The sequence below is a fragment of the Cylas formicarius genome, unplaced genomic scaffold, assembly GCF_029955315.1.
Source record: "Cylas formicarius isolate icCylForm1 unplaced genomic scaffold, icCylForm1.1 PGA_scaffold_4__25_contigs__length_36172078, whole genome shotgun sequence".
NCBI lineage: Eukaryota > Metazoa > Arthropoda > Insecta > Coleoptera > Brentidae > Cylas > Cylas formicarius.
In genome coordinates, this window is record NW_026844334.1 from 3,125,116 (window position 1) to 3,194,770 (window position 69,655).

The 69,655-nt window shown below is 33.0% G+C and overlaps 2 protein-coding genes across 2 annotated transcripts; both read left to right on the forward strand.

The window, feature by feature from the left end:
- The first annotated feature begins 14,642 nt into the window (after positions 1-14,642).
- On the forward strand, positions 14,643-24,282 carry LOC132700828 (cocaine esterase-like). Its single transcript, XM_060668396.1, has 10 exons — positions 14,643-14,747; positions 17,568-17,699; positions 17,752-17,901; positions 19,977-20,301; positions 20,357-20,580; positions 22,597-22,741; positions 23,444-23,619; positions 23,676-23,805; positions 23,859-24,003; positions 24,093-24,282. Exons 1-10 carry the CDS (start codon positions 14,703-14,705, stop codon positions 24,280-24,282), a joined length of 1,662 nt encoding a protein of 553 aa, XP_060524379.1. The 5' UTR covers positions 14,643-14,702.
- Positions 24,283-30,695: 6,413 nt separating this feature from the next.
- On the forward strand, positions 30,696-59,417 carry LOC132700829 (uncharacterized). The gene is made up of 18 exons (XM_060668397.1): positions 30,696-30,749; positions 31,010-31,291; positions 36,000-36,324; positions 37,974-38,197; positions 38,843-38,987; positions 39,691-39,866; positions 40,091-40,220; positions 42,280-42,421; positions 42,490-42,655; positions 52,180-52,461; positions 53,942-54,266; positions 54,322-54,545; positions 55,922-56,066; positions 57,655-57,830; positions 58,711-58,759; positions 58,899-58,976; positions 59,029-59,170; positions 59,231-59,417. The coding sequence occupies exons 1-18, from the start codon at positions 30,705-30,707 to the stop codon at positions 59,415-59,417; spliced, it is 3,243 nt and encodes a 1,080-aa protein (XP_060524380.1). The 5' UTR covers positions 30,696-30,704.
- The last annotated feature ends 10,238 nt before the right edge of the window (positions 59,418-69,655 follow it).

The following is a 69,655-nucleotide window of genomic DNA, read 5'->3' on the forward strand; positions in this document are numbered from 1 at the left end:
TATAATTATATATTTATTTATTGGAAAACGCTTTTAAGTATGAATATTATACTAAATAGAATTAAACTTTCCGAAGAATAGTAACTATAAAATTAAATCTACTAGGAAACACCATTTCATACAATTGTATGTAATATTGAACAGCTTTTATATATTTATCTATTGGGGAACACTTTTAAGTATCAATATAATTATATATTTATTTATTGGAAAACGCTTTTAAGTATGAATATTATACTAAATAGAATTAAACTTTCCGAAGAATAGTAACTATAAAATTAAATCTACTAGGAAACACCATTTCATACAATTGTATGTAATATTGAACAGCTTTTATATATTTATCTATTGGGGAACACTTTTGAGTATCAATATAATTATATATTTATTTATTGGAAAACGCTTTTAAGTATGAATATTATACTAAATAGAATTAAACTTTCCGAAGAATAGTAACTATAAAATTAAATCTACTAGGAAACACCATTTCATACAATTGTATGTAATATTGAACAGCTTTTATATATTTATCTATTTATCTATTGGGAAACACTTTTAAGTATCAATATAATTATATATTTATTTATTGGAAAACGCTTTTAAGTATGAATATTATACTAAATAGAATTAAACTTTCCGAAGAATAGTAACTATAAAATTAAATCTACTAGGAAACACCATTTCATACAATTGTATGTAATATTGAACAGCTTTTATATATTTATCTATTTATCTATTGGGGAACACTTTTAAGTATCAATATAATTATATATTTATTTATTGGAAAACGCTTTTAAGTATGAATATTATACTAAATAGAATTAAACTTTCCGAAGAATAGTAACTATAAAATTAAATCTACTAGGAAACACCATTTCATACAATTGTATGAAATATTGAACAGCTTTTATATATTTATCTATTTATCTATTGGGGAACACTTTTAAGTATCAATATAATTATATATTTATTTATTGGAAAACGCTTTTAAGTATGAATATTATACTAAATAGAATTAAACTTTCCGAAGAATAGTAACTATAAAATTAAATCTACTAGGAAACACCATTTCATACAATTGTATGTAATATTGAACAGCTTTTATATATTTATCTATTTATCTATTGGGGAACACTTTTAAGTATCAATATAATTATATATTTATTTATTGGAAAACGCTTTTAAGTATGAATATTATACTAAATAGAATTAAACTTTCCGAAGAATAGTAACTATAAAATTAAATCTACTTGGAAACACCATTTCATACAATTGTATGTAATATTGAACAGCTTTTATATATTTATCTATTGGGGAACACTTTTAAGTATCAATATAATTATATATTTATTTATTGGAAAACGCTTTTAAGTATGAATATTATACTAAATAGAATTAAACTTTCCGAAGAATAGTAACTATAAAATTAAATCTACTAGGAAACACCATTTCATACAATTGTATGTAATATTGAACAGCTTTTATATATTTATCTATTTATCTATTGGGGAACACTTTTAAGTATCAATATAATTATATATTTATTTATTGGAAAACGCTTTTAAGTATGAATATCATACTAAATAGAATTAAACTTTCCGAAGAATAGTAACTATAAAATTAAATCTACTAGGAAACACCCTTTCATACAATTGTATGTAATATTGAACAGCTTTTATATATTTATCTATTTATCTATTGGGGAACACTTTTAAGTATCAATATAATTATATATTTATTTATTGGAAAACGCTTTTAAGTATGAATGTTATACTAAATAGAATTAAACTTTCCGAAGAATAGTAACTATAAAATTAAATCTACTAGGAAACACCATTTCATACAATTGTATGTAATATTGAACAGCTTTTATATATTTATCTATTTATCTATTGGGGAACACTTTTAAGTATCAATATAATTATATATTTATTTATTGGAAAACGCTTTTAAGTATGAATATTATACTAAATAGAATTAAACTTTCCGAAGAATAGTAACTATAAAATTAAATCTACTAGGAAACACCATTTCATACAATTGTATGTAATATTGAACAGCTTTTATATATTTATCTATTTATCTATTGGGGAACACTTTTAAGTATCAATATAATTATATATTTATTTATTGGAAAACGCTTTTAAGTATGAATATTATACTAAATAGAATTAAACTTTCCGAAGAATAGTAACTATAAAATTAAATCTACTAGGAAACACCATTTCATACAATTGAATGAAATATTGAACAGCTTTTATATATTTATCTATTTATCTATTGGGGAACACTTTTAAGTATCAATATAATTATATATTTATTTATTGGAAAACGCTTTTAAGTATGAATATTATACTAAATAGAATTAAACTTTCCGAAGAATAGTAACTATAAAATTAAATCTACTAGGAAACACCATTTCATACAATTGTATGTAATATTGAACAGCTTTTATATATTTATCTATTTATCTATTGGGGAACACTTTTAAGTATCAATATAATTATATATTTATTTATTGGAAAACGCTTTTAAGTATGAATATTATACTAAATAGAATTAAACTTTCCGAAGAATAGTAACTATAAAATTAAATCTACTAGGAAACACCATTTCATACAATTGTATGTAATATTGAACAGCTTTTATATATTTATCTATTTATCTATTGGGGAACACTTTTAAGTATCAATATAATTATATATTTATTTATTGGAAAACGCTTTTAAGTATGAATATTATACTAAATAGAATTAAACTTTCCGAAGAATAGTAACTATAAAATTAAATCTACTAGGAAACACCATTTCATACAATTGTATGTAATATTGAACAGCTTTTATATATTTATCTATTTATCTATTGGGGAACACTTTTAAGTATCAATATAATTATATATTTATTTATTGGAAAACGCTTTTAAGTATGAATATTATACTAAATAGAATTAAACTTTCCGAAGAATAGTAACTATAAAATTAAATCTACTAGGAAACACCATTTCATACAATTGTATGTAATATTGAACAGCTTTTATATATTTATCTATTTATCTATTGGGGAACACTTTTAAGTATCAATATAATTATATATTTATTTATTGGAAAACTCTTTTAAGTATGAATATTATACTAAATAGAATTAAACTTTCCGAAGAATAGTAACTATAAAATTAAATCTACTAGGAAACACCATTTCATACAATTGTATGCAATATTGAACACCTTTTATATATTTATCTATTTATCTATTGGGGAACACTTTTAAGTATCAATATAATTATATATTTATTTATTGGAAAACGCTTTTAAGTATGAATATTATACTAAATAGAATTAAACTTTCCGAAGAATAGTAACTATAAAATTAAATCTACTAGGAAACACCATTTCATACAATTGTATGTAATATTGAACAGCTTTTATATATTTATCTATTTATCTATTGGGGAACACTTTTAAGTATCAATATAATTATATATTTATTTATTGGAAAACGCTTTTAAGTATGAATATTATACTAAATAGAATTAAACTTTCCGAAGAATAGTAACTATAAAATTAAATCTACTAGGAAACACCATTTCATACAATTGTATGTAATATTGAACAGCTTTTATATATTTATCTATTTATCTATTGGGGAACACTTTTAAGTATCAATATAATTATATATTTATTTATTGGAAAACGCTTTTAAGTATGAATATTATACTAAATAGAATTAAACTTTCCGAAGAATAGTAACTATAAAATTAAATCTACTAGGAAACACCATTTCATACAATTGTATGTAATATTGAACAGCTTTTATATATTTATCTATTTATCTATTGGGGAACACTTTTAAGTATCAATATAATTATATATTTATTTATTGGAAAACTCTTTTAAGTATGAATATTATACTAAATAGAATTAAACTTTCCGAAGAATAGTAACTATAAAATTAAATCTACTAGGAAACACCATTTCATACAATTGTATGCAATATTGAACACCTTTTATATATTTATCTATTTATCTATTGGGGAACACTTTTAAGTATCAATTTAATTATATATTTATTTATTGGAAAACGCTTTTAAGTATGAATATTATACTAAATAGAATTAAACTTTCCGAAGAATAGTAACTATAAAATTAAATCTACTAGGAAACACCCTTTCATACAATTGTATGTAATATTGAACAGCTTTTATATATTTATCTATTTATCTATTGGGGAACACTTTTAAGTATCAATATAATTATATATTTATTTATTGGAAAACGCTTTTAAGTATGAATATTATACTAAATAGAATTAAACTTTCCGAAGAATAGTAACTATAAAATTAAATCTACTAGGAAACACCATTTCATACAATTGTATGTAATATTGAACAGCTTTTATATATTTATCTATTTATCTATTGGGGAACACTTTTAAGTATCAATATAATTATATATTTATTTATTGGAAAACGCTTTTAAGTATGAATATTATACTAAATAGAATTAAACTTTCCGAAGAATAGTAACTATAAAATTAAATCTACTAGGAAACACCATTTCATACAATTGTATGTAATATTGAACAGCTTTTATATATTTATCTATTTATCTATTGGGGAACACTTTTAAGTATCAATATAATTATATATTTATTTATTGGAAAACGCTTTTAAGTATGAATATTATACTAAATAGAATTAAACTTTCCGAAGAATAGTAACTATAAAATTAAATCTACTAGGAAACACCATTTCATACAATTGTATGTAATATTGAACAGCTTTTATATATTTATCTATTTATCATTGGGGAACACTTTTAAGTATCAATATAATTATATATTTATTTATTGGAAAACGCTTTTAAGTATGAATATTATACTAAATAGAATTAAACTTTCCGAAGAATAGTAACTATAAAATTAAATCTACCTGGAAACACCATTTCATGCAATTGTATGTAATATTGAACAGCTTTTATATATTTATCTATTTATCTATTGGGGGACTCTTTTAAATATCAACACAACTATATATTTATATTTACTAGAGAACATGCAAAAAAAGTGAAAAAGGTGCACTTTATTGTTATCGCTGACATATACACTAGTTAGGACGTCCATCTTGTTCATGCGACAAAAATTGAAAAGTGGGCTTTTGAAAAGAATGGATAAAATTGTGATCATCCTGTCAGCTATCTACTCACCCACTTACATAAAAAAACGCACACACACAACACCACAAATGTCAAACTGACAGCAAAACAACAATTTTATCAAGTCTCTTCAAAGACCTGCTTTTCGATTTTTGTCGAATTAACAAGACTAGTGCATACTTCAAATCAAGACATCAATAAAGTGTACCTTTTTCTCGAAACAGATCACAATTTTCCGATTTTATAAGACGAAAATGTGAAAATGAGCCCACAAAAAATTAATACAGTTTTTGTTAAGTTTACCTCTCAAAACTTACGCCCCTGACCAGAATTCGACATAATTGCAAAAGTTTCTCTCAAACTGTTTCGGATATAATAATAAAACATTTTCAATCATTCCTTTTAGCTAGCATATATCGGGCGACACAAGAAAGTGGGAACACTCTGTAACTTTTTTGGAAGGGTTAATATAGGCTGAATGTCTAATTTTTTGACAATATGAAGTCAATGGTTGAACTTCCGGTTTGAGCAGAAACGAATTTTAAATGCCACAACCTATATTTTTTGCATTCTTTTTTTTTAAGTTTTTTTAATTTATTTATTTTTATTATAATATTTATTGAAATTTAATGGGAAAAATTGTAAATGAAACTTTTCTTTACTTGTCTGAAGGAATAATAATATAACGAACTAATATTTTTTTAGGATAACATAGTTTTTTCAAAAAGCACTCTAGTGGGAACAAAAACTTTTTAAAGCTGGTACTTTTTTTGCAACATTTTGATACAAAATTTTTCAAAATCCGTTAAAAAATAAGCTCACAGGAAGAAAAAACCAGAAAAAAACAACAGGTGGCTTTGCTTCTATTCATCATCAAGTCGGCATGACTGAAAATTCTGACAGTTTGTACACAATAATCAATTTACAAATAGAGAAAAAGTTAATATGTTTCTGATATACGGAGAATGCAGAAAAAACTCTCGACAAACCCGTGCAGCCTTCCTGCACATTATTTCTTTAGAAAGCTGGAATTGAAAATTGAATGGATGGAAAATGGGAATCAATGTTGTGGGATACGTCAACGTAAAACCAGCTGCGTCGATAAGAAAAATGTCATCAGAATTAAATATCTCAAGAGAATGTTTGAACAGAATTTTAAAAAACACGGCTATCATTCTTTTAAATATAACCTTCATCGACAATTTTTATGAAGCTGACTTTGTAAGAAGACTTAGATATTGTAATTGGCTGCTAAACGTCACGATGCTCAAATAATGGTATGTTTAACCGACAGAACGGATACTGGCTTTAAATAACCGTCCCGGATGGTTTCAAGAACGGTTCGGAAACATTTGGGCAGGAGGCAGGAATGCGAATTATTGGACCTGTTTTTTTTTTCATGGTGCCTTAACGGGTGGACGATATTTACAATGACTAAGAAATGAAATTGAAGACTCGTTAGATGATTTACCTCTTGCGTGACATTAAATATGTATTTTCAGCGGGAAGGTGCGACTCCATATAATTTTAGGGATATCTCAACACACGGTCCAGTCAATTGGTCCTGACGGTCGCCGGACTTGTTTATGTAACTCCAGTGTTCGACCTACAAGAATTACAGCATAAAATATCGAATGTAATTTCTAGAGACAGGGAGTGTCGTATACAAGGAGGAGGACATTTAGAAAATATTCTATGAAAGTTTCATCTTAAAATAAATTGGTTATTAAGTAAATATCTATCGCACTTATTTAATTCAAATAAATACCAAACTCTAGTTCCAAAATAAATGAATGTGATGTTTTGTGTCAATTTAAGACTTGTCTTACAGTAACACACGTTGATATACCACTTCTAAATCGATTCTACCGACACTGTTTTCCCTCTCTCAACCAGACTCTCCATTCATCTTTGTCATTCCAATCTCCGTCTTCCAACCCCCTTTCCTCCATGGCTTCATCTATTTCATCCCTCCACGATCTTCTGGGTCTTCCTCTCTTTCTACGTCCCATAGGGCTCCACTCTGTGATTTTCTTTATCCACCGTCTATCGTCACTTCGTCTGACATGACCATACCATTTAAGCTGTTTTTCTGCTATTGTAGTTAATAAGTATTTTTCTACATTCATTTGCCTCTTGATTTCTGCGTTACGTATTCTATCCATGCGTGTTCGTTGGCAACACCTTCTCCAATATTCCATTTCGACGGCGGTTACTTTAGATTTGTTCTTTTTGTTCAATAGCCAGGTTTCTGCTCCGTATGTAATTATACTTTCTACTATTGTCTTAAATATTGTTGTTTTTGTTTTCTTTGTTAATTTCTTGTTCCATATAATGGAGTTCAGTTGTTTTATTCATGTTCTACCCTGACCTAGTCTAGATTTGATTTCTTCTTCTGTTGATCCATCTTTTGTTATTATACACCCTAAGTATTTAAATTTGTCTGTTGCTTTTACGGTTGTGTTTTCATCTATTTCTAAATCTTCGATTTCCCCTTCTTATGTTGTTAGATATTCTGTCTTTTCGAAGTTTATTTCCAAACCTACCTTCTCATATTCCTCTTTCAGCTTTCTGAGCATGTAACTCAAGTCGTCTTCATCCTGGGCTATGACCACCTGGTCGTCGGCAAAGCTTAGGGTGTATAAGTGGTCGTCGCGTACTGGGACTCCCATACCTTGACATTTTCTTTTCCATTGTGTTAGCGTCCTCTCAAGATAGATTTTAAACAACGTTGTTGATGTAGGGCATCCTTGTAGTAGGCCCTTTGATGTTGTGAATCGATTTGTGTACCTATTACCTATTTTAACCGACAACTCGTTGTTCTTGTACATTGTATCTACGGCTTTTATTAGTTCTCTTTCTATCCCAATATCTTCCATTGCTTTCCAAAGTTGTTGTCTGGGTATAGAGTCATAAGCTTTTCTTATATCTATGAATGCTAAATGGATGTCTCTGTTTTTAGCTTTTTTCTTTTCGATAGTCTGCCTTACCGTATATATCTGATCAACGCATGACTTCCCTGCCGTGAAACCGGCTTGATCTTCACCTATTTTCCCTATTATCTGGTCTTCTATTTTGTTTTTGATTATCTTTCCATATAGTCTTCCCATGCTTGATATAATGCTAATTCCTCTGTAGTTGGTACACTTCCTACGATCCCCCTTCTTGAAAATAGAGCTTATATATGCCGTATTCCACTCCCTTGGTAACGTTTCTCCATTTATTGCTCTTTCAAACATGTTTTTCAATATTCTGAATAATTTGATTTTCTAACATTTTCAAAATATTGTGTTGAATTATCCCAAAGAGTGACAGATTTAAAAAGAAAAAAAATTCTATTCTCTCGTTCTTCTGAGTTTCCGGTAAAAAGTGCTTGTTGCCTATATGAAGTATATCAACTTTTTACCATAATAAAACACTTTCAACAAAAAATTATAATCGTTGAATCTCAGAAGAAACTCTCCCTGGAATTTTATTTTTTTTAAATAGTAATCTGTTTTTTTCTTTCACTGCATGAGCTTGTCTAGAGTTTCTTCTGCGTTTTTAATCATACCGACTTGGCAATTAATAATGAATAGAATCAAAGCCACCTAATAACGTAACAATTTATTTTATGAAAATCTATTTACTTATCTGGCTTTTTCCTTGCTGTGAGCTCATTTTTTAACGGATTTTGAAAATTTTGGTGACAAAATGTGGCAAAAAAGTATCGATTTAAGAAAAAAAAATCCTCCCACTAGGGTGCTATTTGAAAAAACTACTTTATCCTATGATCAGGTGACCTGGTAAATAGTTATTATGACCACGACCTCCTAGACCCAATTTTCAAAAATTAAAAAAAAAAGATAAAAAGCGTCTTATTCTACGTAGAATGATCTCCTGAGTCCAAAAAATGTAAGTTGTGATATTTAAAATTTGAAAGTTACTGTCGTTTCCGCTCAAACCGACTATCAGTTGTCAAAAAATTAGACATTTTTCAAATCGCTACTTTCTTGTGTCACCCGGTATATTATAGTTTAATTCTTTTTTCCATTTCATTTTCTCTCCTTAGTCTCTTTTTAACGATCTTAACATTTTTTCAAAATTATTTAGTGGAAAGTATTGTTTTAATGGTACTCGAAATGTAAATTGATTTATAATTACTTACAAAACAAAAACATAAATGATTTGACCGAATTTGAAGCACGATTTTAATCGCTACATATGTTTGTCTTGACGTTATTGTTATTCATAATGAAAAGACGAGTAATTTTGAACTAAAAAAGTTATATTTGTCGCTGGAAAGTTCATTTTGGACAATATTCCGAAATAAGTGCAAAGAAAAAATATTTGTGGAATTTTGCAACACTGTATGTGTAATGTAATATTCTAACCAACCGACCCATGTTTATGCTATGAATTATTGAAATTTCCATTTAAAAAATATTGAAAAATCGAAGTGGTAACAAATCTGTTGGTCACCCGGTGGCGATAGATACTTCTCAGATTTCTATCAATGAAATTGTTTTGTTTACTACGTTATTTTTACCATTACAATAACAAGGCACTCGAAGTAATTTGTTAACGGCGAAAATACTTTGAATTGGCCCCCCCACACCCCGCGCCGAAGGCCAAAATATAGAAAAACAATTTCAACCGGTGGATCAGTACTGACTGATCCTCTGGACAATGCTAAGGAGCTTAGGTATCAAGAACAAATAACAAAAAAGTATAGAATAAAATTACTAATTACTTAAGACAAGTTTACAAATGCTTATAGTCGCATTCCAGATTATTATAGGCACACCTCAAGGTTCATTTTGGGGCCATTACTTTTTCAGTAACTGTCGAGTTTTCATGTACGCCGACGACACGTCAGTCTTGGTCTCCGGGAATGACGCGCAGGAGCTGATAAATAATATCTCTGTTGCTGTCGCACAGTTTAATAAGTTTTGCAAGCAAAATCATCTAATCATAAATTTAGAGAAAACAGTTGTGTTTGGATTTAATTGCCAGTACATTAGACCTTTGCATGACTTATCGTTTAATTTCTCTGGAACGTCCTTAGAAAAAAATCAGAGCACAAGATTTCTTGGCTTCTATATTGATGCATCATTGAGGTGTGATCAAGACATAAATAGTGTTGGTAACAAATACATACTAATACTCTTCAATTTCTTACAACATTGTGAACTGGTGGCAAGCTAGTGATGCTGAAAGGGTGTTTGTACCGCAGAAAAGAATACTTAGGCTAATTTTTAAACTTTCTCCGAGACAGTGTTGCAAAGAAATATTTCAGCAACACAAAATAATGACGGTTCCTTGTATATGCCTATTTAAAATACTGCTAGCTAAACACAAAAATAAACATTTACATAAGAAACATATTGATAACCATGGTCACTACGCTCGTAACAAAGAAAATCTCTTAAAGCTTAAACTGAATCGCGTATTTTGTAGAAGATCTTCAGGCTATGTAGGGCCACACTAGTATAATATGCTCCCGTCGAGTTCTACCAAGCAATTTAAGAAACATGTCAATATGCTTCTGACAACCAATGCTTTTTATAGTCGAAGTGAATTCCAAATAAATGCTTGTAATGTTTTATGGCTGTATTTTTATTGTTTGTTATATTCGCATCTTATACGATTGTCCTATATGTATAGCTTTATTGTAAAACATATGCATTTTTCTAGTTCATCTATTTTAAAACCTTTTATTGTTATTTCTTATGACGAAACATCCATTGTAATGGGTTTTGAGAATAAATGATCTATCTATCTATGTGTTGGAAGGCAGATAAATAAGGTTATATAAGCCCTTGTTACTTGTTACTTCTGCAGTGGATTGTTTTTATTTTTTTTTTTTTGAATTTAATTTAAAATTCTGTACATAAGTTTAAGTTCATCCAAAGGCAATACCAGCGTCCAGATCTCTAAATTCTGTATAGTTCCTCCGTGTTAGTTAATGGGTTAAAATTAAATAAACCCTGTAATATTTGATTATTCTATCTTGTTCTGCAATTAAATTTACAACCCCATAGGCTGCCCTAGACTGGAATCCAATACCTGAAGTGTATCACAAAAAAGGGATTGTGTATATTTGCCTTATAAGATAGGTAGTTTCTATTTCTGTACAGGGCACTTGTGTTCAGTCCATCTCAGCTTATTGTCAATTAAAAGTCCGTAGTATTAGTTTTGTCATGGCCAACTAATATTATTGCAATAATCTTAGACAAAAAGACGGGTAAAGATTTAAAAAAATAATTAAAAATCGGTATATAACGTACTTATAGAAATTGTAGGTTCTTGTAAAAATTTTCAGAAAGAATAATAATGTATACGGTGCCATATATCAAAATGTCAGCAAGGCGCCACAAGTACATCTTTTTAAACGTAAGAGGGGTCATGTGATACCTCTTCTTGAAGGTATTTTCAAGTTTTATTCACCTACCAATTTTGAAAACACCATAATCGTCATATACACAAAAAAATGCATTTTTAATGACAATTTAATTTAATACAAATAATAATAATTATTATTGTAAGGTTTCGTGTAAATACAGCATTAGGGAGTGCCAGGTTATGTTAGATTACTTTCGCCTGTCAATGTCAAAACATTTAATCGTTGCATGGGTGAATCAAGTTCATTGAAATGTTTTTTTTTTTTTAATATTTGTTTTTAATATTCGTTTCTATTTAGTATTTAATCGATGTTCTATAGGCAGTTTACAGTTCCTTATTTTGTTAGTAAGTTGAATACTTAGTGTCAATTGGAACTTGTGTTTTGTAAAATTGTTTACGCACGTGTATTAGAGCAAAAAACTGAAGTTCTTTTGATTTACGGCGAATCCAATCTCAATTTACGTGTTTTTTTAAATAAACAATACCCCATCACACGGCAGTAGTTGATGAAATGATGAAACTATTAATTTTTTTAATTGAAGTTAAGTAAAAGAAAATTAATAGAACATTTGCAAGCATTCATTTGACTGTCCTGCAAGAAAAATACTTAAAATGGCGCATTGCTGTCATTTTGACATTTTGATATATTGCCTTTCAAACACATTGTATAGAAACAATTTTCGTATTCCGGGTTACTATAAACAATCACAAGTATGAACTGGCTTAAGAATCTATAGGAGGGGGGCAAGCTTTTTATTATTTTTTGTGGCTTTTAACCATCAAGTCGATTTATTTTTGACTAACTTTAACTACATTTTCCCATTTACAATGTTACATATAATAATTAAAATTATTTAGTACAAAGTACTTAATAAAAAAGCGTTACTGATTGGTAGCTATTTTTCTATCGATTAAATATTTGTTATTGTTGTTGTTTATAATTATAACGAAAAAAAATTTTTGCTTAATTTTTGATGGGGCCTCGTTGGCGCACCCTCCCCTTCTCCTCTTTCAGGTGAGTTAAAACATCTGGCCAATAAAACGTTTAAAAATAACTTTTATTTTTCTGATTTGTTCCTTTCTTCTCTTTTGTAGGGTAATTATTATTATCTACCAATATTAACTTAAATTTAAATTCATTTAACGTTGCTTATTAACTGTCATTATTTTTGAACGCAAACCAATGGGCCAACTGTCAAAAGTTTTTTGTTTTTGGCCCTAACCTCCAAAGGCATCTTATCAAGTTTACAATTTTGTCCATAATTATAAGTTCCTTCAGATTCCCTATAAGCGCAATTGTCAACTTTAAAACAGTGTCCAAATATAGAGCACTAAAACAATGTAAATTTGCTTTGACGCGGATTACTAAACAGGGTGGACAACTTGAAGGTTTAGATAAATTTAGACCTACATACCTCGAATCGTTTCTAAATTAAGATCACTCTAATAAAAATAATGTGACGGTCACTGTTGCCAACCTAATTTGTCACGTGATGAACAAATAATAACTGTTACTTACTCCCTCTCATAGGTTTTTGCTATAACTATAAGGAGTTATAAGATGATATTGTAGTTATAGCTTGTTTGCTAGCGCAAGAGAATAAGAGAATGTAAATTTGCTATGACAAGGATTATCAAACATGGTGGACAACTTGAAGGTTTAGATAAATTTAGACCTACACACCTCGAATCGTTTCTAACTTAGGGCCACTCTAATAAAAATAATGTGACGCTCATTGTTGCCAACCTAATTTGTCAAGTGATGAACAAATAGTAACTGTTACCTTACAGCTTACTGCTATGATTATAAGGAGCTATAAGATGACAGTGTAGTTATAGCTTGTTTCTTAGCACAAGGGAGCGTTAAAATGTCAATTTGAAATGACAGGGATCATTATACAGGGTAGACAAATTGAGGGTTTAGATAAATTGCAATGATAATTTCCAACAAATTCCTTTTTTAATCTACATATCTCGAAACGTATGCCAACAATAGAATTATTAGAATAATAAATATAGTATTAATTATACTTTATTAAAATTAATGCTGCTTTCTTATATATGAATAGATGCATAGAATTACCCAGGATAAAAGCACACTGTAGGGTATTCCCAGTGAAAGCAAAAGGTGCTTTGTTGAATTAATAAAAGAACACAATCCGATAGCTCAAATTTTCAATTTCAAATGGTGTCTGTGTCTATCTGTCCAGTTTTTGTTAAAATGCCGAAAACTAATTTCACTTGGGATGGCACCAATGTGAACTCCGACTGGAATCCTGCAGACGTTTCGCCAAAATCTCACTTGGCATCTTCAATGCTCGTGCTCCGAAAACACTTCGATTGTTTCGGTATGTTAAATCAGTAATTGAATATAATACAGGCTTCAAAATCCTAAAAAAAAAAAAGGTTTTCAGTTTGTGGAGGCAATTTCACTAATTTCGAAAGAGAACCGGATTTGTAATAATTAGAAACCCACTTAATTCGGTAGATGCTGAGCGAGATTTTTCTATTTTTAAAGATATGTTTACGCATAACAAACACAATTTTGTTTTGGGAAACTTTGAATAACAGTTTGTTTATTTACGAAGTTGCTATTATCTCAATATATCCATGGTATGGTACATATTTAATTCTATTATAATTTTTTTATAACCGCAAATAATGTAAGATTTTTTATATTTTGTACTGTATATTTTGCAATTTGCTATGGACCGATGAATAAAAAACTTTTAATAGTTTTTTTTTATGTGGTATGTGGTGTAAGTAAAAAATATAAGATTTCTGAGGAACAGGTTTAATTATGAGGAAATAGAAGAGAAATGGTTCTTAATAACAATATTGAAAAGAAAAATTAAAATTCAAAAAAAGTTGAAGTTAATTTCAACCACGCTCTTACAACTATCAAAATCTAACGCCATTAAATACGACGCCGTTCGTCTTCAAGTATCGCTTTGACAAAAAAAAAGGATAGTAACCGCGGATCGGCCGAAATTACTTTCGATACGCTTTTTTGTTTTGAATCGTAGCCAATCGGAAGCGCTCTTTGAATTGGTGTGGGAGAATGTTGCGACAGGTGCGTGATTAAAGAATTTTTACTAGGCCCGATAAAAAGTCTCGTCTTCCTATAAAAGCTTCGAGGCGCGGGATGAAAACAATAACATTTTGAAAATGAAGGTGTTGATTTTCTACTCGTTGAGCTTGCTCGGTCTATCGGTAAGTTGAAACAGTTTTTGTAAAAATCAAATGCGATTTTTTTTATTTTTATTTTTTTGCGAGGAAAATGGTACTTGAAAATTTTTATTTAAAGCAGAATATTTTCAATTTTTGACATTTTAATATGGCTGGATAGCAAAAAAAAATCACTAAGCTAAGCTTGTTAAGAATATGAAGAAGCTTAGTATTTTGAAATCTCGCTTGCTGAAAATGAACTTGAAATTTGGTGAACAAAACAAATTTCTGAATATGTTTCTTGAAAGAAATTTACCCATTTACTGTAATACTATTTACAAATTTTTTGTTGGTTTGATCAATCGAAGTCGCTCACGTTTACATTAAACATCGAATACTTCTATTAGGGTCCTTCGCCTTGTAAAACTTTACTGCAAACAAAGCATTTGTTCCGCCTCATCCAGTATATAAATCATTTCATTTTATGAAAATTCATTCAATTTTTTTTTTTATTTACTGAAACCACAATGAATTTTATGCATTTGTCAGGGAGGGTAAATATTAGAAAAGTTAAAATAAGTCGCAAAATAATACAAATAGGTATGTGACAGTTATTTTTTTTTAATGTGATTTTCCACTTATTTAAAAAAAAATGTGGAAAGTGTATTTTTAATACTAATACATCTCTAATGCTTCATTGTTCTGTCCATTTAAGTATAAAAGATTTTTTTAAAAATCCATGATATTTGTTGCACCATATCTCCCTAATGGTTGCTTTCTAGTTCAACATTTATATAAAAACCTACTTTAAGATAGTTCAGAAGAAATAATAATATGTCAATAATATACGAAATTTTTCAATATAAAGTGATCCAAATATATTTATTAATTTTCAACACCCTGTAACATTTAATTAAAATTTCGTTACATATATCTTTTACGTCATCTGCGAATAATGCTAATATCTGTGTTATCTGCCTTTACAAATAATGGCACTAGCGTAAAGTGTGAAAACCAGAATTTAAAAAAAAATATATATTGGAAGAACTATTAATTTATTTCATAATTGACTCACCCTGTACATTTGTAAATTAGACCAAAATTGTCAGTCAAGTTCATTGTTCTAAATCAACATTTTCCTTATTCCTTTAACAATTACAGGATTTACTGAATATAAAATAAAATCGCATTATAATGAACTAATTACACAAAAAACAGGGCAATTTTGGAATATTACGCACTGTACAACAATAAATTTCCGCTAGAAAATCACGTGGTTTCTTAATTGCATTTGGCAACCCGTTATACATCCCCAGGCCAGAAACCTAGTTTTTGCTAGTTTTTATTAAAGAAATCTTTCTTATCGCGGCCCAAGTATAGCGAAAAAATAATATTATATAATATTTTGTATCTTCAAAACGAAGACAGATCCACCAATAAAATGGAAGTATGTATTACTATCAAAAATATACATTAACAATAAAATCTAGAGCACATATTGAGATAAAAAAATAATTAAGGTAAAAAAATCCACTGGGCTGCTATCCACTCTTTATGCCGTCTCTTAATGGTTTATTTGACATTTTCGGTTAGTTTGAATATAAGGTACGACTAATTTAATCCAAAATTTATTATCTTAATTGTTCAATGATAAGTTCTAATTCAACAATGCAATTACGAAAAAAATGCAGCAGACGAAAAGTTTCCAATAAACCCAGTTTATGGAAAGTTCTTTTGTTCCATTTCATTTTGAACTCTTTTTTTTTTAATAAAAAGATATACAGAGAACATGATTTTTCCACCATATTTGTAGCGCGATATCTCCCTAACGGTTAGTTTCTGGTCCGACGTTTAAATAACAACCTACTTTACCTTTACGTCAAGCAAGAATCACGCCCTTAGGTTTTCCGCATTTGTTTTGAAACACCCTGTATATACATGCAAAATGCAAGGTGTTTAAAATTAACATCAAATTGAAACAAGTGTGGGAAGAAGTACACAAGTAAAGCAAGCAAAGTAAAATTCCCCCAGAACTTATACAATATTTAATGTGCGAGAATGCTTCGGCATAATAACCTAAATCCTAACCTAGTTGGGTTATTAGAACTTCTCTCAATTTTCTCAATATAATTGATATACTAGTAGATGATGCATAGACTATGTGTGTGTGTGAGAGTGATTGAGTCATTATGTATTACTGTGTTCGTATGTGAATGTTTACGGTAAATTAAAAAATCCAATTTGTTCTGTACTTTAGAGTTAAGTACAGAAAGTTTAAAGTTATCTATTTCTGTCTCTATGGTATATTTTATACGGTTACGTATTGTGGTTACGTCACGGATTCAAATAGGACTGTAGTTGTCGTTTCATGCCAGTGAAACAAGCGACAACACAACCTTTTACTCAGAGAATGCTCATGTATGATCCTTTCTAAATTACCTGAACATTTCGACTAGTGGGATGTCCACGATTAATCCTTGTTTAGCAATAAAAATGTGACCGTAAAGTTTAAAATAATTTTAATCTAAACAAACCATTATACTATTTAATAAATCTTGTTGTATGATAGGATTAACTTGTCTCTGAGCAGAAATAGATTTTTAACTCCAAAAGAAACTAGAATTGCACTGTTGACTATTTCGAATGAATTTTTGATAACATATCTAATTTTAAAGGCAACATGAGGTTCTAAACGTTTTATTAATTTTGTTGAAAGTTTAACTGAAGGTGATGATTCAAAATTATTAGTTGGTATTTTCCTTTGTCATAATATGTTCTAGAGCATCGATAGCTGTTCTGTGCATTTCTTTCTTAATTTTGCACGCGAACCAAAAAGTCTACAGTCCTGCAAATTTGTACTTTCAGGAAGCGGCGTTGGTGACGACCCAGCACGGTCAACTGCAGGGGATGAGGTTCAGCGCCCCGGAGGATCCTCCAGTCTATGCGTACCTGGGGATCCCGTTCGCGGTACCACCTGTGGGAGAGCTAGCGTTCCAGGTAAAACAGTTTTCCTTTGTGGAAAATTTCAAGTTCGCAAAATCGGTTTTAGGAAACGCAAATTCTGGACAAATGGGACGGAATTTTAAACGCCACGAAGGAAGGGAAGTACTGCATAGGCAGCACCTATTTGAACGAACAAGACACCCAGAGCGAGGATTGTCTTTTCTTAAACATATACAGCCCTTCTGAGAACTTATCGGTAAGATTTTGCGTTTTCCGTAGATTTGTTTTGTTTCGCTTGTTTTAAAATGTAAACAAAATTATGGGAAAGAATATTTTTCCACCAAAAAAAAAAAAACGAGAGAAACATAGTTTCAGACACTATTCATAATATAAGTATTGGCAAGTTGATACCAAAGTGGGAAACAATTATATTATTAATTTTAGGGAAAATAAGAAATCAAATTCGAATCAAACGAAATTCCTCAAAATATATGAATTTGACTCAAATGCAAGCACCTTCCACAATAAAACTTCTATCTCGAAAAAAAATGACAACTATAGAAGGACAGAAAAGATGGAGCAGCATTTGGACCCTTTGTAAAGGCTAGTCAATTCATCCCCTTTAGAAGGGTGACCCAATAGAAAAGAATAGAATAAAATTTTGTTGACTAAGCAATTTTACAAGTGCTTTATATCAAATAAAAAAAGAATATAGATAATAAATATTCAATAAAAAATACTTAACAAAGAACACAAACAGTAAAAAACAAATAAAAATGTTTCAAACAAATTTGATAAGCAGGTATTTTAAAATATTCAGATTAAATTAAATTAAATTAAATTAAATATTCTTTCAAACTGTAAAATCAATGATGGAGAAATTATTTTTTAATGTACTTTTTGAAATCTTTAGAATTATGCATATATATTTTTATACATATTTAAATTTGCATTGCCAATATATCTGATGACTGAAGAATAAGGTTTCTGCTATGGTTCTAAGTCACTGAAACAAATTTGACACTATTGGTTGACTCAAACCAAGGCCGTGTATAAGTACTGCATATTTTGAATTTGGTTAGTTAGTACTTGTCAAAACGTTTTCTTGGCAGCTTTCAACTTTTGGCTCAGTACCTGATGGATGTGTGTGTGTTATATTAACTTTACTTCCGCTGCTGTAGCGCCATCTATCCAGTCCGAGTTTACCCTAAACTACTGCGATTAGAAGAAAGAAACCTCCTTTTCATTACAACTACACCGAGATAACTGTCCTCCATGACTAATGTGCATGGAATACAACCAATAAAAACGAAAGTTCTCAGTCGCACCTTTTAGCTAGTTGTTGCCATCTATATACGAGAGCCAAAACTCTTATGTAGTTAGGAAACAGTATGTGCTGCCATCTATACACGAGTGGCTAAACTTTTGTGATTGGGAATCTGTGTGATGTGGTGCCATCTGAAGAATTTAAAGAAAATTAACTACTTGTTCTGAATTTTGTTTATGACTGAAAAATAATTATCGTGAATTGTTAATCTTATAGAAAATTTGATCCTCTACAAAATGGTCTTACGTGGTTTATCGTTTACTAGAACCATTATTTATTAATATTATTTTATAATATTCATAGTCTTTAATAAATATTTTCAATGTATTCATTGAATTAGTTCTGTGTTCAAAAAATATAAATAAATATATCATTTTTTAAATTTAGTTATCCAAATCGACTTTATTACAGTCAGAACATAGTCCTCGATATTCTTTGACAACTTGTAGCAAGTATTAAAACTGTATCTTCGTTTTTCGTCAAACTCTGATTATATTCAGAGACCAGAGCTACTCCACGCTCTGCTGCGTCATTTACAAATGAAGTTCTATTCATTTTCTTTATAACTGTCATCTGAAGCCCACAATGCATTCAACATCAAGGAAAGTCAATGATTTTTGAGAAGCGAAGCTGCTCAAATGCTTTTGTATAATTGAATTGATGTTCTTCTGATCGGCCTCAAAGGTTTATCTTGAATATCTTTGAAATGGTTCGATTCAAAGAAAGAATATTAGAGACCATTGGCTTAATGATCTATTGGTGATAAGATATGATTATTTACATATAAGACTAATTCGAAACTGCAAAACGATAATCAGGACAATGTTTCCATTAATATTAAGAGCTCATACGACTTTCTAGAGGTGACTAGAAACTAGTTTTTTTGTGTCAGATCCAAAAGAAATAATTCTTTATTTTCACCCACCTTAACACCTATTTCCATTTGTCTTAGGTCTCACAAAACCTTCAATTAGTTTGAAAATTAAAACGAATTTCGTTTCCAGGCAAACTATCCGGTCATGGTTTACGTCCACGGTGGTAGATACATCAATGGTAACGCAGGCCCGGCCTTCTTCGACCCGAGTCCCTTGGTAGCCGAAGGTGTCATCGTTGCCATTTTCCAGTACCGGATGGGTCCGTACGGATTTCTATCCACTAAGGACCTCGTGATACCCGGTAACGCGGGCATGAAGGATCAAGTCCTCGCCCTGCGTTGGATCAAGGACAACATCGCCGCGTTCGGTGGTGATCCGGAACAAATCACCCTTTTTGGAGAAAGCGCGGGAGGCAGTGCCTGCGGACTCCACGTGGTGAGCAAAAAATCTGCTGGTAAGCGATTCAAACGACAAGGAATACTTGTACTACGTGTTCATGGCGTCTACAGGATTGTTCAGGGCGGCGATGTGTCAAAGCGCGTCAGCACTGACGCCATTTTCGATACACAGGCACCCGAAGGAATACGCTTACCAGCTCGTCAATCTGATCGATGGCAGCGTATCGGAGGAGACTCACAACAGTTCCCAATTAGTGGAGTTCCTGCGGAACCAGTCGCCAGCTATCATCGTGGACGCTTTTCTCAAGTTGAGCACGATGCTCGAGAAGGAAGACGTGAGTACTTTGTGCTTAAATAACTGTACTTCACACTGGTCAGTGCATCCTCGTATAGAGTCAATATTTTTTCAGATATGTTTTCTACTTCATCTTTAAATGATGACTGTAGTGTTCTAATATCACATACAAAATAATTTTTCGGACATTGTTTAGACGGTAAACTTTACTGAAATGCAGAATAATATTAAAAAGAAAAACCCAAGACTACTTTAAAACAATTACTAAAATTATCTGTCAATGTTTCCTTTTACCCCGGCCACTCTAGGGCAAATGTAAAATATATAACACGAAACAGGTTCAAGAAAATACATTTTTTGAGGGGTATATGTGAATATTAACCTTATGAGCTAGTTATTGGTTATTAGAGAACATGACCTACATGCTTGAATAGTTTATTTGACGTTTATCTTTGAAAACTTATTTCTAATTTATTAGAAAATTTATAGCAATACATTAGGTAAAGAAAACAAATTGACATTGTTGAATAACAAATAACAAAATCAATAAATGAATTCGTGGCACTTCATTTTCAAAATAATTCAATTTTCCCTCGGCTTTCATTTTATTTATGGGAACATTTGGATTATTATTATTATTTGGATTATTTCGTCAAAAGATTTGAGAGCTACTATATCAATGTCACTATCTTCTACAGCACACACGTATCTATACATAGTCGTAATTTTTTACCACCTGATAACTGAGTGGTCTTCAGAGCGATAACTTCTTCATTTTCGTTGGAATCTTCTTCCCAGGCGGTCTCTGAATCACATTTATAGGATTCAATTGAATCATCGTCACTTGAGGAACTCTCTGTTTTATCCTGCCTCTTTTTTTTTCATATCTTTCTTTTTTCCAGGCTTCTTCAGTCTCTTTAGCCTTTCCACTGTCTTTGATGGTACAGTGGTTGATTTTTGTTTTTTTGTCGTTTCTTTTTTATGCGCTTCTTTTAGTTTTTTAAATACTTCTGCTGTAGTAGTCGCCTCTTAACTTGTATGTCCGGTCTTCTAGCTTTTTTCCTCCATTTTTGTAAATGCTTTGTTTTTTTAGGGACAAAATGTCAATGTGTCTTCGCAGAAACAAGTAATACCAATCTCCCCAGGTCTTCGAATAACAAAAGGTGTTGTTATATTGTGAGATAGTAATAATCCTGAATAAAATTTAACAGCTCCTCCTTGGTTGGTTCTGAACATCTATCACATCTTTAATGTCTTTATATCTTTATAGTCTTCTTTTGTATATGCTGGTCCATTTGTATTGCACACATATTTTCGAAGCATCTGAAAAATTTAAAAAAAAAAAAAACGGGTTTACATTTACCTCAAAATGATGTTTACTTTTTCCTTATATTGCAAAATACCTGGGGCACTCTTCAATTATTTTAGAAACAAAAGTGAAACATTTGAAACCAGTAAATAAGGTGAAAACAAAGCCTTAATAACCCTAAATTGTCGGAGTTCCACTTACCTTGATAGTAATTCACGTACAAACACTTTTTAACACTTGTGCTAAACAAAAAAAAAACGAAATTTTTGCAGAGGTTTGAGAAGAAACATGCATCCAAACAAACATGTCAAGACAACGTGATTCCTTAAATACTAGTGGTAGAGGAAATCTCCTTCTCAAAGAGTCGCGAAGTTGCAGTTTGGTGATAAATTTAAACTCATACATTTTATATCTGTTCTCGAAGCCTTAATTGTCTCTAGCCGCCGTTCTCTAAATGAATGAATATCAGTAGAGTACACATAAGTATTCACTGGAGAGGTAAGCAGATGTCCACAAGATGTCACCGTGCTCTCTGGGAACAGAGACAACTGAAGAGCAGATGGTCAATTTATTGACTATTTCCTACATACTCGAAAGTTGCCTCTTGATGTAGTAAAACTTATTATACTCAAATAGAAATCACTTAGTAGTCCCATCATTTCAAACCGTTTGATTCATTAGATAGCTCTGGAGCTTTTCTATGCAACAGTTTAGTATTTCATCTCAAAAATGGTCTCGCGATTCCAGCGGTTCCCGGCCCCAACGATAGAGCAGGAGCACGATGGGGCCTTCTTGTACCAGAACCCATACGAGCTACTGAGCACAGGAGACTTCAATAGGGTACCTTACGTGGCGGGATATACCTCCGAAGAATCGTTATTTTTCATGAACAGTGAGTGCTCAATTATACAGGGCGCGACCTTTAGAAGTTGGGTGATTTCAAAGGAAACGCCATGAAACGCTCAAACCCATATGGGTCGCAGCTTCTTACATAAGAAAAAATTTTCGTTAATTTTGGTTAGTTTGATGTTAAACGCACTTTTTCTGTGCGAATATGAATGTTTATTCATTGTGAGTGGCCTATTAAAAGTTCTGAAGCACTAAAAAAAGAAGCTCGTTCAAATTTGGTGCAGGATTGCCAGATCTACCGAAAATCAACGGCGACATTGTAAATCAAAAATGTTAAAATTCTTGTTATTTTTCATGTGGTCCTTGCTATACCTAATAACTATTTTTCATCTTTGGCAGATCACAATCTAGAACGGTTCAAATTAGATTTGTCTAGAGCTGTCAAATATTGCCATTCCATCATTTGACAACTTATGAAAAATTAAATTTTATGGCCTGTCAAGTTGGAAAATGGCCACTTTTCAACTGTGAATATCTCGAAAACAGTTAGTATTTGGTATAGGAAGTAGTAATAGTTAGTTAGTTTTCGGTAGATTTAGCAACGCTGCACTATCGAAAATATTTTTTAATATGATTTATCACCTGTTATGGCGGCGCACCAAATTCCCTGTTCTAGTTCTCTAGAACTTTTGATAGGCCACCCAACGTGAATCATTCTGTATTATTACGGATTATCGTGTGGCAGCTTTGGATATCGTCACCGCTGAAGCGAAAAAATTGGACACGGAGGAGGGATACATCTTCCCTTACGATTTCGAACCCAGAAACGCTTCGGATGAAAAGGAAATCATCCAATATATCCACGACATGTACCTAAACGGCAGTTCTACTTTCAGCGACAATTTGTACGAGGTGATCAGGGTAAGTCGTAGCTAAAACTACCCTGCGACTAGCGACTTACCTTTTCTCTATCGCAGTATGAAAGTGACGATATGTTCAACCGCGGGGTTATAAAACAGGCAGAATTGCAAGCCAACTACGTCGACGTCTATCTCTATCAGTTTTCTTACTACGGAAACCTCAGCAGGCCACATCTCGATATACCCGGTGAGTTATAGCGCCAATCTACCTCGGGGTAGCTAAATGACACCATCACGCAGGCGCCGAAGGAAAAGCCCAACATGGTGACGAACTGGGGTACCTGTTCAATCGCGAATTCTTCCTTGCCGGTCTCATCCCAACCGAAACGGACTTGGTAATGAAAAGCAGAATGGTGAAACTCTGGACCAACTTCGCTAAATACTTGTAAGTACGGCCTTTCTTCTTTTTTCGCAACTCTGGGCATATTCATCCAGGCCGCTCGCCCATTTCACGCTCTCTTCGAATGTTCATAGGAACCCGACACCGGAACCCGACGACGCGTTACTTCAAAAGGTGCAGTGGCCCAAACTACGAGCCGGGGATTTAAGTTACCTCGATATCAACGTCACGCTGAAGGTCGAAACGAATCCCAAAGCCGACACGTACTCCAAATGGAACACGACATATAACAACTGGAACGAATTGCCTTTTACGACATTCTGATAATAAAAGTTTACTTTTGAATTTGATTTTTTGTCGGAAGTCCAGTCAGCGCGGATAAGAACCGCGTTAAAAAGTTTTAGTTCTGCGCGTCTCTCAGAGATGGCGTCTGGTAATGCTTGAACCGAAGATAATTCCCTCTATTTAATTTTACCAGGAATTTGAAGTGATTGATTTAAAATCGGTGGGGAAATTATTCACTTCCACATAAAGTATCTCTATACAGATAGTCCAGTATAAAATAATGTACAAAGGGTTATCGGAAACTGTAAGAGATACAGCGTAGCTTAACCCATATTATCCCAGGCATAAAAAAAATAAAAAAATACTGTTTTGCTCTGAAATTATTTATTTTGGAGAAAAATATTACATGTGTCAAAGAAAAAATAAAAACTGAAAACAAAAAATACTGGTGCGTAAACGATCCACTGGGAAAAAACATTAAATAATGTTTTGGGGCACATAAGATGTAACGTATAAATTATACATAAATATACAAAAGAAAGGTCAAATTCGACAGAAAGCAACTAAAAGTAGACCAAATAGAACCTGATTTGATACAAAAAAACTTATAATACTTTATGGTGCGCGAGCCCCGGTTTCATTTTGGGTGATATTATACAAATCATAAAGTATGTAAATGCAAATTACAATTATGTAGCTGTAGCAGATTCTACATCTCCTTCGGGTTTTATTAGCATGAACAATCATGAAGTGACCTTAATTATCATAAGGCACTTCATCTATGGCAGGTGCAAAATTTCTTTGAGTGATTGTATTATCAGTTTTTAAAAGTCGCAAGGCAAAGTAAGATTTAAAATTAAATCAATCACTTCGTCATCAAAAAACATAAAAAAAATTTTAAGCGGAGTTTCTCCAGAAGACCTATTTTGTAGTTCCTCACATGATCTAAATTCATCGGATATAGGTGTGTGAGTGTACTCAATCTGATCTTTCTTCCATTTGACTGCCGTTTGCAGAAAGCATACATCTTCTTTTGAATTCCAGGGTTTCATCATCTGGCGGGTCTCATTCAGGTTCAGCCGTATCATTCGGTGTATGTAACTCGAAAGTTCCAACTATATTTTTGCAAGTTATTTTTAGCATAAATTTACAAGGAATGGAATGCTATAATACATAAGAATACATAAATCCAAATAAAACTTACGACTTTCATTTTATTGTCGGAAATGCTATATTTTACGAACTGTAACGTTCACTGCACAAGGCACAAACTATTACTAAAGAATACGCTAATTGTTGGATGTTCATTCTAGATGGACTGACTTGTCTGGACTTGCAATAACAAAGTTTTGTTTCACAGATAAAACCAGTAGTGCATTCAAGCACCAGTAAATATCTTCAAAAATTAAAGCATAATCAATACAGTATTTCCATGTATGTTTTCTGCAATCTAATCTATATGCTACAGACTTAACAAATATCGCAATCCAAAGTAAAAATATTTTTTTTTACTATTTTAGATTAACTTGAAAATGTGATACAAATGTATGTACCGTTTTTATTAACTTTTGAAGTCATATATAATAATAAAATTTTTCTCTCTCTCTCTCTATCTCTCTCTCTCTCTCTCTCTCTTTCTCTTTCTCTCTCTCTCCCTCTCTTAAAAAAGATCAGTCGAATAGCAAAAAAATACGTTAACTGCATACCCCAATATTAAATCGAAACTCTTAGGCTGAAAAAGGAATATGTCCATTTTTAAAAACCACAATATGTTTCTTATAGGATTAAAACAATTCAGGGATATGCGTAAAAGGATTCGGAGATGGCGTACTATGTTGCGCACGGGCAAAGTCAACTTTCATTTTTTTTATGGAACTTTTACATTTTCAAAATCCTCTTTAAAAATGCTTTTGAACCATGTGTAACACATTTAGATTTGGTCAAGAAAAATCCAGAAAAATAACAAAAATAAGATTTCAGCATAGCAGGCTTTGCTTTGCTGTTCTATTTTAAATAATAAGCTGAGCATAAAATTGACTAGAGAAGATCGAGTAAAGAAGTCAGTCCTACATAGGTACCTTTAAAGATTCTTTCCATCTTTAACGCACAAAAGAACGAAGAAAAGAATTTTACAATAAAATTATGCTTGCCAGCGTTTTTCAACAATGGACATTTTCCTTTTTCACCCTGTATCTACCTAAAGGTGTCGATTTAAAATAAAACAAAGATAGATTATTTTTTGCACATACGTACGCTATTTCTCTTCCATTTATGCGACTCTCTTATAGTTCCCAATATCGCCATGGACATTATCTTATACTCGACACTCTGTAGAAAGAAGCCTGTTCACAACTTGAAATATAAGTGTTTTCGTCTGACGCAAAGCCGAATTGAAGAAATCATAGATCGCGTATCATAGATTTTTGGAACAGAAGCATCAAAAATAAGATAAAATTCACGTGCGATCACTTTTTGAAGGATAAACCTTCGACAAAGTCCAGCCGAAATAACCTTTGAAAAACGTATACAGGGATGTCCGATTGGGAACAGAGCAAATATCCCTTTTGTTTTCAAACTTGGAACAGTCCTAAAATTAATTTACATTTGTAGCTTCTTCTTCTTCTTCTTCTAGTGCCTATCCTCTATGGATGTTGGCAATCATGTTGGTCCAAACAATCTTGTTCACAGCCGCCCTGAATAAATACACAGTCGTCATTCCCGTCCACTGCCTGATATTTCTCATTACGAGTCACATGCCCAAAGTACGCCATCTTCTTCACTTCATCACGGTGTTGTCTGTGACATGGTAGGAGTATGCAGCGATAGCACCACATTTCAAAGGCCTCCAAGCGCTTAGATGTAGTATCTGTCAACGTCCAGCCTCAGACTCCGTATAGAAGCGTGGAGAATACATAACCTCTTAGGACCCGCGTTCATATTCAAGTGAATATTACATAGGACTTTTCTGAGTTTTCTGCTTTTTCTATACGGAATTTAATCGCCCGTGTATGATCCCATTCAGGCTAACTACGTACGTTATTTTATCTGTTGTTTCCATCATTTCATTACTGGTCCGAAACCGTTCATATTGCGCCTCATCGCTTTTACTACTTATAAGAATTTTGGTCTTTCTGCAGTTGAGCCTCATACCATACATATCAACGGTCTATCAAACTCTGCAATCCCTCAGCACCATCTTGTCTAATTATTGTATCGTCGCATACCTTAAATTATTGATGGTCCCTCCATTGATCTTAATGCCTTCCTCCGTTTCACTAAGCACTTGTCTAAACATGCATCCCTGGTGTACTCCCCGATTAAGTGCGAGGTTTCGTTGTCTATGGGCACAATCGCTCTCTCTTGAAATCATTTGTGGCGTTGCACCTTGTCAAACGTCTTCTCGACTGTATCAGGACCTGAACAGAAAACAGACCCTCTCGCGTTTCCATTCCACTTCTAACTCCGAAATGACCCCTGCTCATGTTTCTTGGAGCTTTCTGTATATACAAGAGTGGATCATGTTAACTAGGATTTTCAGTACATAACTCATCAGACCTACAATTCGGTAATCAGAGCACCTAGTACAATTTGCTTTCTTAGGAAGGGGAATAAATGTGGAAACCAGTCTGTAGGCAATTCTCCAGTTTCATATATTTTATTAAGTAGTTTAATTTGGGAGTCTTCCGAAAGTTTTATAATCTCTGCCTGAACATTGTCCGTTCCGATTGCTTTATTGTTTTTTAAACGTCTTATTGCGTGTCTCACTTCGTCGAGTGTTATCACCATGGATAGTGATTTCTGTCCGTTGTCCTTCCTCAAACAGCTTCTATCTACTTTTCCAATATTCTTTCGTTGTCAGTTATAAGATTACCTTGTTTGTCTAGGATCCACGCGGTTTGAAAGTGTCATGCTTTCGATCAAAAGGTTCAGTCTCCCTACATTCATTCTGTAACCATTGTTCCTTTGCTTCATTGATCTTCTTGTTGATTTTCTTATTTATTTCTTTAGTTCCTATTAATATATTTTCATATTAATATATAGATAGAGAGATACAAGTAAGTGAGTTGTTACTTGGACTTACTCATAGTAACTAACTTAACCCCGACGGACCTTCGACTGCGTCTCCCTAATCTAAATACATTTTTTATTAAGAAAATATATCGACTGAGTCTTGAAAAAGAAAAGTATTTTATTTAAACAGAATCAAAATTACGTAGATAGTATTAGTTTTTATTAAACAAGATCTCAAATTTTCTCCTCTGCCGCTTATCGCCAATTCTCTGGTGTTGCTTACTCAGTAGCTTGATGGTAGTTTTCTATTTAAACACATTCCAAGTATCTCAGTTCCGACATTTAATTATTATAAACCACAGATTGTCTCCCAGACAACTGGTCTCACTTAATAAGATCCAGTGGAAGGCCTCGTACCGCATTTTAATTCAATTTTTCAAGCAACATGTTTTGAGACAATCAGTCTAAGGCATTGCTAAGAGTAAGATACACTTGTACCAGCGTCCCAGAGTGCCTGGCCTAACTAGGCAATGCATATACAAATATTATTATATCTAAAACATGGTAATGACTCAAACTTTTTTCTCAGTAGGGGAACTATAGATATTGGTATATAAATATTTGGTAAACTAGGTAAGATAGCAAGAGGTGTCAAAATAAATTCTTATTATAATAGAAAGAAAGTTGCTGCCATATTTTTTCGCGAACCACATAACAGACCTAGATGTGTTAACTTTTTGAAGAATGATTTACCTCAACTTTTCCAAGAAGTCGATAACATTGAGATCCAACAAACGTCGTTTCAGCAAGATGGAGCTGTAAATAATCATTACCCACAGGGGTGGATTCATTGCATGGCCTTCTTGATCATGTGACTTAACACCGCCAGATTTTTTGTACGCATATAATACTAGAAGATTTGGAAAATAGGATTCGGACGAGTGGGGAATAACTCCTGCTAAGGAACGTCCATGATAATATACAAAAAAGATTAAGCTTGTGTCAACAAATGTCTAGCCTTTAGCCAGAAATGAATTTTTTGTTTTCCAAAGCACTTTCGAATATTTATGAATATTTGCTTAGATATTATTAACAAAAAATATAAGTTTATAAATACTTTTTTTCATGTTTGGTAATCAGGCAATTGAATTAAATTTAAGCGCTGATTATATTTTCCGTACTACATACGTGTCGGTTTTCTTTTCTTTTGCCCTCGTCGGTACTTCTCAAGTATTTTCGTCGTCAACAAATAACATCTCACTATTTTTGATAAAAAAAAGCAGATTGTCAAAATCTCGTCATGGAGATGAGAGCGATATATTTAGCAATCAATAATTTTAGCTTCTCAAACCTGATTTAATCCGAATACACACATATTTCGCTCCCATTAGAAAAAAATAATTGCCCCACGTACAATTTAAAAATTTAAAAATATGTTTGATTTCGCTTTTACCCAGAATCAGAAATTTCAAATAGTTTTTTATTGCATTTTCGAAATGGAAATAAAATTTTAAACAACATGCACTAATTTTCCCCACACTTACCTATCGTCTTCGGGGCACTTTTAATAGAAATATAGTAATACTAAAATGCCATTTTGTAAATTATCTATACGTGTCGTTATACCTATCTCTTAGTAAATGAATGATTTTTTTATTGTCATTCGGCACCCATTGGAATATACACCGTGTGCCAAATAAAACGACCCACTATACGATCTGGAAACCTATAGGAGATACGAAAAAAAGTTTCGTACAAAAGTTTTTTGGACTCTTCTGAATATTTAAAATATTATATTTTGGGAATTGGGATATGTTTTTTTTTTATATTTTGATTACCCAATATAAAATTGTGTTGTTGCGCTACTGATGCAGGTATTGCAAACAAAATTCAACCGGAGACTAAGGAGATGATGCGCTACTCAATCAGTTTGACAGATGCGCCTCAGCTTATACAGGGTGTCCCAGATATCAATTCTAGGACAAAAAATAAGGTAACTTTCTAATTTATCTTATATTCGAGGTTTAAGACAACACCCATATAAATTCTTGTTGAATTTAAAGCTACCCATATTCGGTCACTTGTTGGCAACATTAGGTATATAACAAAGACATGATACTACTTCTTTTAAAGATATAAGACTCTTTTTTTCGATGTTGCCAGTGATTTCGGGTAGAACCGGCACCATCGCAAAAGCGAAAATATTTTTGAATTGTACGTCAGGGACAATTATGGCCAAGTATCACAATGACGCCTATTTTGTTTGTCCTAAAACTCGTAGCGGACTGTAACTGTAACTCTGAAACCCCGTATGAGATTTTTTTTAATCTCAGCCACTTGAAGTCGCGCGTGGGACAGTGGCTCGATTGCCTAATTAAGGTGTAACTGATAAAATGGTTATAAAAACGGAGAAACGAAACACAAAACGCCACATAGTTTATTATTTCAAAATGAAAGTCTTACTTTTCTACTCGCTGAGCTTGCTCGGTCTAGCGGTAAGTTTCTACGAATTTGCGGCGTTGATTAAACTGTATATCTATTTAAAACGGACAAATATCAAATCTGTTAAAAAATAATGTATTTACTATTAGTCACATTTATATGGTACCTGTAAACTAGAAAGGAACAAACACAACCGTATAAGTCACCACTTACTCAAAAATAACAGGTGCCTTAGCAAAGTATTAGATTTAATTACGTTTAGTTACATACGCATTCTTTCACATATTTGAGCTAAAAAAAATCCGACTTCCAGAGAGCTGCCTTGGTAACTACCCAGCATGGGCAATTGCAAGGGTTTAGGTTTAGCGGCCCCGACGATCCTCCGGTCTACGCCTATCTGGGAATACCCTACGGCGTAGCACCAATAGGTGACCTCAGGTTTCAGGAAACTCAAATATTGGACAAATGGGATGGAGTTTTGAACGCTACAACCGAAGGCAGCTACTGCATTAGTACCGATTTTTTCAGTCAACAGGACAAGCAGAGCGAAGACTGTCTGTTTCTTAATATATACAGCCCGTCCGAGAACCTTTCGGTAAGAGCGTTTTTCCTTTTTTGAGGTTGCGGTTATTTATAAGAGGTTTATAAGAAACCTGCGCTATTGGAACCCCTTTTATAATTTAAGAAATATAAGAAAAATGGTCTCCAGAAATCTCTTAAATTCGAAAAGAATTCCGAAATAGCGGATCTGTTTTGTCGCATGTTTAAAGAAAGACGCCACAAGTGGGTAAAGGAAAGTTAGACGCGAAAACAAATATTATTTTGTTTGGTAGTTGGACCCAGCAAGCAAAAAATAGAGCTTTGCAATGGGTCAAACATTTTCTTTTATAAAAAAATTATCATTAAATATAATTACCGCAACTATGTACCATTTAATTATTTCAAATGTTTATTTTTATAATAATAATTTATATAGTTATTATTCAAATACATTTTTATTTGACACCCGGTACAGTGATGATTGCCATCGTATTTTTTTAAGATTTTGTCTCAAAAAAAATCTAAAATAATTAATCGTGAACCGAGTTGAAACATATTAACTTTCCAAAGCTCAACCAAAATTTAAATTTCAACTAAATATAGAGCATTTAAAATTTGGTAGCTGTTATTAAAAAAAAAAAACGTTTTCTATATCGTATCAGTCCTATAGAAATCTGGTTAAATCATCGTGCTCTAAGTGGTTTTTTAATCGATTTCGATAACTTTTCGAATTCTCGAGATTGAAAACCAGCGATTGGCTATTTTTAAATTATTTTCAGTTGACGTATATATATATATATATATATATATATATATATATATATATATATATATATATATATATATATATATATATATATATATATATATATATATATATATATATATATATATATATATATATATATATATATATATATATATATATATATATATATATATATATTAACGGGCTACTGGTAATGTCCAAAAACACAATATAACGCCAATATAATCGCCCACATCGGCCACAGTAGTGGGAGCAAAAATAAAAAAGATCTGATTGTACTTGGCTATTTATCGTAAACGTCAAGCTTTCGCCCATGAATATAGGCTTCCCCAAGACAACTAAAAACATGAGAAAACATTCCGTCAGACACGAGGATTACATTAATTAATTAAATGATTTGGTAAACTTACACAATCTGCCAAAGATATCAACATCTAACATTCTTCAACACGACAAAAGCGAGGAAAACGTGGCAGTCTGTTTTTTAAAATATAACAATGTATGCCTGCATCTCAGAATAGGAAAATTACAGTTTAAATCATTGTCAAGGATGACGGCTGTCCGAGGCACGGGACCAGAGAATCATTCCTTCATGATATATTCTATGGTATGATTCTCTGGTCCCGTGCCTCGGGCAGCCGTCATCCTAACCAATGGCTGCTTGTCATTTAAACTGTGATTTTCGTATTTTGAGATGCGGGTATACACTTGCTTTTTTAAAAATCAGACTGTTTTAAGTTTTAAGCGAAAGTTTGACGCTTACAATAAATAGCCAATAACTTATAAGCAATCAGTTCTTTTATTTTTGCTCCCTCTACGGTGAGCGATCCCTGCGTTATATTGTCGCCCCGGTATAATATCTAAATTTCTAGAAAAAAAACCGTTTTTCATTAATTACTATTCATTCATTAAAAATCATTTCACTGGCGTTTCAGAGTATAGAAGATTTAAAAATTTGTTTAGATCGAGCAATCAAAAATATATAGGAACCTGTATCATATATCAACTTTTCTGCCATAATAAAACACTTTAAATAGTTTTTCAATAGTTTCCTCAAAACTCTACTTGTTCTGACCTGATAAGTTGAAACAGTCCCGTAAATTGTTTTTTCTTTCCAATAATATTAATAAGAATATTTGTTTCAAATTTGTTATATAAAGTAACAAAATGAAACGATGTCAAATATTAAAATAGTCATCATATTGTACAATTTGACAAACATTTGAAGATGATGTTCGAGGTAATTGAAATTGTCAGCTTTTGTTGCTCTATATATCATCCATTTGTCAACTGAAAGTACCAGTCAGCAAACAATATTATGTATTGTGGTCTACGATTTTCAAAATCAAATAAAATAAAAAAAACAACAAAAAAGAGAGAGAAAACTATTCTGTCTCGCAAGATTAAAATATATATATATAGGGTGTGCCATGCAAAACCGCAGAATATGTAGTAGAGAACCTGGTCTCTTTTTTTGGAATTTTTGACATGTGATTGCTGACATTTTGAGCAAACAATTTTTCACTTCACTATAACCACTTAAACAAAGTAACTGACACTGCGTTTGTCACTCTAGTTTTTTCATATGTTCAAACTATCACCAATCAAATATCGAAAATTCAGAACAAAGATAATATCAATCAAGATTAAGTTCTTCACTTGTCCTAAAATTTCGATCAACAAATCTTTCAAATCTCTAACATTTAAGATCGGTAAAAGATAAAGTTTCTCTCGAGGCAGCAGGTGTTTACAGATTTCGACAAATAACGATCATAGCACTTTCTTCTAACCAAAAAAATTCTAGAGTGCATCGACATCAGCAAACACAACTTGGGCCATTCGTGCAGCAATAAAACCCCCATTTATTCCGCCCCGCCCTAGGTAGGTATTTATTTATTTATGTTATTTAAAACACAGTCCGTCTAACAGACTATATTCTACCTATTACATGACAGCACAGTGTTACAATCAGTTGAAGAAGAAGAAGAAAAACAAAACCCAAAAGCAAAAACAAACAATTACCCTTAAGTCTCTAGGTCATCATAATCCTTCTCGTGTTGTTCCCCTATTACCCTCGTCTTGTTGTTGTTGACATAAAACCAACAGGAAAATATCTAAACTGTGATTATGTTGACAACAAACATCATTTCAACTTTTTACATATTAAATCATGGGAGAATTTTTAATGCAATTTGACGCACTCCAGTGACAACCAAAGGCCAATCCTTCTGTTGTGTATTAACACTCTAAAGGTCTATAACCATGAAAGTTTTAGCTTGTCGACCTGATGAGTTAAAATTCTATCGTCGTCGATTCTCATTTAGACGGAATAAATTTGCAGGCATCATTGACAGGTTCTGAACATCGTCGTTAGTCAGTAGAACTTTCTTCTATTTCATCAATTCATGATAAATGCCACTACATAGTTTTCTCTTGCTGGGCCACTCCAAAAAGCGCTGCGTAATTTATTTATTTATTTTTAGTTATTCTGCAACTGCAACTTCTTTAATTACATTATCTTGCAGTGTGGCAAGAAGCATTCTGGAATATTCGTCAACAGTTTGTAGTCCATTTTGTTACAATTACGTAATAGAAAGCGATCCAACAAAATCATCAACGCTCTTAATTTTCGTTTCAAAAACAAGGACGCCTTCACTCTAATAATGAAAAGTCCAGAAGGAAGACAAGAAGCTGTAAAAGTTTTGTGTGAACTGTATTTTTTTTAATTAACCCTTACACTTTTCGCAACGCACCAGCTTTCAGTATTGCTGCTTTTCCAACTAATTATCCTTCTAACTCTAGCATTATATGTTGCATGAGGAGTATTGACCAGTACTCAGTTGAAGAATACTTTGGGTCGTCTTTTTCTTTCCTTCTTTATAGATTTCTGGTTGTATTCTTGGATTATGCTTCATTTTATGCAATTTTTTTGACAATTTCTTATACAAACATTGTATTGGTCGATTTGGAAAATAAAGATTATTATTCTTATTATTATTATTATTATTATTATTATTATTATTATCATTATCATCATTAAATAAGTACTAATTTAGTAGCCTTTAAAAGACTTAGAGACAGAATTTCTATTACATTCCTCTGAGATTGCTCTTGTGATATTCATCCAGTTTTTTATTTGCCTTTATGGTTATTTTTTTATACTTGCTCTATTAGTATAATTATTTTTATTGTTTCTAATTCGTCTTGCTCTGTAATGGGTCCGCTCCAAGCAGCCGGTTGAGTAACTTTGCTTATATAAATTAATAAATAAATATGCAGGGGCTTAGTTAACGTTTGACAGGCCGGAACTAATTTTCTATTTGGGCCCTCAGTTTTAGACGACGCTCTGAAGAAGCCGGCACTATTTTTGACGAAACATCAGCTAGACAGAATCAACACTAAAAAAAATCCTATAAAAATTGGGACTTCATTTTGTTACTAAATACGCCACTAAAATATTAATATTGAATTTTGGAACACCCTGTGTAGGTTGAAGGCGGTCCAGCGTTAAGACGCAGAGCTTAGACTTGTAATTCTTTGGAATTCCACTCGAAACCCACGGAAATGATGAATGCCAAAAGTAACACTTTTGGTACGCTTAATCTATGCGTAGCAGCATATTGTAGAGTAGCGAGTAAAACAAGGAATCTTTTTACGCTCCCCCAGCTAGTTGTACCAAAAAAAAGAGACCAACTTTACTCCAATCTGAATTAAAGTTTCGAAAATATTTTTATCAGTGGCTTCTCTTTCCTTGTTTCAAAAATATTCTCTGGAATTCCACTGGAATGCCTCAGAATTCCACGTAATTGAAAATACGAAGAATTCCACAGAATTCCGCATAATTCACATGGAATTCCACGTAATTCCATCGGAATTCCTTTATAGTGTATGCCATAATTCCACTATGTTCTACTCCTCGCATTGAACAATAGTTACTACACGCCAGGACATCAATAAATAACTCAAAGGTTTATTATCTATAACAAAATTACAGGCGAACTATCCCGTGATGGCTTACATCCACGGGGGTAATTACATCAACGGTAACGCAGGCCCGGCCTTCTTCGACCCGAGCCCCATAGTAGCCGACGACGTGATAGTCGCCATTTTTCAATACCGCGTGGGTCCGTACGGATTTCTCTCCACCAAGGATCTCGTGATACCGGGCAACGCGGGCCTGAAAGACCAAGTCCTCGCCCTGCGTTGGATCAAGGAGAACATCGCAGCGTTCGGAGGCGACCCGGAGAAAATCACCCTTTTCGGGGAGAGCGCAGGGGGGAGCTCCGCCGGGCTCCACGTCCTCAGTAAAAAATCAACTGGTAGGTTTCGAACAAGAATCGTAAACCTAATAGGATGTCAGCAAGTGCAATGCGAACTCTCTCTCTGGCTGTGACGTAAGTGAAGTCCTGTATTGGCGCATTTACTACGTAAATGCATGGAAATAATTTGAAACTGACCCGAGTTTTGGTTAGTTTTGAGTAGTAGGTTGAGTATTTTGAGTAGATAATATAGCATTTTGTTTGGATAAACCTTATTGATCTAGATAATCCTGCTTCTGTTGGTGGCTTCTGGTTCTTTTTTAAAGTTAAACCTAAAATTTAAATTTTGTGGTGAATTTAATGTGTTACTCAAGACAAAAAACCTAATAACTCATTTTGTAAGTCTCTTTCGTAATCATTTTCAGTAAAATGAACTGAGCAGACATAGCTTTTTATCTGGATTAAGTTTGTCCTCTCTACATTTTCGAGAACTCGCTTTTTCATTAAAATAGATGTCATATATGAAAAGCCAACTTCTGCGTCCTCCGTCCGACAGATCTAACCAAAAAATGCAAATTAGGATCCGGTACAGTTTAGTTTAGATTGTTCCCGAAACCCAAGCATGTCGGGTGTCAAATTGAAGGATTTCGCTCTCAGATTACGAATCAAATTCTCTAATCTTTTAAATTTGAAGATCTTCAAACTATTTTTTTAGTAACGTGTGTTTTTACATTGTGATATTGATTAACATCAATTGAGGAAACAATTTCGTCATAATTTTTTCATTGAAACTGTTTAATTTTATTCCTCACACTTTGGAATAGGTGCTCTCAATTTCCTGACAAATATTTGCTTGTCACAAGACTAACGCAAGTAGAATGAAAAGTCAACTTTTGCGCCCTCTGTTCGCCAGAACTCTCGTTGCGACTAACTAAGGAATGCAAAGTTTCAAGCCATTTAAATGTTGATTAACATCAGTTGAGGAGACCATTTCATCTTATTTTTTGCAACTAAACTTTTGCGTCTAAAACTGTTAAGTTTTATTCATCACCGTTTAGAATAGATACTCCCCATTTTCTGACTATCATCCTACTCATGCACAAATCTTTAAATGTGTTTTTTATAGAAGGTAGTTTTTACCTTGTTATTTTTGTAATATAATAATAATAATTAATGTCTAACAGCCCAACATTTACTTAGGAGACAATTTCATCATAGACTATAAAGTCTAGTCTATTCTCTCCAGTCCAATAATAGTGAAATCATATGATCACTATAACAAAAATGTATGTTAAGTTAATAACTAGGAACGAATAACACAGAAAATGTCAATATCATTGCTCAAGATCTTAATTTTTTTTAGTTTTTAAATCATAATTAATAATGCCTTGGTCAGGTGGTCATTAGGAGTTATATTATCAATTTCATTTGAAAACGACATTGATTGTATTTATTGTATTGTATAATCGCAAGCCTCAATATAAACTATTTCAAATTACTTAGCAAAGGGCAAAATTTGACTGGCAATCTTAGCAGGTATATAATTAATAACAGGTCAAGGTCACCCTCAGTTTAGTAATATGGATTTTTTTATAATTGTAATCTTTTAAATTCTTTTATTACTATGAATAGACTTGATATTCTACTGTTAACAATGAACTTTGATCTGGGAAGTAAAACAAGCCTTAATGTATTCGTGACGTTTGCAGGGTTGTTCAGGGCAGTAATGGCCCAAAGCGGGTCCGCACTCACGCCGTTCTCGATACACAGACATCCGAGAGAGTTCGCTTACCGGCTAGCTAACCAGATTGACAGCAGTATATCCGAGGACACTCACAATAGTTCCCAACTCGCCGCCTTCCTGGGGAACCAGTCCCCGGGTGACATCATAAACGCTTCTCTGGCGCTGACCTCGCTCTTCGAAAAACAAGACGTGAGTAACAAACGAAACGAAAGCGAACAGCACTTAGCTTTAGGTTTAGGTTATTGTGTGTGACCCATCATCCTCTAATTTATGGAACGGCCCATTATCCTTCAGATCCTCAAGCTCGAGGATATCAACCTCTAGTTCTGAAGTTGAGCGTTTCTAGTCCTGGTAATCTTCTGCTCTACAGGCATCTATTAAATTTATTAAAATTGACGGGAATTAGCCAATATTAACTGTGCCGCTGCTCTCAGCTGTTGCTATCAGTGTTAATTTATTTGTGCTCCCTAACAAGGATAGAACCTCTTATGATTTTGGAGAAGCATTTATAACAAAGCCTTCATTACTGCCTGGTTAGCCGAAAGTACACTATTGTTTCTCTGTGTGAGTTGCCTTTCTAGAAGCATTCTTGCTCAGAGCTCGATGACATGGACTTTCGCCTGGAAAATGCTGGGATACGTACCAAAGCAAGTCTTTATCTCCGTCTTTAAATATTTCCGGTCAGTCCTATTTTCTACCCACTATTTTTTGTTTGCTATGTTTATTTTGTAGGTCATTATGCGTTGTATCTGACGGTGGCTCCTTAGCTAGAAATATTTTTTTTATCCAACGATATGTTTGTTTTGTTTCTTCTTCTAACCATCAGAATTCCAGATTACCCTGAAACCGACGATAGAGGTGGAACATGACGGGGCTTTCTTGTCCGAGAATCCCTACGATCTGCTGATCAGCGGAGATTTCTACCAAGTACCATACTTCTCGGGAATCACTTCAGAGGAGTCGCTGTTTTTCTTGGGCAGTAAGTACCTAGTAGTCAGTACCGAATAGCTATACATAGAGCTGTACAGTGTCTCATAATACTATATCTCCCATCTCCCAAATATTTCCTACAGGGTGTTTTATAATAGCCCGGCAATACAAAAAAACATATTTTCAAATGGAACACACTACACAGGGTGTTTACATTAACATTTTTCTATTTCTATTCCTATTCTAATGCTTATATAAAAAACATGGTACTCTAATGGTGTTTTTCAAAAATGAATGACATTTTTTAAATTGAGATTTATTTTTCACTATAAATTATATCTTTACTTTGTGTTCTGTTGCTTACGTTATTGATATTTTTTTTTTCATATTTTGAGCTACACTTTCTGACATTTTGTCCTTGTCGAAGAACGAGGCGATTTTAAAAACGTAATTTATTTTTGATGAAAACTGGAAAAGTAATTTTCAGTAAGAACAATTTTTTCGATGCGTTGTGGGTCTCTGCCAAACAGTCAAGAAAATATCAAATGCCGTTTCAATAAAAATCTCAAAACACCGTTTTTTTTATATAAACGTTTTTTTTTCTTAAAATCATCCAACGAATCACTCTGTATATATTTTTGCACTACGATTACTTGTAATCTATCTACTAATCTAAATTCCTCTATTTCTTTGAGAAAAAAAAGATTCCTGGTATGTCATTGTTTTATACGCCACGTCATGGTGCGTTCTAGCTTTGGACAGTATCAAGGCCGAAGCGGACAGGCTGGACAACGAGGAGGGATACATCTACCCCTACGATTTCGAGCCTAGAAACGCGTCGGATGAAAACGAAATAGTGGATTTTATACGCGGAATGTACCTCAACGGCAGCTCCAATTTCAGCGACGAGTTGTACTCGGTAATCAAGGTGAGTGGTCTGGAATCTTCGTGAGCTACGAAATTCTGTGTTTTTTTTTTTCATTTTTTATTATTTTTCGCAAGTAGTAACAACTCAAACTTGAAATAATGAAGTATCTTCCAAATGTATTCTATTAATAACCACCTGGCTCCGAATGGGCCAGGTGACGTCACCTTCACCCCCGCTTTAGGGTTCTTGACTGAACTAGGTAAAAATCGCATACTCTTCGACAGTATAAAAGCGACGACCTGATCAGCCGGGGCGTAATCAAACATGCGGAGTTGGCGTCTGCATTCGTGGACGTGTACTTCTATCAGTTCTCGTACAACGGAAACCTCAGCAGGACCCACGTCGACCTACCTGGTACGTACGAAACCGGTGAACTGACAAGGGAGGCAAATTTTACGACAAAAAAGTGCTCGTTTATGTAAATGTTAGAAAGGTTAGTCAGTTATGGGGCAGTTTTTTTTCCAAAATGAATGAAAAAGCTTATCGTGCTATGTGAAATAATTAATCAGGAAATCTTCAATCGGACAATTGGGTTTGACTTCTGAAGTAATGACTAACTATTGATTCTCGAAATCCGTTATAGTTAACTTTCTGCCTGTTATCGCTTATTCAACTTTGAACAAGCCGTAGAAAACTTTCTTATTGATCAGAAATTAGTCAGCGTGTGTTTTTCCAGAAATATTATTTCCCAGCACGAACTTGTCATATATGTGTGATATAAAAAAAGCGACACAGGTGGGAAAACTCTCGAAAAAATCTCGAATTGAACTGAGGTGGCTTTTACTTGATGAAAATCCATTTAACAAAGTAAATAAGAACTAAAAGTTCATATTTTCACGGAATTATATATTTTCACATGACAGGTGGTTCGACAACACCGTGTCTTTATCAAATGTAATATTTACTAACTACCTGCTACAATATATACCGAAAATTGACACTAAAACCATAATTAATGTTGTGAGTATTTAAGTTCAATAAAGCTTCTGAAAATAACACAATATTTACAAGTGCAGATAAAGGGAAGACAGTTACAGCAAACACGATCCTACCGAGTTATGTCAAAGACAAGTCAAGGAAGTAATTACTAACTCCACACTATTTAGTGACAAAGACAAGTATTTTTTGCAATTATGAATCCAGAACCGCCGAAATTATATTCTCATATATGCTCATTAGACCAGTCGTGTCTTATGTAACAGCTCCAACAGTTCAACTCTAAACAAAATTAGTAAATATTTTAAAATTCCACACAGATTTTGCAATAAAAAATTCTTTTCAATTAATCAACAAAACTAAAGATATCAAAATCCCTTCTAACGCAACATTATTGTCTTTTGATGTGCAAAACTTATTTCCCGGTATTCCACCTATGGATGTGATAGGTTTAATAGTAGATTTCACAAAAACTCGGAAACTGGGTAACTCATTGGTGAAACAAGATTTATTAGATTGCTTAATAGTATCTTTAGACGAAAATTATTTTGAATTTAATGGAAAGATTTACATCTCTAAGGAAGGTTTGATTATGGGAAACCCACTTAGTCCTTTGTTCGCCGAGATTTTTATGGATAATTTGGAAAATGTCATACTAAAACATCCTTATGGTGGTATAGATACGTGGATGATGTCTTTGCTTGCTTTGTTGGAACGGACAGACAATTGAATTCTTTTTTAAATTACATTAACGCATTACATAATAGTATAAAATTCAATATCGAGATTGAACAGGATAAGTCTATTAATTTTTTAGACATAACTATTACCAAAACGCAAAGCAAATTAGATTTGTCCATTTATCATAAACCTTCACACACGGACACAGTCATACATAACAGCTCAAATCACCCTTATACTCAAAAATGGCTGCATTTCACTTTTTTCTACACAGACTTCTTAATATGCCACTCTCAACAGAAAATTACATCATTAAACAAATTGCACTGAACAACGGCTACAATCCGTCCATTATAGATAAAATAATAAATAAAACACAAATCCAGACAAATACAGAACACGAACAATTCAAAACAATTACATACATAGAAGAACCCAGTGAAAAAGTTTCAAAATATTTTTCCAAATGTGGTTTAAAAATAGCTTTCAGAACCAACAACACAATAGGAAAAGTTTTAAAAAACAATAAAACGGAATTTCCAAAATCTCAAAAATCAGTTGTCTACAAGTTGAAATGCAGGTAGATCCTTCAATAAACGTATTAACATTTATCCGCCATTAACATCAACATGTACGACAAAGAAAACAGTCCCTATTACTATCCTCTTCACTTTCGATAAAATATGCCTCACAAAACCGGTGTTGGTTGCGCTACAGTCTGATAGATGGAGTTCGCTGGCAAACCACAACCAGTAAACTCCATCTTGACGGTCGCTTATCGATGTACGGCCCGTAGGTGCTGAAGGAAAAGCCGTACACAGCGACGAACTCGGTTACCTGTTCAACCGGCAATTTTTCAGCGATCGTATCCCGACCGAAACCGACCTGCTGGTAAAAAGCAGGATGGTCAGGCTATGGACCAACTTTGCTAAATTCCTGTGAGTACCGATAAAAAAATGATCTTGGCTGGTACATTGTTATTGACGAAAACATCTAAATTGTGTAGAAACCCCACTCCCGAAGACGACGAATTGCTGCAGAACTTGAGGTGGCCGACGGCGCAACCAGGCGACCTGCAGTACCTCAACATCAACGCGACGTTGGAAGTTGACTCGAATCCCAAAGGCGACACGTATCCCCAGTGGAATTTCGTCTATGACAGCTGGAACACGGTACCCTTTACTACTTTCTAATTATAAAATACCATTTAAATTTCGAGTTTGATTTACCTGCCCTCCCCCTCAGACGCAATAAGCAATGTTTTTACATACACGCTTGATTGCTTTTACGACATGATCGAAAAAAAATATAAATTATAAACTCTTATGGCAGTAAAGTCAGCCCCGAAAAACTTCAGTTACAATAATTTCCCAAATTTAAGCAGCCTTGTCATAAGAACATAATAGAATGAAATATTTTAAGAGAAAAAAGATATCATCCTTCAAACGGGTTTGAACCCGAGACCTTCCGTGTGGTAACCCACGCCTAGCATACACAGCTACACACCCCGGTTATCAAATAAACTCTAGAGGTCAGTAAATAAGTATTCTATAAAAAAACGAAAAACATTATGTAGGTACATACATATTTTTTTATATAAAAATAGACAACTAATAATCACTAATATAGGTATTAAAAAACGAAAGAAGCTAAACTATCCAAACTAAAAACTTATCCATCTACATAAACTTTACAACATACAAGTAAGAATACATACGTACTTTATAGTTTTTGAGTAAAAAAAATCGAATCTAAACTACCTAAACTAAAAACTCATCTATCTATAAGAACCTAACAACACACAAGCAAAAATATATATTTTTTTGAGGAAAAAAATTCGTTATTTTTGTATGTTTATATGTCGCATAATATCATCAGTTACATTATCAGTAGATCATAAAAAATTTGTAATATTTTAGAATCATAAAGCACTTCAGAATAACTTGGTACTTCGTCCTGTTGAGGATCATTTGGCCGTGTTCGTTGATAACTCCGTTGTTATTAAATTATCATCATTATTTAAGAAGATATCAAGTCTCGTCGAACTTCAAAGTAACGGCAAACTTTGTTAAATATTAAAATTTTTTCAAATAATAGCGTTGTCGAATGATATTTTTTCGAATTTCTCGCCCACCCTGTATAATTGACCAAACCTAAAACTCTCTCGACACAGTTTACGAACATGTTCAAATCAAATTGTCTCATCTTTACCAGTTTGTCATTTATCCCTAATAATTTACCCACTAAAACAGAAATTCTTAGGATGTTTTTGATTTTTTTATTTATCATACATTTTATATTTTTATATTTTATTTATTATATAATTCAAACAATGTTCGAAATAAAGGTTATAGCACTGGACGTTTCGTGGTATATGATTTTTTCCAACAGAGTAAGTGGTTTTGAAGTAAGTACTTGTTTTCTGAAACCATGCAGCACGTGGTAATAGTAAATGACGTCATCGTGTCCAGACTGAGGGCGACAAATGGTGATTTTCAGCGTATGTGACAGACGAACACCGTAAATACCAAAATTTTTACCAATTCGAGTAAGTCCTCTTTCGACAGATGTAAAACGGGTGTGAATTTCTATCCTTCTGCCAAATCTGAAGTCGATAAGTGCAAATTTGAGATACCTGTTAATTTTTTAATATAGCACTTAATATCTTGAACACCCTGTACAACAGGTGAAAACCTTAAATACAAAAGTTTTCGCTGTTTATGCGGGCTATATTGCCACGTAAAATGAACTGACATCCGAAGCACAGTCTGTTTTTTTTAGCCCATTTTCGATAATAGGGGGATCCATTTTGCATTTTTTTTAATTTCGGCGCACCCTATACATTTTTAAGAAATTTTCGTTTAAGAATTTTCGGTAGCGTAAACCCGTTTTTGAGAAATGTTTTTTTTGCTTAGACCATTGGAAACGCGATCTTTATTTTTTTTTTAAATATTTCCCGACCCCCCAACCCCCCCAATTTCAATAAGTTCAGTCAGAGAACTAATGAGGTCGATAGCTTCTACAGTGGAAAATAAAAAAAGATGGCCGCCATTATGCCATCATCGCCATTTCAAACATCTTGTGCACATAGAGGGCTCTCCCAATGGCGGTCCTGTGGAACCAACCGTTTCCGGGATCTGGTATTTTGGTATTTAACCAAGAGTTTTGAGAAATTTCGTTGAAACGCTTAGTGACATAAAACACCATTAAGAGAATTTTTTCATCATTGTTGTTATTGCTTGTCTCAGATTCTCTTAAAATGTAACTGCTCGCCGTTCCGAAGCACAAACAAACTCAATTCAGCTATAACCCTAAAAATGCTTGCAATAAGCTCCCTCTCCAACTCAGATCGATCGCTCGTTCATGAATTTTAAACAAAACTTAAGTAAAACATTTAATTACTTTTTTTCTTTTTTAGGTTTGTATGATTTTTTTTTGGCATGCATTTTATTTTAGTTTATTTAGTTTTAGTGTAGTACGGCCAAAACAACTATTTGATCTCAGATGAATACGAATAAAAATTAACAATAATCACTATCCATGTGATTCAAAATACTAAGAGATTGACGAACTTCTATTTTTTGCTTACACAACTTTTCGTTCAAACGTATCACTCACCGTTATCAATGCAGATTGCAACGTTGTGTGTAAACAAAAAATGAAAACAATGAAAGTTCGACAATCTCATACTATTTTTAATAAATTGTAAGTCTATCTTGAAGCAATCAATATCAATCAATCAATTAGAATACTTTGTTGCATATCCATTTCACAAAAATATACCACATAAGTTGTTCCTAAGCGAATAGTCCCAAAGTAAATACGGACGGACACAGGCCGATGAAAGTAATTTTATTTTTTCGTCTTTTATAACTCACGGACGAAAAATTAGACGGTGTGATCCCACACACACACTTTTTTTTCGATATTTTCAAATTTAACACTTGACAGGGCAGCAGGGTCATTTTATGGTAGTTTCTAACTAAAAAATGAATTATTTCAAGATGTTGAAATTTGGTAAACACTTTTTACCATTCCAGTAAAAGCGTTACAATTCCTGGAGATCATTAATTTATTACCAGATATTTTTATTTCAAAAAGAAATTAGATTTCCAGTTTGTGAAATCAAAGTAGGCTTTGATCGGCAATTCAAAGAATTTAAATCGTAGGAGGCATAGTGCGTTATAATTTTGACACTTATATGATATTCGAAAGGTAATAATTGCGTTTATTTTTTCCTAACAAACGTTCGTGGGAATTAAAAAATCCTCATACGATATATGAAAGGCATTCCCAGAATTCAAGATAAATGTGTGGCAGACATAACAAATAATTATGTACTACCTCTGACTATAGGATACCTTTGTTTGACGGTGCACCACCTAATTTCACTCTAATTGTAAGAAATTATCTTAATTTTTCTCCATGGATTGGCAGAAAAAGTCCGCTTCTTGAGTGGCCGTCACATAGCACGGATTTTAATCCAATGGATTTTTGTTTTTGGGGCTATATTACATCAGGAGTTAACGAAGACCCAATAAACGGTAGCGTAGAACTTGGCATAAATTTAATTTTTTAAAATAAGACGATCTTGTTGTTAAAAGTTTTCTTTCTTTTTCGATATTCACTATTAGTTAGCTTTTATTTTTAATAATAAATTAAGATTTATGTAGAGTTACACAGCTAGTTAAAAATGTGTTTTTTTACCATATTTGCATGTTGGCATTGTACATTACAATGTAATATCTTCTTATTTTATATTTTGGACTATCTCATAATGTACTGTATTATTTAACTGCATCTATGTATAGTTTGATTATATATCTATTTATATATTTATATATATAATGAATCATGTCTACTAGTGCACTAATTCTTTGTAATTTTTTTGTCTACGCTTTGTATTGTCTTTTTTGTCATACCTGCTCTATAGTTGGTAATAACATTTTGGTTAATGTATAGCATCGAACAGAGTAAAGGCAGTTTATAATATACGCTTTAAATTTGACATAAAATTGAATGTTACATATCCATTTCTTACAAATCCGCAACATAGTGACGTTAGTTCATAACCTTTCTTTAGTCGGAGCAGAACGTATTAGTAAGAGAAAGATTTTATGGACAACAACCTTTTATCGAATTGAAATCACTAAAAATGCACATATATCGCTAGACTTTTTCTTATTACTAAGTACTTCCGGAACAAATGCTCCGAATACAAGTATCTGCCCTCATATACAAATTTTATATCTCGGTAACGGTAGATCCTATGGGATCGCCGTTGATAGAGAAATGATCACCGTCGAAAAAAAATTTTTTTTGTCTGTCCATTCTCCGTTCTCAGTACTCGTCTTTTGTTTTTCCTGAATAATTTTCGAACCGTTGGAGCTACAAAATTGAAATTTACCTTCTTTTTAACCCTTCACGGGGCACATAAGCTTATAGGTAATGGCCCTGATCCGGCGCCGGTATCCATCCTTTTTTCGCGATTTTCGACTGTTTTGTGAACCAGAGTACAGAGTAAATTATTAACCGCAAATCAAAAATCGGCCGCATCAAGAGCTGCAAATTTTGTATTTGCAGTTTTCGTCTATCACGTAGGCTGCTCGGGATATTTGAAAAAATCTATATTGAAATCGTTATTTCGGGGGCTGTCAAGACGCGATGACGTCATTGATTATTACAACGCACTGCATGGTTTCAGGAAAAACTTATTTTCTCAAAAATCATTTACAATTTTCAATAAATTCTTGAACCAGGAAACGTGGAAAATCCAGAGCTATGACCACTACCTCGAATACAGATTAAATCATGTACAGAGTGTGTCGCTTATAGGCAAAAAATGTAAAGTATCCTAAAAATCTCCGTTTTCGTGGGTAAATTATTGGCGATAAATAAACAACTGTTACAGATGGGATAATTTTATTTGAACAGAATCGTATCGTGAGAGAGTTTCAGGTTTCGTCAATTATAGGGGACGCGACATATTTGAAAAAATATCATTCGTGCAAATTTTAATATTTATCGATGTTTGCCTTCTTTTTAAAATGAAAATCTGATGCGCGCTATTTGCGACAAACGTGCCCTCGCCCACCGACGATTTTTCGAAAGCAATCTTGTTATTAACATTCCATTTGAGCCTTGTGACTGGGGACCCGGAACCATAGCTGTTGAAATATTTATATCTCGAGAAATTTTCGTCGTAAAAAGCATATCGCGAATTCAAAAAATCCCGATATAAAAAAGTGCGGCTGTTTTTGACGATCTAATCGGCGATCCTATCAACAATACTAAATAAATAACTATCAAAAACAAGATAAAGAACACGCGTGTATTAGTGTCGAAGGTCAAACCCGCCATGGGTTTCCACTTGAAAGAAAATTTCTACAGATTTTTTGTTGCTTTATTCATAAGTAATTTTTCTTAATATATCGAAAAACATTCAAATAAATTCTTTTTTACCATGATAGTAAAGTATATGGAAAAGAAAATGTCAAGGTATGGGAGTCCCAGTACGCGACGACCACTTATACACCCTAAGCTTTGCCGACGACCAGGTGGTCATAGCCCAGGATGAAGACGACTTGAGTTACATGCTCAGAAAGCTGAAAGAGGAATATGAGAAGGTAGGTTTGGAAATAAACTTCGAAAAGACAGAATATCTAACAACAAAAGAAGGGGAAATCGAAGATTTAGAAATAGATGAAAACACAACCGTAAAAGCAACAGACAAATTTATAATATATATATAATAACAAAAGATGGATCAACAGAAGAAGAAATCAAATCTAGACTAGGTCAGGGTAGAACATGTATAAAACAACTGAACTCCATTATATGGAACAAGAAATTAACAAAGAAAACAAAAACAACAATATTTAAGACAATAGTAGAAAGTATAATTACATACGGAGCAGAAACCTGGCTATTGAACAAAAAGAACAAATCTAAAGTAACCGCCGTCGAAATGGAATATTGGAGAAGGTGTTGCCAACGAACACGCATGGATAGAATACGTAACGCAGAAATCAAGAGGCAAATGAATGTAGAAAAAGACTTATTAACTACAATAGCAGAAAAACAGCTTAAATGGTATGGTCATGTCAGACGAAGTGGCGATAGACGGTGGATAAAGAAAATCACAGAGTGGAGCCCTATGGGACGTAGAAAGAGAGGAAGACCCAGAAGATCGTGGAGGGATGAAATTGATGAAGCCATGAAGGAAAGGGGGCTGGAAGACGGAGATTGGAATGACAAAGATGAATGGAGAGTCTGGTTGAGAGAGGGAAAACGGCGCGAGCTGTAACAAACCCCATATAGTAAAGTATATTGCAGAGGAGATCACACTCTATAAGAAACATATTCTTAAAAATTGCTAAAAATACTAAAAAATCGCATCGTAAAATTCTTTTTTATTCGATCCGTGGCCAATTGAAAACGCTCGTTTTGATGGAGTGGAAGCTTAATTCTATTGCCTAATTTATAGAACTGATAAAATGATTCCGAGAGCTATAAAAGCATAGAAACACAAAATCAAAAACAACACTCGTCTATAACAATTTAGAAATGAAGCTGTTGCTTTTGTACTCTCTAAGCATTCTCGGTGCAGCGGTAAGTTTGTAACAATTTAGTTATATGACACATAAACAAAGGCCGCATATAAAGTGAAGTCATAATATAAATTTTTATTAGAGTGATATTAACAGTCAACAATTGAATGATGTATTATTTAACGCTGAGTATAAGGCGGAAACGTTATATAAATTTTAACAATTAACAATTAAATGATGTATAAATCAAAATTTTAAAAAAGAAAATATTTAATTTCTTACAAAAAATATTTCTGTTATCTATAAAATGCTTTTAACATATGAAAATAATTTTTGACAACGTATAATTTTTTCCTTTGCAATGCTAAACAAAAAAAAGTAAAAAGTAAAGAGGCAAACACAACTATTGTAATACATTAAAAATATAGATCCATGTTTGTGGTATATTCTTTTGTCGTGTTTTAATAAAGGCTATTTATTATTATTATTATTATTATTATTATTACTAACATTAATCTTATTAAATAACCAAAAATATTATTCTGTCCATGAAAACAATACATCAATTTTCGAATCGAATGGGAAGATATCTTCTTAGACGTTAAAATTCAGCGTGCTTTTTATGAAGGTGCTTTGGAGTTTTGGTTTTTATTATTTTATAAATAACAAAAACCATAAACAGTAAATGATAAAAAACAAAACATTGTCCTTTTGCGCATGTTCAGGCTTTAAAAGTCAATATAAGTTTGTAAGACATCTTCTGATGCCTACGTCTTAAGAAAAGTAAATCCCAAGCACGAGTTTTGGGCTATTTGTCTTCTTCGTTTGTTAACAAAACATTTCAGTACACTATAAAATTCCTAACTAATTATATACTAAACTGTTATTTACCTCAAGCATGGTGGATTCCAAGTTTAATTGTCTATGCTACGAGGACAGCGCCAAAATTTCCCTGCCTGAATATGAAAAAAACGAAGTAGTGCTACAATTTTTTATTATTTTTCAATATAATCCCCCTTAACTCCAATACGCTTATTACATCTCTTCATTAACAACTCAAGCCCTTTAAAAAATATTCTTTTGGTTTGTCTGCAAAATGAGCTAAAACAGCCTCTTTTAACTCAACTTCGTCGTTAAACCGCGGTCCACGTAAGTTCTTTTTCAAATATCCAAACAAATAATTGTCGCTGGGGACCATATCTGGACTATAGGGAGGATGATCTAGCTGTTGGAACCCACACTCTGAAATGGCAGCTTGCGCAACACCATCAGTATGGACAGGTGCATTATCGTGCAAAAGACGCACGCAGTTTTCCTCGACGTTTTACACGTATGTAGTCTCGCAATTTATGTAACAATGTTGCGTAATACTTACCATTGACAGTGATATTAGTTTCTGTAAAATCTATCAGAAGAATTCCTTCACAATCCCAAAACATCGTGGCCATCACCTTTTTTGTTGACTGGCAGATTCTGAATTTTCTTGGAGGTGCTTCACCCTTACGACGCCACTCCATTGATTCTTTTTTCGATAGAGGGTCATAGTAGAGAACGATAGTTCCATCTATCACAGGCTTCGGTTCCGACCCACAGAGTTTCAAAAAAGATCGCGCACACTCGACACGGCGTTGTTTTTGAATAGCCGAAAGGTTTTTAGGAACCCATCTTGCACTAATCTTATGCATACCTGCATACAGGATTCGACGAACACTTGTATCAGAAAGCTTAGTAATTTCTGAGATTTCCTTGACCTTTAAACGTCAATCACTCAATACAACTTCTTCCACAACCGCAACAATATCTTCCGTTATGACCTCCACTGGTCGACCAGTTCTTGAATCATCTTCAAAGGACTGCTGCCCCATTCGAAAACGTTTTGCTCATTCTTTCACTACAGAATACGAAGGAGAACTTTGGCCGTACTCACCATCCAGCCTTTCTTTAATAATGCTGACCCTTTTTTGTCAAAAACTTTATGACTGCTTGATACTCAATTTGCATTATGTGCGACATTTTTTTGGACACGTCTTGCTTAAAATTCTGTCAATAAAAACTATTTGACGCAAGACTTCAATTTTTTTTTTCACAGCCTACTAAGATATATATTTAAAAGAAGATAAAGTTTTATCATGATACTGAAGCTGCATCTATATCATGTATCATGCATACACATACAGGGTGAGTCAAGCATAGAGTAAAGTGCATTATCTCATTAGTTTCAAAAGTTATAAGAAAGCGGTAAATACAATTAAAGTGTAAATATTTATAAGATGCACAGTTTAAAATTATTTGGTGGCTAAAAAAATCGTGACGAATAAAACATTTTTTTTTAATAGAACAAATTTTTATTGAATAAGTTTTAAAATGGTTTCACTTTTTTTTTATTAGTAACAATATATGCCTAAACTTAATGTAATGTAACTTTAATATTTTTACTTTTATTTTGAAATGGTAGTTTTTACAAAAAAAAGAAAATAGCGCATTATTTTTGATATTAACATTACTCGAAGATAATCCATAAGATTTATACAAAGGAATTTGAATTGGTATATAAATAATTTAGCTTTAGAAAAATCCATACTTAGTTTTTTTTTAATTTACCAACAAAACAATAAATTTTATAAAGTTATTTACTGAGTCGTCGGGTAAAAAATTGTTATAGCAGCAGTCTTACATTGGAAAAGTTAAAATAAATCCCAAAGTATTAAAAATACGTATATGAGAGACTTAACCAAAGTGGTAGGTTTGTGTAAGATGTTTTAGAAAAATTAATTGTATAATTGGTGTGCCCTTTAAGGAAATCGAGATTTTTCAATATGAGTGATCTACCCTTAAAAATAACGAACCAATCGAATTTTTTTTTGCAAGTGTGGAAGCTAGTAATAGAAAAATAAAAATATTAAAAAAATGCATGTTTTATTCGTCGGGCTTCTTTGAGCCACCCTGTACTCTTTAACTATCAATTTATATATAAAAAATTAAGCCCATTGAACCAGTATCGGGTTTCACAACGATAGCGATAAAATCGCTTCAATCTTTGATAGCAAAATTTCGTGTTAGAGCTGAACCAAAACACGGTTTCGGATTACATAGTTTTTTCTACTTTTTCCTCGGTCGAGGTCAAGGTCGCATCCTTCAAATTTCAGAGAGCAGCCCTGGTCACAACCCAACACGGTCAATTGCAAGGGTTTAGGTTTAGCGGCCCCGACGATCCTCTCGTCTACGCCTATTTGGGGATACCCTATGGAGTGCCACCAATTGGGGAACTCAGGTTCCAGGAGACTCAAATATTGGATAAATGGGAGGGAGTTTTGAACGCCACAACGGAAGGCAAGTACTGCATAGGCGACGATTACGCCAGGCAGCCAGAAAAGCAGGGCGAAGACTGCCTGTTTCTAAACGTATACAGCCCTTCCGAAAACATCTCGGTAAGGATATCCTCCCCCTACTAATAAATCTAATAAATAGTATGTGTATTAACTCAATATACGGCAACAAGAAAATAAAAGAAATAAAATTTGAATAAAGATTTAATTGAAAAAGTACTTCACGGGCTTCAAATGTATTTTGAAAAAGAGCTGAAAAAGTCATTCTTTGAGGCTCACTTAAATACAATTTTTATTAAAATTTTTCAAAGAAACTCCCACAGGCTACTGTAATACTATTTACAACACTTCTGGATTCCTCCTGAGTCGGTTTTTGCTGAGTCGAAATTGCTGACGTTTCGCCAATCATCCTGTTGGCTTCTTCAGAGCTTAACTAAAACTGCTTATATATTGTTTGAGGGGGCGGATGACTGATTCCCATATTGGTGACAGGTAAAGATCTGAGTCGCGGTTAATATTGTTAAGTTGCTTATAGATTTCTTTAGATTTTTCGTTAGTTCGTTTTTAGTTTTATCGAATGAAATTGTATAGTCGGTTTCGTGATTGGGTAGTTCAGCTGCTCATGAGTTTATTATGTCTTTGAGCCTAGTGGATATGTTTCGGTCTCTGTATGGCATCTCAAATGGAATTTTGTCCTTGACGAATGGAGTATGTGGTATTTTTAGAGAAGAGATAAATCTGGTTTTGACGTTATGTTTCTTAAGAACTTTTGATATGTGGCCAGTGATATTTTGGATGTGAGGAAGGACAACAGTGGCAAGTATGGGATTGCATTTAATATTGTGGTGAAATTTATTGTCTGATGGAACGCTTAATATCTATAATGTGGAAATTATTAGAGAGAAAAGCAGAGGTAATGTGTTTTACTACTGGGTTTAGTGATTCGGACTGAGATAGTTTTAAATAGTGGTAAATAAAAGAGTTGAGAACCGATGGTTTTAGGACGGTCTGTGTGCGTAGATTTTCTGTATACATATTGACCCAATGTTAGGTTTGATTTTCTATTAACAAGATTTTTGATCAGGAGACCAAACAAAAGTGTCATCGAAGTAGCTTTTCCATAATTTTGATTTTAGATGGAAGGCGTCGCGAGTTTTCTTTTCAAAGGCTTCTTTTTGATGTGAATAAAGCATTTTCAGGTTAAAATAGCCCAAACCGATCCTGCTGGTAGCATATGATCAGTAAATTCTAATCTATTGTCCATTATAACAAGTAAATTATTTGAATTGTTTGGGATATGTAGGTCAATATTCTGTAACAAAAACCAGACGTACATCACTACAGAAAAGAAGGTTCTTTGCTACTCGAGAAAGAATTTTAGCTTCTCTCATTTGACGCTAGAGTACCATTGCAACACCATCCTTCACTCTCCAAAGATAGGTGCATCTCTAAATTGATGGAGCATCTTGCAGAAACCACACCTCATTTCCCTATGCTACTTGTACCAAAAGGATCAACAATAAACACATAGGAAGCGAGAGGAAATAAATCTGTGAGAGCTTGCTATGCTTTACATTTGCAGGGTAACTACCCCATCATGGCTTACATTCATGGCGGCAGATACGTCAACGGCAACGCGGGACCAGCAGCCTTCGACCCGAGCCCCATGGTGGCGGAAGGTGTGATCGTCGCCATTTTCCAATACCGCATGGGTCCTTACGGATTTCTGTCCACCAAAGACCTCGTAGTACCGGGCAATGCGGGCCTGAAGGACCAAGTCCTCGCCCTTCGTTGGATCAAGGACAACATCGCCGCGTTTGGTGGTGATCCGGAACAAATCACCATTTTCGGGGAGAGTGCGGGGGGAAGCGCCTGCGGACTCCACGTGGTCAGCAAAAAATCTGCCGGTAAGTGACCCAAACGACAAGGAGAACTTGCACTATGTGGTTATGGGATCTACAGGTTTGTTCAGGGCTGCGATATGTCAAAGCGCGTCAGCGCTTACGCCATTTTCGATACACAGGCACCCGAAGGAGTACGCTTATCAGCTGGCAAATCTGATCGATGAGAGCGTATCGGAGGAGAATCACGACAGCTCCCAACTGGCAGAGTTCCTGGGAGATCAGTCGCCCGCCACCATCATAAACGCCTCTCTGGTACTGAACAAGATCCTGGAAAAGGAAGACGTAAGTGGTAAAATCCCTCATCATCGCCATTCACCTAAAGACGACGAGCGAGATCTATCCAAATCTTTACCACACTTTGTACCTTTAAATTTAATAACATCTCCTTACCTCATGATGACAGTATCACAAGTAAGACAAATGCATCGTTGAGGGTTGCCGAAACTCTATGGGCCTTTTAGAGGTATATGGAAAATTGAATCCATAGGAGCACTCTCTGTTTATTTCCTTAGTCATCGATATTTCTCAAGCATGCGTCTGGCGAAACAAGAACTTGATCTGTGACCTGTGACTGCACTTCTCGCATCGCTATAAGCCTGTCTATATTGTCACTTATATCTTCCAGTATCGACTGATTGGTTCTCCTCACGGTAGAGAGAATTGTATACAATCTGTTCTAGCACATATTTTGTTCCTTAGCTCTTAGTATTTTTGATTACGTATTTTCATATTTTGGAAAGTCTCAACATCGCACTCTTGGCCAAAGCTTATTTTTCTAACTTCCTCTACACACTCCCTTATGTTGTTTACTGTTGACTCCAGATATATAAATGTGCTTACCCTTTGAAGATCATCAAGCAGATGTTATGCTAATTCACTATCATTAGTTTTGTTTTGGTTCTGTTTATTGTTCTAACAAACTTCTCACTCTTCTGCTCTACCGTGTTTAAGAAAACCGCCCTTCTTCCTCATTTGCAGCAAAGCTATCATCATCAGCATGATGTTAGAGGAATTCAACCCTCCCACTTATCTAAGAAGTTGCTCATTACTGCTTCGCTATAGATGTTAAAAACGCATCAATGTCTGAATACCTAAAATGAGTAAGCATATTTTTATTGAAGCGGTATTTTCCAAGTAATGATTTTTTATTAAGTTGATCGAGAGATCTGGAAAGCCCATTTGGTTAGTCTGCTTATATTCTATAAGGAACATTACTCTCTTGTGTAGCGAAATCATAATCGATGTTGTTCAGTCTTTGGGCCAAATTCCGATATTCCATATTATGGTATTAACTCCATTGTCGCTTAATTTATTAATAATTTTTCATGTGATCTAATCATCACCTGTCGCCTTGTTGTTGCGTTTTACTATTTATTACTATTTTACAGAAAAGTTCCATTTTTATCCTCAATAGCCCATGTTTTTGGCAAAAAATCTCTCGCTATTTCTTCTTACGGGCCATATCTATCTGTGAATGCGGTTTTGTGAAACCAAAACGACCATTTCCATTTCCATTTCAACTGACCTCTATCGAAAATCGCCTAGAGATTTATGTATCACACAGATCACAGATGATATTATTCTGGATGATATTATTACTAGGTGTTACAAATAAATTAAAGCAATACAGTAATACAACAATTGAAATGTCATTCCAGAACTACCTAGCGCCGACGATAGAGGTGGAACACGACAGTGCTTTCTTGTATCAGAGTCCCTACGAACTCCTGAGCAATGGCGACTTCAATCGGGTACCGTACCTCGCGGGACACACATCGGAAGAATCATTGTTTTTCATGTTCAGTGAGTACTCAATAAATAAAAAGAATATGTTCTTGTCTTTACTTTCCTGACTCATATTTACTAATCACGAAAATAAATAACAATGTCTTCTCATTTTTAAGAACCCATTCTAATTTACTTACTTTCCTTACTATAATATTATATATAAGAATATAATCTTATTTATAAGAACATATTTTTCTTTAGTGTTTTATATAAGAATAAAATCCTATCTATAAAATCATATTAATATTTATTTACTTTCTTTATTTCTATTTACTAATCATGTAAATAGATAAGAATATAATCATTGACTTTCTTTACTTCTATTTACTAATAACGAAAATAAATAAGAGTATAACCTTATTTATAAAAACATATTCTTATTTACTTACTTTCCCTACTTCTATTTACCAATCACGTAAATAAATAAGATTATAACCTTATTTGCCTATTTTCATTTACTAATCATGTAAATAGATAAGAATATAAAATTATTTATTAGAATGCATTCTTATTATTTTTACGTGAATAAATTAGAGTGTAATCCCATTTATAAGAACATATTCTTCTATATTTATTTTCATTACTTCTATTTACTAATCATGTAAATAAATAAGAGTATAATTTTATTTATAAGAACATATTCTTATTTATTTACTTTGATTACTTCCATTTATTAATCACGTAAATAAATAAGAGTATAATCTTATTTGTAAGGACATATTCTTATTTATTTACTTTCTTTATTTCTATTTACTAATCATGTAAATAGATAAGAATATAATCATTGCCTTTCTTTACTTCTATTTACTAATTACGAAAATAAATAAGAGTATAATCTTATTTATAAAAACATATTCTTATTTACTTACTTTCCCTAGTTCTATGTACCAATCACGTAAATAAATAAGATTATAACCTTATTTGCTTATTTTCATTTACTAATCATGTAAATAGATAAGAATAAAAAATTATTTATTAGAATGCATTCTTATTATTTTTACGTGAATAAATTAGAGTGTAATCCCATTTATAAGAACATATTCTTCTTTATTTATTTTCATTACTTCTATTTACTAATCATGTAAATAAATAAGAGTATAATTTTATTTATAAGAACATATTCTTATGTATAAGAACATATTCTCCTTTATTTACTTTCATTAGTTCTATTTACCAATCACGTAAATAAATAAGAATATAATCCTATTTATAAGTATATATTCTTATTTATTTACTTGGATTACTTCCATTTATTAATCACGTAAATAAATTAGAGTATAATCTTATTTGTAAGGACATATTCTAATTTATTTACTTTCTTTTTTTCTATTTACTAATAATGTGAATAGATAAGGATATGATCTTATTTATAAGAACATATTCTTATTTATTTACTTTCTTTATTTTTATTTACTAATCATAATATTACTATATTTTAGTATTATAGAACATACACCGATTGCACTGCTACCTCATTAAAAAAAAGGTACCATAAATCATAAAATATCTAAACACCGCCTATAACCCACTCAAAAGGTCCCAAAATAATCAAAAAATAGCAATCAGGGGTTCTTTGGATATAAAACGCAATGTTTCGTTACAGCTTTCGATATCATCAGGGCGGAAGCGAAAAAGCTGGACAACGAGACGGGGTACATTTACCCTTACGACTTTGAGCCCAGAAACAAGTCGGACGAGGCAGAAATCATCCAATATATTCGCGACATGTACCTAAACGATAGTTCCAGCTTTAGCGATGACTTGTACGCGGTGATCAAGGTGAGTCGCTATTTTTTTTTTCAATTATTTATCTCAGCACCAGAAAATATATCTAGGGGTACTATGGTATAACCAAATATATTTTCCAATTAATATATTCTCTCTTTCTTAATGGCGCTCAAGAAAGCCTTTAAATTACTTACACTCCTATACGGTGTCGAAAAGCCCTTTTATTTTATTTTTTCTGCACAATAACGTTCTATTTTACAAACCCCTCTTTCTGTTATTCCAGAAAAATTTTTTCCCACTTGATTTAAATATGTGGAAAGATGATTTTCCAGTTTCATCAGGATTACAACACACAGTTACCATTGAATTTGAAACTGATAGTAACCTCGCATCGTTAGATATTCTCATTACTACAAAATCAGATGTAACATTGGGTCATTGAGTTTACTGAAAACCTACTCAGACCGATCTTAGTGAATTATCGCATCACCATCTGATCCAAAAGTCATTGGTTATCAACTGTTTCATTTAACGTGCGGTAAAACCATCTCAATCCAATCACTGAACCTAGAATTAAAAAAAATTCTCTCTAATTATTTGCTCTCTGGCCCTGTAGACCACCACTTCATTCATCTTTTCATAGTGGTTTCAAATAACTCACCTGCTTTTCTTGTAGCTTATTGTTTTACTTCTCCTGCAGTAATATTTTTTGCATCTCAATTGTCAAAAACAAGAACCGACAAGCATAAAATGCATATTGGTTTCCCATAAACATCAAATCAAAATAAAAAAAAACAATGGGTTGAATTTAAACATGTAAAGTCTGTTCTTTAGGTGTTAAATGTGGAAATACGTACATGTTAGAGAGAGTACAACTTGGCAACTTGGATTGTTATCAAACATTTAACGCCCTCTTTTTCCCTGTCTCTAGGGCGCCAGGTCCCAGACTTTTTGCAGCTACATTTCTACCGTATTCTCATGTACCCCTATAGCTCCACCTGGGTCACTTTTTCACTTTGGGAACTACTACTCTATGGCTTTTTGACATTTCATTTTTTCTCATAGTTTAAAAGCGACGACATGTTCAATCGTGGGGTGAGAAAGCAAGCTGAGTTGCAGGCTCAATACGTGGACGTGTACTTCTATATCAGTTTTCCTACAACGGAAACCCCAGTCGATCGCATCTGAATATACCTGGTGAGTGCGTGACGATCGATTTTCGAAATCAGATACTGACGCATGCGCGTAGGTGCTGAAGGACAAGCGGAGCACAGTGACGAACTGGGTTACCTATTCAATCGCCAATTCTTGAGCGCACGAATCCCTACCGACAACGACCTGCTTGTAAAAAGCAGGATGGTCAGGCTATGGACGAATTTTGCGAAATTTCTGTAAGTACCGTTGGAAAAGTGCTCTTGGTTAGTACATTTTTATCCACCAAAATTATTTAGAGACCCGACCCCAGAAGATGACGACCTTCTCCAGAACTTGAAGTGGCCCAAAGCACAAGCGGGGGACCTGCTGTACCTCAACATCAACGCGACATTGGAAGTTGACTCGAATCCCAAAGGAGAAACGTATTCCAAGTGGAACACCGTGTATAACAACTGGAACACGTTACCTCTTACGACTTTCTAATAATAAACAAAGCAGTTCAATTATGAGTCTCATTTCTCTGCTCTCCTTTTACGATACAATAAGCAGAATTTTTGCTATCGCTAATTATCCGAGTTCCAAATAAAAATCACTGGGTTTCACACCAATATAGAGGAGCTTTGTGAATACTTTTCACAACAGTATAGCCGACATAACATGGTTCTGAGATGAATACTTGATGAAACTTCGCTCATACTATACTATTCGTGGAACGCTACAAGCGTTATATTCAACAGATGGTTCTCAGTCGTTTATCAACGTTCATCATGGATCAGGAACATGTTTATTGCCAATTTTAAGTTTTGGAATGTTTTATCACAATCAGTTGATTATATGGAATATTTATTGATGAACATCATAATTCTATTAACTTGAGAAATATTTGAAGACCTCCAAACTGATTTTAGTCAGCTTTTTATTAGATTAAAATCAAAAACCGGTTAAAATAATTACAAATAGTTTTTAATATGGAGCAAATGAGAACACAACCAACGCCAGTGTCGCAAATATCACTGTCATTTTCGAATCTGATGAGCACCAACATGGAATATATAATTTTTTAGTATACTTAAAGCTATTATTACATCAGTCCGTTGCACAAATGATTGGTTTCATGTACAGATCAATAAACAGGATTAATCGAGAGGTTTTTCAACCAGATTTCTTTTGAAAAATCGTTGGTTGGTGGGACAATTTTGTAGCAAATAGCGCGAATCACCTTTTTATTTAAAAAAAAAGGCGCTCCGCGGATTCTTGTCCTAGAAGGACGCATTGTTTTTCTATCGGGCTCCTGCGGACCACTGTGGAACTTTCGCAAAATCGATGTAATTTTATTGTGAATACACCCTGTATAAAGTGTCCTTCACATCTCGTCCAACTTCAAAGTTAGGGCACACTTCGGTAAATATTGAAATTTTTACTGGTAAATGCAATTTAAAATTATATTTTTTCAATTACTTTGCGTCCCCTGTATTATAGACGAAACCTTAAACTCTCTCTCGACACAGTTTACGATACTGCTCATATCAAATTATCACATCTTTAAAGGTTTTTCATGTATCGCCAATAATTCGCCCACAAAAGCGGAAATTTCTAGATTTTTGTCTATAACTAAAACACCTTGTATATAATCAAAAATATGCATGAAACAAAAGTTATAGCGCCGGGTGTCCCACATATTACGGATGTAAAATTTTTCCGATCGGATTAATAACTTTGGAGGAAAAGCTGTTTTTCTAGATGTCGAAATAACCACAAAAAAAATCAAAAATTAAAAAAAAATACTTCGCATTATGTCATTGTTCCCAATTTAAAGAGTCTAAATGCGGGTCCAGACTTCAACTTCTCTCCCAAGTCTGAAGTCGGTAACTGTAAATTTGGAGTACTTATTATGTTTTTTAATATTGCACGGAATATCGCGAACAACCTGTGCAATACTTAAAAACCATAAATACAAAAGTTCAAGCTGTCTGTATGGGCTATATTGTCATGTAAAAGAAACTGACATCTAAAACACAGATTTCAAATTATTGCCAATTTTCAATACTAGAAGGACCCATTTTTCAGTTTTTTTGAATTTGCGTCGCACCCTATATATTTTTGAAAAATTGTCACCAATAAAAGTTTATGGAGCCGTATCTTCTGCTTCTTCTGCTTGAAGATTTTTTTTGGGCACGTAAACAGTTTTTGAAAAATGATATTTTTTGAACGCACGACTTTTAATTTCTTAAAAATATTTCCTGACCCCACAGCCCCCCCATTTTAAATATGTTCCGTCAAGGGGCAAAGCTGCATATATGTGCCAGATATGAAGTCGATTGCTTCAAAGTTCGGACACTTATCGTGTTTCATAGCAAGGTCCAAAAAACAGTCGAAAAACGCAAAAAAAAGATGGATACCGACCTTGGATCAGGGCCATTTCTAATAAAAATAAATAAGAACTAAAAGTTCAGATTTTCACGAAATTATATATTATGACATGACAATTGTTTCGACAACACCGTGTCTTTATCAAATGTAATATCTACAAACTACCTGCTACTATATGTACCGAAAAATGACCATAAAACCTTAATTAATATTGTTGCGAGAATTTAAGTTCAATAAAGGAGAGGTATTTAAATCTAATTGATCGTTAAGCAATACATTTGAATGTCTCATTTTGTTAATAAATTTAATTTTCTACTTTTTGTGGATGTGTGTAATATATCATAATTGTCGTCAAAAATGTGTTTTAAACGCTCTTATAAGTTCGTTAATGCGTTTCTTGAAGCATCTACCTGTTTGTCCAATATAAATTTTAGGACAAGATCCACTTTTCAACCTGTAGACACCTGATTTTTGGGATTTTGGACATTTCGGATTTATTGTTTTTTAAATATTTTCCTATTGTGTTGTTAGTTCTGAAAGCTATTTTTGACAAATGTTTGGCAACTTTTTGGCTAAGTTCTCCTAAGTATGTAATTGTTTTAAATTGTTCGTGTTCTGTATTTGCTTTCGGATAAATAGAGTTTAATTTTATATGATTATGTATTGAGTTAATGTAATTTAAAAAAGAATTCAATTGTCTGTCCGTTCCAACAAAGCAAGCGAAGATATCGTCCACATATCTATACCACCATAAAAAACTTTTACTTATAGGATGTTCTAGTATGATATTTTCCAAATTATCCATAAAAATCTCGGCTAACAAAGGACTATGTGGGTTTCCCATAATCAAACCTTCTTTAGAGATATAAATCTGTCCATTAAATTCAAAATAATTTTGGTCTAAAAATACTATTAAGCAATCTAATAAATCTTGTTTCACCAATGGGTTAACCTGTTTCCGAGTTAGGGTAAAATCTACTAAATTTATCGCATCCATAGGTGGAATACTGGGAAATAAGTTTTGTACATCAAAAGACAATAGAGTTGTGTTAGAATATCTTTAATTTTGTTGATTAATTCAAAAGAATTATTTATTGCAAATTTTGGTTTAAAATCTGTGTGGAACTTTAAAATATTTACTAATTTTGTAGAGAGTTTAACTGCTGGAGCTGTTACATAAGATACCACTGGTCTAATGGGCATATCTTGTTTGTGTAATTTAACTAAAGAATATAATTTAGGCGGTTGTGGATTCATAATTGTTAAAAAATATTTGTCTTTGTCACTAAATAGTGTGGAGTTAGTAATTACATCCTCGACTTGTCTTTGATATAACTCAGTTGGATCGTGTTTGATACAAGGGAAAAGTTCTGGTTTCAGAAAATTGTTGGTTTTCCATTTCTTATAAGTTTATGTGCCTCGTGAAGGCAAATTTCAATTTTGTAGCTCCAACGGTTCGAGAGGTATTCAGGAAAAACCAAAATTCGAGAACGGAGAACGGACAGACAAAAAAAATATTTTTTTTTTTGACGGTGATCATTTCTGTACCAACGGCGATCCCTTAGGACTTACCGTTATAGAGATATAAAATTTTTATACAAGCGCAGATACTTTCGAATATTCAATTTCATTGATTTTCGAGAGTGACATGACCTTCACAGTATGCCTTGGCATAATGTTCTTGATGCAAGTAGGATTGATGAGAGAATCTCACTTTTCAATGATTATGTACAAAATTTTGCAAACAGCAAACTACTATAGTATATAACTGATAAAAACGATCAAAAAAAAATTTTTTGTTGAGTTTCCGTTCTCATGCGTAAATTATGATTTTAGACATTAAAAAACATTGAAATTTTCATTTTTAGTTCATAAAGTTTGCTTATGTCTATAATTATCTTTAATTTATTTGATAAGCCAAAGATGGCAGCACTTTGACCTGAAAATAAACTGTGTTATTTTTTGTAAGTTGCCGCAAAATTAGAAATAACCGCTCTATTTCAGCAACAATTGTATTTGTGTATTATATAATTAGAAAATGGCATCAAGACAGTGTAAATGTGATGTTTATTCGTTCTGCTTTAATTGTGGTGAATTTAAGAAATTGCCTTGTCAGTCGTGGGACATTTTTTGTAATTATTTTTTCGAAAGATCCAACGGTTTTCGAAAAAATAAAATATTTGTAGAACGATGAAAAACGATTTACGTATTTTTGAAAAATATTTCGCATTTTCCGATTTCATCCAAAGATCGTATTTGGGGATACCACTGAATGAAATCTCAAGTTGGTAGCTGCAAATTTCGCATACTCACAGTATTATTGTGTCGTCGAAACAATTGTCATGTCATAATATATAATTTCGTGAAAATCCGAACTTTTAGTTCTTATTTATTTTGATAAATGGATTTTCATCAAGTAAAAGCCACCTCAGTTCAATTTTTGAAAGAAGCTGAAATTGGTTTCTTGGCTATTTGGTATTTTAAATTACTTCTACGTTGCCGAATATGTTCCCACAACATTTGGTTTTTTAACAAATGTCTGCAAAATAAGGTTGTTCCCAAATACATAAAATTGAAAACCAACAACAGAAGTCCCGCTGCAAAGAAAGCCCAGATCCAAGGCCAAACGAAATGGATGAAGGAAGAACGAAGACACGAGTATAGAAAACGGGATTCAAACAGCATTTATGTAAAGGTAATACATTCTGAATTGTCTCATAGACTTAATCTCATAGAATTTGACACATTTGATTATAAAGTTCGAACAGACATTTCATCTATCATTCATAAAAAGTTTATTAGACAAAAACTAAAGTTAGACAAATTAATTTCTAATTCAAAATTATCTGAAAGCAAGCCAGTTATTACAAAGTACGCCGACCATCAATTTTACAATAGGTTCGTAAACTTAACAAACACAACATTTTCTAAAAATGAAGTTGAATTTCTGGAAAAAGGTTTCAACTTTAACTTACAACACCCGCACATTAATAGAGAATTACACTGTTTAGGAATCGGTTGTGAATTAGCAATTAAGGACATTAACGATTCTAATTTAAACAAACATGTATTAGCGAATATAATAAACTCTCAATTAATAGATAACAACAAACACAAAGAAATTTCTCAAATGTCACTAGTTAAAACCATCAAAAACAATGCTTCTGAAAATAACATAATATTTACACGTGCAGATAATGGGAAGACAGTCATAGCTATCGACCTCCCAGAATATATTTCAAAAACCAACAATTTTCTTAAACCAGAACTTTTCCTTTGTATCATCCAACTGAGTTATATCAAAGACAAGTCAAAGATGTAATTACTAACTTCACACTCTTTAGTGACAAAGACAAATATTTTTTAACAAGTTCCACACAGATTTTAAACCCAAATTTGCAATAAAAAATTGTTGTGAATTAATCAACAAAATTAAAGATATCAAAATCCCTTCTAACGCAACTCTATTGTCTTTTGATGTACAAAACTTATTTCCCAGTATTCCACCTATGGATGTGATAGATTTAGTAGATTTTACCCTAACTCGGAAACAGGTTAACCCATTGGTGAAACAAGATTTATTAGATTGCTTAATAGTATCTTTAGACCAAAATTATTTTGGAAAATATCATACAAAATACATCCTTTAAGTAAAAGTTTTTTATAGATATGTGGACGATGTCTTTGCTTGCTTTGTTGGAACGGACAGACAATTGAATTCTCAATACATAATCGTATAAAATTCACTATCGAGATTGAACAGGATAGCTCTATTAATTTTTTAGACTTAACGATTACGAAAGTGCAAAACAAATTAGATTTTTCAATATATCATAAACCTTCACGCACGGACACAGTCATACATAACGGCTCAAATCACCCTTATACACACAAATAGGCTGCACTCTTCTATAGACAGACTTCTTAATACGCCACTCTCAACAGAAATTTACAACAAAGAACTTAATATCATTAAACAAATAACACTGAACAACGGCTACAATCCGTCCATTATAGATAAAATTATAAATAAAAAACAAATACAGACAACAGTAAACTCTATTTATCCGAAACCAAATACAGAACACGAACAATTTAAAACAATTACATACATAGGAGAACCTAGCGAAAAAATTTAAAAAGCAATAAATCGAAATGTCCAAAATCTCAAAAATCAGGTGTGTACAAGTTGAAATGCGGATCTTGCAATAAAATTTATATTGGACAAACAGGTAGATCCTTCAAGAAACGCATTAACGAACATATAAGAGCGTTTAAAAACAATAGTCTAGATTTTAATTATGCTACACACTTAAACACAGAAAAACACATTTTTGACGACAATTTTGATATATTACACACAGCCACAAAAAGTAGAAAATTAAATTTATTAGAAGCTATGAAGATTAACAAAATGAGACATTCAAATGTACTGCTTAACGATCAATTAGATTTAAATACCTCTCCTTTATTGAACTTAAATTCTCGCAACAACATTAATTAATTAATATATAATTTCGTGAACATCTGAACTTTTAGTTCTTATTTATTTTGACTCACAGTATTCCCTAGCAAACTCCAAAATTGAGGAAGAATCATCGAGAAATCAGGGTCCCCACGGTCATATAAGACTCATATTTAAATGGGAGAAAGTTTCAGCAATGTAGCTCCAAAAACTCCCGAGTTATAGAGATTTTAACGCCGTTACAGAGCAACAGAAAAAAAGATAAAAAACATGACGATGTAGTAAAATCGTTACAGAGAAGAAAGTGAACCAAAGAAACCAGAAGCGCAACTATTAATTTAGATAAAATGTCAACGGGTTTCGGCCCCGATCGAAACGGCTAACGTAAATTTATCTTAACTCGCGGAAAGGGTCGGGGAAAAGAAAATTTGTGTCTCTATAACCGGAATGTGGGGTGCAGGACAAAGTAATTTCATTTATCACATAAAACGAGATTTGTGGACGTCCGGGGACGCTACCCCGAGGCGTCCCTGTCCTGTCGCTTTATTAGAGAGCGTATTTGCGTCATCACTTAGTTCCGAATACATTTTTTGATGTATTTTTTTAAATTTAATTGTGTATGATATGCAGAATAAAATGATCTGGAAACCCATACGAGATACAAAATCAAATTTCATACAAAAGTTTCTTGGACTCTCCTGCAGATTTAAAATATCGTAATTTTGTTGATACAGGGTGTAACAAAACTTTGTTATTTTAAATGGAACACCCTATATTTTATAAATCCTCGGTTAAAATAAAGATTACTTCCTTAAGAAATTCCTGCATAAACTATGCAAAATTCGAGGTTATGTGATTTTTTTTTCATATTTCGACTGGCCCATATACAATTGTGTTGTGACGCTACTGATACAGATATTGCGACGAAAATTTAACCACAGACTAAGGAGATGATGCACTACTTAACTAGTTTGACAGATGCGCTCCAGCTTATACCCGGTGTCCCAAGTAGATGGTGCGGTTTTGGCGAATTCAATTAACAAAATCTCAAGATTTTCAAATGGGACACCTTATATTTTAATTCGGATAACAATTCTAGTACAAAAAATAAGGTAATTGTGTAATTTATCTTATATTTAAATTTTACCTACTGATCGAGATATTCGAGGTTTAAGGTAACACCCGTATAAATTCTTGTTGAATTTAAAGCTGCCCACATTAGGTCACTTCTTGGCAATATTAGATATTGCAATACCAAAGACATGATGCTACTTCTTTAAAATAAATAATTAATAAATCTATAAAGAAGAAGTGAACTAAAAAGGGTTCGTTAATTCGGTCCATAAAGTATAGTTAAAAATGTGTCTCTTAAAATGCTCATTTCATCTGGCATCAAAACAACAAAGAAATATCAAAATATTTAAAAGCGTAGTTGGCTATGACATCACAATTTTTTTTTGACGCGTTAAGATTTAAACAAACTTTGACATTTGTATTTGTTTTTGTCGTTTCTTATATTTCTGTTTAAAGAGATCATAGTTTTCAAGTTTTTTCTTAGTATATATTTTGTATATCCTCAATTGTGTGATAAAGAAAATATAAAGAAATCAAATGTACATTCAATACCGTGTTTAAATTGCCAAAAAATGTATTGAAATGTCAAAACAACCTTCAGTTTTATTTTAAAGAAACTAAAATCTATCGCAAGATAATAACTATCAAAAATTGGCAATAAAGGAAGTTTTTCACATTAAAAATGAAATAAATTCTGTAACCAGTCGAAAATATATTAGTAGTTTAAATTATCAAATTAAAAATCAAATCCACTCTTTTATAATAATAGTGTCGAAAAAAAAAACAACAATTAAATATAGTCTTAGCTGCTAATAATAAACATAAACTTCAAAGTCAAAATATTGATGTCAATTTTTCACAATTGTACTTTCTTAATTTGTTAAGAATATCACTACCAGTATATAAATATTTTAATATGAAATACATTATTATTATTATTATTAAACGACCTTAACACAAGAACAACTCCAGCAGAAGAATGAAAATATTTATTTTATATGTTTCTATCTTCCATTGAATTGTCTTTTTTCTGTATATTATCCTGTAGACTCTATACTGTTGGGCAATAAAACCCATTATTATTATTAAAACTAAAAAAAAAGTTCCGCCTTATTTACGAAAAAGGCGAACCCGGTAGAGCCTCACATCACGTCCCGCGTAGATACCAAATCGAGTAAATATAAATTCCGTCGGAAACTTTCGAAGGGTCACGGCCTCGGAGGGATGGAAGCTCAAGGGCAAAAGTGTGCCTCCCCCGTTCCAACGGAACTTCGGATGTCGTTACGTGTTTCTTTTAACAAGGAAAGAACGCGAAAGACATCGGGGAAAGGAGAATTTGACAGCGTAAGGCCCAGATATGAATATGGGAAATGAAAAAAAAACCTTTGTCAACTTTCAAATTTATTTCTGTATTTAATTGAACCGCCATTTTGTTTAATAACAATAAAAATAATTAAAATTTGTAATTTGGTTTGCGCTGCCATCTACTACGGTGTCTGGTTAATAAGCAATCCGGAATATGGTTTGCACTGCCATCTGTCGATGAATGGCCACGCTAAGACCGAACTCTTTGGTTAGGAATCTGTAATTTTGACATCTCCAGATGTCTCCAGTGGGACAGAGAATGCAGAACAGGGATATCCATACTACTGGTAAAGGTTAAACATTGTAGATGAAACCTCAAAGCATGAGTTGTGACTGACAACTTTTTGGACGTTTTTTTTTTTATTTATTTTAAGTAGACCAACAGTAATTTATTATATTCGAGTTTGATTTTTCGTGGTCGCCAAAACTTTTTGAAAAGTCCTTAGGTCAAGGTCTCAAAGCGGTTGAGTAATTTTTTGCTTGCAGAAGAAGAAAGAGACATATTTTAGTCCAATATATATTTATTCTTATAAATACGCGTATTTAAAAATAAGTTCTTGTCGCGTCATCTGCGTATTTTAATAATTTGTGTCTTAATCACTATATTACAATCCTCAACGACAATATTTACACATTAGATGATTAATTTACAGTCGAATAAGGTTCTATTTACACCATCTTCGCGAAAAAGTTCAACTGCGCCGCCGGTGACACCTGTCACAAGTCCGGCCACAGAATCGACATCATACAGAAGCGACGAACACTGTGACGTCACTTCTTAAGTGGCTATTTATTGTTAAAAGTTGAGAATACCAATTGAAACAGGCGGATTATGCAGCACTTGAATATCAGCACACTGGGGTATTAACAATATAGAACTAATCGAAAATCTAAAAAAATCAATCAATCAAAACACTTACAACAAAATTTGTCTACCAGATGTTATTAAACGTTTGTTAGTCTGGAATCTTTGCGTATTTAGATTCAAAAATGCGACTAATTTGAATTCAATCCTGAATTTTAACGTGTAAATACTGTCCCATTTCCTCATTATTCTTTTTACGTGTAGCCTGTTCCTTTACAAAAAGAATTTACCATCAACGAAATTTGAGAAACTTTCGACAGAATTTCAAAATTTTCAGAAAATTACTCATCAAGCAGCAAAGTTATATAATTTTGAGTTTATTTTTGTTATTTATTTATTTTTGTTATTTATGTTTATTTTTATGGATCTCATTCGATATGCTTATTACTCTGTCCACATGAGTCTTAAAAGTTCACTTTTCGTTCAGCGTTGCCTAATCTGCAACACATAGGCAGCAGAAAGAGCAGAGCGGCTATCTATCATTTCTAGATGTCCTAATAAATATAAAAAATGATTCTATACAGGGAAACTAAACGAGGGTAAATTTTAAGTCCAACCATTCTGAAGGAACCAAACTAGAAA

Excerpts from the sequence above, each read along its gene's own strand:
- LOC132700828 (XM_060668396.1), top strand. The coding sequence starts at position 14,703 with ATGAAGGTGTTGATTTTCTACTCGTTGAGCTTGCTCGGTCTATCG. Across the intron at positions 17,902-19,976 it reads GCCCTTCTGAGAACTTATCG|GCAAACTATCCGGTCATGGT; the intron begins GTAAGATTTTGC and ends TTTCGTTTCCAG. Across the intron at positions 20,581-22,596 it reads CGATGCTCGAGAAGGAAGAC|CGGTTCCCGGCCCCAACGAT; the intron begins GTGAGTACTTTG and ends TCGCGATTCCAG.
- LOC132700829 (XM_060668397.1), top strand. The coding sequence starts at position 30,705 with ATGAAAGTCTTACTTTTCTACTCGCTGAGCTTGCTCGGTCTAGCG. Across the intron at positions 52,462-53,941 it reads GCCCTTCCGAAAACATCTCG|GGTAACTACCCCATCATGGC; the intron begins GTAAGGATATCC and ends TTACATTTGCAG. Across the intron at positions 57,831-58,710 it reads ACTTGTACGCGGTGATCAAG|GGCGCCAGGTCCCAGACTTT; the intron begins GTGAGTCGCTAT and ends CCCTGTCTCTAG.